A 72,089-nucleotide genomic window follows, 5' to 3' on the forward strand; every position below is an offset into this window, starting at 1 on the left:
AAATGGTAAGTATGCATGTATTGTTAATCCTTTTATAGTGATTATTTTTTAGCGGTTGTAAACGTTAGAACTCGCCATAAATCTTACTTTGTTAAATAAAAAAAATAGATTAGGAAAAGAAATTAACAACAGCGATTTGAAGTTTCTAACCCTGATCTTATGACTTGAGCTTTTACAAAAAAAAAGTCAATATGAAATAAATGACGAGGATTAATATGCGAACACTCATAGACCGAAAGGCGTTAAAGTGATATTCATCTAGTTAGGTCGAATAGACGTTAGATGAATCATAATCGTCATTTTTTATTGTATAACACCGGAATGGATCACTATCAAAATAGACTTACTATCGTTATGAAATAATGGAGAACATAATCTAGTCTTTTCTCACATTTTACAAAAACATACATTCAGAAACATTGGTTATTGATATCTGCAATCGTAAAGTGTTAGTTCATCTTGTGGCTTGAGATTTTAAAAGGAAAGTCAATTCGAAACAGACGATGGCTAATAAGAGAACACTCATAGCCTATCAGGCTACTTTGCCAAGAGGTGGCACGAGCGCAACGACCTTAGTCCAAACCTTCTTAAACAACCTAAAGGCTTGGCCCGGTCTCTTTCTAAACACTTATTAAAAATATGACCGTTCACAAATTTATTGGAGCATCAAATTTCATACCTATTTCATAAATAATAAAATGCTTATACTTACTAATTGATATCAATTTTTATACACTTTTTAAACACTGATAAAATAATATAATAGACCGCAAATTTATTGGGACATCAAATTTATACCTATTTCACACAGTAAAATTTTTATACATACCAAACTAAATTTACTAATTGATACCAATTTTATACATTTTCTAAAAATCAATATTATTACAAATTGATATCTAGAGTTGACTACTAAAGATTTTGTGCACAAAAAATATAACAACATAACTAATATGGATATAAAAATATAAATTGCATATCATATTCATATCAATATATTTTGTGTGTATAATTTGTATTCAATTAGTGTATAAATAAGAATTTCAATGTGTAACTAATATGAATAGATTAATGCAAATTTAATATCAAACTCATATAATATATTTTATATATATAGTTGGTATGTAATTGAATTTTAATGGTATAAGCTGATTACTCAGATTATATAGATTAAATGTTAAGATTATACTCAAAAAATTATAATTTTAAATTTCATAAACCATGATAAAATATACGAAAACATAGTTAATAATGCATAGTACCACTAATAAAACAAAATATAGGTAGTTCAATGTCAAAAACAAAATTAAAAAATATTCAACATCTTTAAAAGAAAAAAAGATATTCCTCTATCTGACAACTATTTTCCTGGGTCTTGCCTTTGAACTGGAGAAGTGGAATTTTTTTTCTTCACTGTTGTTTCTTTCTTCTTCAATGTTATTTGATTCTTTTTCACTGCAGTGTTATTTTTCTTCACTGGTGTTTGAGTTAATATCTCAAAATTTGGTGTCTCTATCTTCACATGTCTTTTATCTTCGACTAACATACAACTCTTTCTAGGTGTAACAAGTTTTAATTTTTTAGGCATATTGTGAAAAGAGAACGAAAAAAATGCACACACAAAAATATTACTTCAAGAAACGAGAAAGATGGAACATTTGTTATTGAATGTTAGATAAAAGATGATTTTCTTTGAAATATGGTGAGAGATGGAGAAGAATATGGAGAATGATGTGGCGAGACAAAAATTACTATTGAAAGAGACAATATGGGTAAACATGTGTAAGTTGAAATTCCTTAATTAGAGTAATAATGTCATGACCCAAAATGGATCATGAGTGGCATCCACACTTAACCTCCTAGTGGGAGAACCAATGATACAAGTCCCAACTTATATTAGCGATTCAACTTATAAAATACGGCAATAATGTGGAAGCTCAACTTATGAAAGTAATAAATAACAAAAATTACTTAAAAAGTCTATTACATACGTTCCTCAAAATCTGAAATTCATCACATCAAGGACATCTAATCTCAAATATCAAGTCTAAGAGTATAAAATACTAGAATAGATAAATAAAATAGTTTATGTCCGAAAACTAAGGACATCATGTCATGACTAAGAGAATCCAACACGAGCTAGGAGGATAGCTCACCCTGGAATCTGATATACCAAAGACTGGCTAGAGCTGAGGGCGAGTCGAAGTCAATGGTACACTCGCTCCACTCCACAAAACAAAATAAAAAAATACAAGTAGGGGTCAGTACAGGAAAACATATACTGAGTAGGTATCATCGGTTGGCTCAAAATAGAAATCAATATGCATAAAGTAATAACAGAAAATCAACTATAGAACTTAACAGGTGGAAAACAACAAGATCAAGATTAAGTGACAACACAATGAAACATTTATGTAATCAGTCAACAATATCAACAGTATACATGAGGACTCGGGCCTCCACACCACGGTCTTTTGGGAAATGAGCTATTTGAGATTGATTAGTATTAAGTCATTTAATTGATTTTCCTTTAGTATTTTTGTGCCGGAACGTGACATCCGATTCAATAATATTATGTCGGCTTGTGGCACTAGATCCAAATATATCATGACAGCTCGTGGCACCCGATCCAATAATATAATTAATTCATCATTCTTTATTAGTACATTCCACTTCATTAACAATATTTCATCAACCCTTCTTTATTCAAGGCATTACTTTTGATAGAGTAAGTTCAAAATTGTGGATTTCACAGTCTCGAAATTTTAAATCAATCATAACAACATATCAATCATCCAAACTACAAAAATTAAATGAATAGAAAATTTCACAACATTACTCAATGACTATCAATCAGTATTAAAAGTCTATCTATCATTTAGAATAAACCATAATCTACTTCAACCGAAGAATCGAAATCAAGCAAGCTAATTCACCAATGTCTTTCCTTTTTTCAATACCTCAGAATGTTTTCAATCTATCAAATGTACAATATTAGTAAGTAATTGAGTCCATAGGCACCCATATTACTATATGTCTAGTCTAGACCTAAAAACTCATTCAATTCTATAATCAATTTCCTACATCTCAAGTCTAGGGTTAAGTCTTAATTTCTCGAAATAATATAACTCTAATAGTATTCATATAATACAATACACCTAATATTTAATTATCCATACCAATATATCAAAATTTAAATCATCATGTGATAATTAAAAGGAAAAAATGGGAAATAACTAAAATCAGAGTGGCGCAGCAGGAGAACAAATTGTAGAAACTAAAACTCTAACCCATATATCCACTATTATGTCTAACAATTGTAATGATTTCCTCATTATTTCCAATCATTAGATCATTATTAGTTTCCAATTCAAATCCTAACCAAAACAACCTAACCCACTGGAATTTTGCAACAATCAAATACTTATCCAACCTTAATTAGTATAATATATATGAACAAGGATTGGATATTTAAATGATAACTTTTACCTGAAGTACTTTTGGCTGCTGCTCGTCATCGTACATGTATGTTTTCCTCCTCTTCTATTTTCTTTTCTTTTTAAAATTAATTAAGTAGTAAAAGTGACAAATTCTACTAACTTATTTTAATAAATATGGGATAAGTGATATAGGATATTAAATAAATTATCACTTTAGCCCATTAATTAAATTAGTTATATAAATTTACCCATCAACTAAATAAATGTAATTACCAATAAACCAAAATACCCATTTAAAATCTACCAAAGGAGTCTTTTATGGAATAAAAAAATTTAGTACTCAAAACGACCTAATGAGTCGTTACAAATAAATTTGTACAAAAAAATGTTCATCTTTTCTCTTACTTATTAGTTAATGCTAACACTTAATAAAATAAAATTCAATATAATATAAATTAATATAAATATGTTAAGACCTGTAATTAAGGTTTTATTAGTAGTAATTATAAAATAGTCTATTTAAAAATTGTAATATACACTCTTAAACAAATATGTTTGGTGATTTTTCCTTTTTTAAATTTATACTCTCTGTATTTCATATAATTTGATCCATATAACAAAAATAGATGTTTTATTTTATTTATCTATTTTAACATATTTTTAAAAATATTATTATTATTTCATATTAAATAACTACATAAATTGAGTGTAAACAAATTTAGAGTTTCCAAACATCATAAATAAGATCAGTTTAATAAAAGACGCTTTTTATTAATTTTTTTAAGAGATATGTCAGGTCAACAAGAGTTAAGTAATATGAAATGGAATAAGTACAAAACACCATTGGCATTTTTCATAGCATAGAATTTGTGAATTATAATTGAAGTATTTTATAAAAGTTTGCTTTAAATGTTACCTTCCACGTAACAATTAGGACCAACAAAAACTATAATCTTTTCTCTTTTACGAAGTTCTCATTAATTCAATAGATCAAATTTTTCTGTTAAAAAAAATTATCCAAACTATTTTTTAGGTCAAATTTAAGTCGCTGAAATAACGTGAACTAGAGTTAAGAGTGGTCTAGACAGTAGACTCAAAGGAATCATAAATGAAAATATTTCCTTCTTTTTATGAAAAAAAATTATAATCCAACCTATTTACCAACATAATATTTTGCATTAATTACGATAAATGACATAAGATATACTTTTACCAAAAAAAATATTAGTTTTGTTACCTGAAAAAGCAAAAATGAAATAAATAAATCATTCTGTTTATTTCTTTCTATTCCGTTAAAATCCTTTTTCTTTATTTCTCTCTCTTCCGTTAATTTCTCTTTATTCAATGAATTCTTCAACGGCTAGCACCGATTCATCTCCATAACTAGCATCTTTATTTGTGTTTCAACTCAAAATTTTCAATTTAATTTCGTGATACAAATTTATTGAGGTAAGTTACTTTAGTTCGTTTGACTTTTTGTTTTAAAATTGGATTTGAAAAAAAGAAATTTGTGGTAATTTGCTCAATTTTAATCTGCTGAACAGTCAATTTCTTTCTCGATTTCATTTGCTCAATTTCGTTTGAAGCTTTGTTTCAAAAATTGAATTAGGAAATCATAAATTCGTTTTAATTTTCTCTATTTCAATTTGCTGAACAGTCGAGTTCATACTCGATTTAGTTGCTCGATTTAGTTTGAGTTTTTGTTTTAAAATTGAATTTGAAAATCAGAAATTCATTGTAATTTTCTCAATTTCAATGTGTTGAACAGTCAAGTTCGTTCTCGATTTTGTTTGCTCGATTGTTTTAAAATTAATTTTGAAAATCAGAAATTCATTGTAATTTCCTCAATTTCAACCTGCTAAAGAGTCAAGTTCGTTCTCAATTTCATTTGCTCGATTTAGTTTGAGTTTTTGTTTTGAAATTGAATTTGAAAAACAGAAACACTCGATTTGGTTTGAATTTTTGTTTTAAATTGAATTTCTTCACTAATTCGCTCCTTTTCTCCCTTAAATTCAGATTACTGTACGAATTTGCACAATTCATGTTAGTTTATTGTATGAATTTGCAGGCATAATTAGTTATAAAATGGCCACACGCTATGCTTTACCACAATGAAAGATGGGATGTAGCAATCGATATGTTGATTAAAATGTAGATGCAATTCTTATAAATTCTAAATCAAGCTACGAGATTTTTGTGTCGGTAATTGCAACTCACTTATCAATTGGCACTTTTGTTAAAAAAATCAACATCAACTACAAATTGGATGATTGATCAACACCAATGGTAATGCGAAATAATATGAGGGGGGTGGGGGTACAAGTGTATGCTGAGTTGAAAAAGGATAATGAGGATATCACTAAATATCCTTTGTGCATCACAACAACGGAGCTTGAGGTCTAAGGGCATGAGTCGAGCTTGATTACACATTTTTGTGCATCTGATTCTGTCTCAACCTCTCAAATTCTTCATACATACAATTTTAATTCAATGCTTGGAATTGATAATGCGATACAAGAAGTTGAAATTCATATGCTGAATCTGAAATCATAACTAACACCTATCAGGAATTGATTGAAGAAGATCAAGTCTATCAACAAAAGTCTATTTTAATTAGTGCAATGAAGCATTATTTCATTTTACATAAATTTCAATTCAAGGTCATCCGATCAAATCTAAAAAGTAAGCATTAGTTCTCTCTCTATTAAAAGTCATTTAATAGAATGGTATTCCATTTTGATTTTATAAATAGTTTGTATTATGCTTGATTGTTTTGAAATTTGTTGTTTCTATTGTTTTAATGTTTGGATTGTGGACTCACTTTAATTTATTGTCTATAGTTATACAATAGAATGCAAGAGTGAGAATTTTAATTGGGGTTTACGAGCATCAAGTTTGAACAAATCTAAAATATTTAAAGTTAGAGAATATCTCAGCGAACATGTGTGTCTGCTAGGGGCCAATCTATTTCTGAAAGACATGCAACAACATCTGTGGTTGCAGCCATTATAATGAAAAAAATTGCAGAAATTAAAATTAATTACACACCACGGAACATACAATGTGACATGTTAGATGATTATGATATGTCACTAACCTACATGCAGGCTGGAAAAGGCCTTAGAACTAGTGAGGGGTGATCCTGCTGATTCATATCGTAGACTGCCTAGTTACCTTTATATGTTGAAAAAAACCTATCCTGGTTCACATGTAAAATTGCACAAGTCAAACGATGATCATCTTTCTTATGCATTTGTGGCATTGCATGTGTCGATAAAAAGCTGAGAGTATTGTAGGCATGTTGTAGTTGTTGACGAAAGTTTTTTTAAAGCTGCATATAAAGGGACAATGTTAACGGCTAGCACTTTAGATGCAACAGATTAATTTTTTTGTGCTTTTAGTTGTGTGTTAAAATTGTGTTCGCTTGTATTAATTTATCAATTGATTTCCTACATGTAGGTAGTATACTTTCACTTGCTTATGCGGTTGTGGATTCAAAGAATGATGCATCATGGTAATGATTTTTTCAACAATTCAAGGAGGAATATAGTCAGAGACCAATGATGAGTGTAGTTTCAAATAGACATGGCAGCATAATCAAAGCAACTTCAACAGTTTATGAAGGAGTTCCTCATTTTGCTTGCATCTAGCACTTGTAAAAAAACGTAACGAAGAATTTCAAAAATAATCAGCATAAGATAAGTGAATTGTTCTATACAATAGCATGGTCTTACACTCAATTGGATTTTAATAAAAGTATGAAAAGGGTTGAAAGGATAGACAAACGAGTTAAGGACTACTTATTTGATATTGGGTACAATAAGTGGTCACGTGTGCATGCCTCGATGAACAGAACTTGGACAATGACTTTCAATATCGCAGAAATGATAAATTTAGTAAATAAGGAAGTTAAGGAGCTGCCAGTTTTGCCACTGCTCGATTTCATGTGCTTGCTAGTTTAGAAATGGAATAACAACAATCAGTCAAAGGCAATGTCTACAGCTTTCCACCTTGGTCAAAAATATCATAAAATTTTGAAACTTAACAAAGAGGAAGCAGACAAAATGAGGGTATGTAACTATTTAAATATATTACAATCGTTTAAACATTTTCTAACTGTTTAAAACTATTTTTACTAATTGTAGGTACGAAAAACAACTGAGTACTTGTATACAGTGATTGATGGTATCACAAACTTCATAGTTAATCTTCAAGATAGAAAATGCACTTGCAAAAGATTTCAATTGGACAAACTACCATTCCCACATGCTTTAGCAGTTATAAATAAAAAGCATCTTGACTATGAACCTTACTGCTCCGCATATTACACAAAAGCAAATTTGTTACAAACACACCAGCTTCAACTGTAAAATCTCCCTGATTAAAGCATTTGAAATATGTCGTTTCATGTATCAGCTGAGATAGTGCTGCCTCCAATTGAAAAAAGAGCAGCTAAAAGATCAAGAAAAACAAAAATTAAAATAGGTGAGGGCAAAAAGCGCAAGCAACTTAAAAATTCGTGCAATAATTGTGGGAAAGCAGGTCACAATCGAAAGAGTTGCAGAAATGTTCGAAATAAAAAATGAGGCATACTTTACAGATTTACTTAGCCATCCATGGTGCATATTTTTTTCAGAAAATGATGTTGAATTTCCAACCTTCTGTTGGATAAGTTTTATTCTCTTGTTGTTGATTGAATACATTGAAAACATTGATAATTTATATACTTTTGAATATTGACTGAATATATTAAAAACCGTCACAAATTCATATACTTCTTCTTTGTTGTTTGATATCGATATATAAAGTAGGTTGTGTCATTTTGTATTATAATTAGTTTAATAGATTTGTGTTACAACATGATATTAAAAGCGTATTAAATATAGTTTAATGCTCATTAGTTTAACGAATAGATTTGTGTATTAAATATAGTTTATAATACATTATGGTTCTGTATTACATATTCTTGTGTTATAATCATATTAAATGTGTATTAACAACAGTTCTTAAAAGCATTCAGGTTACCTCTCCCCCTCCCCCCAAAGTGTGTTAAATCTGTATTAAAATATCATATTAAATATGTATTAACAACAGTTCTAAAAGCATTTCAGGTTACCCCCCAAGTAATATAGAGTTGTATTACAAAAGGTATTAAGTCTGTGGTGGCTACATGTGACTTGAACACAGCTATTCAATACATGTGGGTTGTCAAAAAAAAGGGAAACTCAAAAGTATTAAATTTGTATTGTATAAAGATTGTAATCTATGTTGTTAACATCAGTGTATTAAAAATATATTAAACTTATTTTGGATTATAAATACAAGTATATGGTGGTTAGGTATGACTTGAGCACACCTATTCAATACATGTGGGTTACAAAAATAAAGCATAAAAGTATTAAATATGTATTGTATATAGATGGTAATCTATGTTATTAACACCAATGTATTAAAATTATATTAAACTTATTTTGGGTTATGTAGAATATGAAAATGGTGTTCTGAAAGGCATATCAAAGGCACATTTTATACATGTTGGTTATTTATAAAAAAAAGGCAACACAAAAGTATTAAATATGTATTGTATATAGATTGCAATCTGTGTTATTAACACCAGTATATTAAAATTGTATTAAACTTATTTTGGATTATAAATATAAATCTGTGTTGACTACGTATGACTTGGGCACATCTATCCGATACATTTGTAAATATGAATGGTGATCTGAAAGGCATATGAAAGGCACATTTTACACAATTGTATTGTACTCTGATTTAATACATGTGTGTTAAATTGGTAGAATAAATAGTTTTGACTTAACACAAGTGTATTAACTGACACACCCACATGCATAAGTGTATTAGAATGATATTGTGCGTATATTCATAACACAGCTTACAACATCGCCTGTATTACAACTGTATAAAAATGAATTAATGCAATGAATATATTTATAGATATAAAAAGGGCGCTTCTTAAAAGTGCTACATCACAAAACAACAACAAAAACATCAACATTCACTGTGGCATGTGCTTCAAAAAAGAGTTTACCTACTACTTATATCATCATTTTATACATGTGTTTTAAAAAGATATAGTTTTTCTACTACTTATAACGCCACTGTTTAAATATTAACTATTCATTAGCTTGACATCCTTTCCTCTTATAAACCTTTCATGCCTTTTCTTCATCACTTATAGCCCCACTTTTTTGTTTCTTCGTTGCATAGCTCCATAGTAGTGCTCCAAACCTCTTTCTGTGATATTCAACATCAAAAGACTAAATGAAATCTGCTGATTTTCACTAGCATACTCGACAAATACAGCAACGTAAACACCACATTCTCTACAAATAAATTTTAAGAAAAATAAAAATAAAAGTACAGTACAAAAAAAACCACAAATTATATAAAAACTTACAATGAATCTTCTTTTTGTTTTGGGAGGTGAACCCTGATCTTATTAATGTTAAGAGAATCAGTCAATTTTTTGTTGATGTAGACAGTAGTTCTAAGTAAATCAAACCGCTTGACATAAAATTTGATTATGTCCAAATAGAGAGGTAACAGCAAACATCTGCACAACATTGTTCACTTCAAAATCTTTCCTCCTTTTTAGGAAAAGAGTCATAAACGTTGAGCAATTTCTGAGAAATATCAAACACAATTAAAATTCAATGATGGTTTTTCTTAAGGTTGATAGGAAACAACACCAAGTCGACTAAGTCCCACTAAACACTGGCTATCAAATACAATCCAAGTATATAACAAGCCATGGGGTTAGTTGCTTTCATATTCAAATTTGCCTTTTGATCTTTATTTGTAACCGACTTGAAGAATACATGGTCCAATTTTGTTTTAAAGCAACAATATGTGGTGGTGAACCTCACATTATGATTTAGGCCATACATATCCTTCTTCCGTAAGTAATACAAAATTATGTCAAAATGCTGTAATTATATTTTAAAATTAGTAAATCGTCTGAGATAAAAGTTGAATGTAATGTTGTTTACGAAATAAGAATACATAAAAGACTAATTGTATCTGCCCATTGTCGTCCACAGTGCGCCAATTATAGAATCATTCCTTCTCCTTAATCAAAGTAACACTCAATTCTAGTGGTGGCTTAATGTCCTGAGTTACAACTAGGTAAGGGAGTTTTCTTCTGAACAATACCAAAAAGTAAGTAAGAATACTTTTCATAGAAAAAAAATCAATAAAAAGGTACTTTACTAACCTCTTCTTTGAAAGTCCTTCACTTAGCCAAGATGTGAATTAATTCATCAGAGTAGTGTCAACTTCTACACCAATTTCAGTAGCAAAAGGGTGCTTTATCTGAAAAACTTGACTTGGCACAGAAACAGCAGCACTAGAGTCAAACTTTTGTAAATACGGGGACTTAACAAGCTTCCCTGAATTTTTCGTTCTAGTGAGATTTTCAGGTGTCACTTCTTTTTATTTATTTGCCTCACTTAATAACTGAGTCAAGTTATCAGAAAATTCAAAGTCATCAAATGTTGAAAATTGATTTCCTTTCAATTGTTGTCTCACAACCACAATCAGGCAAATTGACAATAATATCATCTAAAGTTATTAAAAATAATAGTCACATAAGCATATAAATGAAATGTATTAAACAGGTATGTATATTGAGATATGCATCTATCTCCTTTACCTTGGTCTTCCAAATCAGGATCTTCACTTTTGGGCAGGTCTAATGTATCAACTCCAACAACATCTTCACCTGCTTTACCACTATCTTCCACATCACCTAATATAGATGAAAAAATAACTCCAATAGGATCTTCACATTAGGTCAGATGTGATATATCAAATCTATTAGATATAAGAGGTAATAAATAAATATACAAACGTGAGTTATACAAAAAATCATAAAATGAAGACAAAAAATCAACGTGGCCACCAACAGAGTTTCCACCTTTAAATAAATCTGGTATAAAAATATATTAAATATAGTGTATTGAATATGTGTAATGTATTACATAAATATATAAATGTAAGTTATACAAGACATCATAAAAATAAAAATATATGATTTACCACAATCTTCCACATCAGCTAATAAAGATAAAATTACAACTCCAACGAGGTCTTTGCCTTTGGTCATGTCTGATTTATCAAATGCATTAGATATGTGTTTGTCACGATCCAACTCTGTGGGCTGCGACTGGGGCCCGACCTGGACCCCCGTGTACCTATATGTCGACTATAGTCAAATTGAACTATGTATAACGTGATACTTCTCACAAAAACCTCAATGGGTTAGAATTTTTTTCATGTTCATATAGTCTCCTAGATATAGGAACCAAACACATAAACCCAGTGGGTGATAAAATATTCATACACGTGTAGCTTTTTTCATTTGCATCATGTCATGAAAGGGAAAGCCAGCCGACAAGGCTGCCACAACATAATAGCTTTTACAACATATCGCACAGTCATAACCGAAATAAACTCCTAAATAACCCACACGCATATGTCTACAGACCTCTAAGAATAGGAACGACAACATATGGCGGGACAGGGCCCCCGCCGTACCCCTGCATAAATAAATATATACATCGTAGGACCAGTATCCACAAGCCAGGCTTCGAAATAGTGGAGCACTTTCAACATAGCTGACGGAAATCCTAAGCGGACGGATCTCCGAAATGAACATCTATACCTGCGGGCATGAAACGCAGCCCCCCCAAAGAAAGGGGGGTCAGTACAATACATGTACTGAGTATATAAGCATACATAACTGAGATAACAACTGAAACAGGGATGTAGGAAACCAAGTATAGCATTTAATAGGGTACTGTACCTGCATCTCAAAAAATGAAGTCATGTATACCATTATCACGTACCGTATCCGGCCTACTCAGGAACTCGGTGTTACAAACACATCATCTATCATGATAGGCATATGCATATTATTAGCATTGTGGGACGTACAACCCGATCCATGTATATAGCAAGTACATACCGAGGAACGACGGTCCGATCCACATATCGCATAATAATGACGAGGAACGACGGTCCAATCCATATATCGCATGATAATGTCGAGGTACGATGGCCCGATCTGTATCTCATATATTAGTGTCGAGGAACGACGACCCGATCCGTATACATGCATATCATATAATAATGCCGAGGAACGACGGCCCGATCCACATATCACATAACAATGCATATATGTGCCTATAAGACTTGGTAACATGTCAAACATCCCTCAGGTATCACCATAAAATATGTTCCGAAGCCTCTAGGTATAGGAGCTTACACATTCCATCACTATTCAGCCTATAGACGGCTCGAGGGTCATAGTTCAACTTCTTCAAGACCCTTATCATTCAAGAGTGAGTACAAGTCATGAGTCACATCCAGAGCCTATAAATGGAACTATCTCTAACTCATATCATACATATTTTCACTTACAGTAAGCCATTTCAAGAGAAGGAAGGAATAGGCTTCAAGTGTACTACTGTTAGTCATGTAGAAGACTTACAAGTCCATAACTCAACTATCGCAGGAGTTCTAATATCGAGAAGTGAATAAGAGCCTTAACTCACACTCAGAGTTTTAAGAGTGGAATAACTTCAACTTCGTATACACAATACTTACACCTAAGTCATGCCAAAAGAGAGGAAGAATAACTTTACATACACTACTTCTCAGCATATAGAAGACTTGAGGAATGGAAGCTTAACTACTTTAAGAGTCTTAACATTCAACTGTGAACACGAATTATGAATTATGAATCATGGTCAGAGCTCATGAATAGAATTACCCCAGGCTTCATACACATATCATTTGTCACTTAAATCTAAGATATGCCCAAAGAAACAAAAGATAGGCTTTACATACTCATGCCAAAACACGCCAAAAGAAGGAAACGCTAGCTTTACATACTTATACCAAAACATGCCAAAAAAAAGGAATAGCTTTACATACCTTTTACGTACTTCTATTAATCGCGTTCACGTCGTCCTCCTCCAAACCTATTTAACATGGAATCAATATGAATATCAATCACCTTAGACTTTTCCAGCATCTTATATTACCTACGAGTATTCACAATATTCATTTCCTCGCTCGCCTTCTCGACTAGTTCCTTAACTAGTTAAGGCATTAACGGAAATCGGGCAGCACCTCCCCTATAATATGCCCTATCCGAATTTCCAATTACACTCCTAATAACTACAGCCAACCAACAACAACAACCTGTAGCACATGTATAAGCAGTTCATACCAACATAATACAACACAACTGCAAATGACTCGCTCGAAACCACGATACCAAAATAGGGTTTCTAGTTTCCATTTTGCAAAACCTTTAACTATACGAAACGGAGGGTCGGGTGGCTACAAACAGAAGATCCCACACCCCTTTTAGTATACTTTTAGGCCCTGCAACACAACACCACAACCTGCAGCACCACACCATAAGCACAACACCTTGCTTCGACTACAATTCAATTATAGCGACTCCAATTTAGTTTGTCTTTAACGTCCAGCACTTATATGAAGTTCTTACACTTCTAGAAGCATAAAATATGTATAAAACACCCTATTATAACACCATAAACTTCAAATTGAAAGAAAATACCTTACCTTCCCCGAAATTGGCCAAAACCTAGCCTCGGAAGTTCCTTAGAGTGCTGAAAAGTAGTGGACTGTTTGTATCTTTTTGGTGCTGATTCAAACCATAAATTTATGTTATTAACACCCTCATAATATTTCCAAATCCTTACCAAAACGTGGGAGAAAATAACCACATCATACCTTAACGAACGGCTTCCCAAACTTGCTGAAAATTGGCTTTGGAAGCTCTTGTTGCGGTTGAACTTTGATGGCTATTTGAAGCCCTATATTGCTTCCCCAATTAATTAATTTAAGTTGTTAAACACCTTCATTTAACCGAGGGATACCTTAAATAATTAATTTACGGAATGGAATCGGAGCTTACCTTTCACTTTGGCCAAAGCCGTCGCCCTTCTCTCTTAGTCTCTTAGGGTTTTCCTTCTTTTATTTTATTCTAAATGCTGAAGAATGAACTATGTACAGCATGTAATACATATATATATATATACCTTCTTAGGAGGTGACACGTGGCATCCCCTAGGGGTGACACGTGGCAGCCTTCTAGGGGTGACACGTGGCAGCCTCCTAGGGCGCCATCCCAATCATGCGGCCAATCCAAAGCTGCCACGTGGAAGCATGGGGTCCACCCCAAGTAGGTAAGTCACCTACTTGCTTCAAGTAGGTGCATCACCTGCTTGCTTCAAGTAGGTGCGTCGTCTCCTTATCTCTCTTCCATAGTTTCGTAATCTCGTCTCACTTTAAGAGCTTATGTGTTCCTTTCTACTTAAGCTCGATGTGTACTCAAGTAGCTTAGTATGCAAAATGTCCCAAATAATAGCTTTCACAAGTACGTCGAGTCCTACGACTCACTACTTATCCCCTAACTTCTTTCGGATTCTTGTACCCCTATTTCCAATCCTCTCTCTTATGGAGTATCTCCTTCTCCTTTCCTTAGGATTATTTGATAGTGTTATAGATTATCCGACTCACATGACGACTTCTAAGAAACTTAAGAGCCTTCCCAGAAACTTAAGAAGCTTACGAAGCGTTCCAAGGTACCAAAGTACGGGGTGTAACAGTATTAACATGTCTAAACTAGTCCTACAGTTTAAACACTAGTGTGTCTAATAGTATAATAAATCTAATACGTACATTGTTTTACATAAGATGTTTGATGGTATTATGAATCTATTAAGTATAAATATGTTATGACAAAAATCTATCTGTATTATTTAAAACTCTGTCGGGTGAACATGAATCATCAAAAAGAATTGATGCTTTGATGGTTGTTTACATAGATAAAAAATTTCATTGAGATAGGAATATGAAATTAAAATGAATTCAAATAAATTTTTAATTCTAAGACAATGATCTTTAAAAAAGGATAATAAATAAGAATACCTTCTTTAGAAACTCTTCCACCAGAAAACACATCTCTAATGCCTATACTTTCAGGTGTATTTGTACTTCGAACATTAGAGCAAGTACCATCTCTTTTCCTACTCAATGATTCCTCAAAAACATGATCATTATGAAGACTCTCATTTTCATGTGCTTTGTTAAACAACAACTTGATATCATTTAACAAATTGAAATCGGAATCAATCACATATTGCTTCAAACTCTTGAAATATTCTTCAACTTAGTCTTCAAGTGCTTTTTGATTGTTGTTTGATTAAATTAACAAAAAAAAAATTAAAAACAAATAGTCATTCTAAGTAATAATACATTTACAACACATATATAAAAAATATATATACTTATAATACCTTCAGAAGCTGCATTTTTAATTCCCTCAACTCTTTAATCAATTCTTCTTGAGCATGAGTGAAACCATTTGCTGAATTTCCATTAATAATAGTCAACACTTCTAAATTGTAATTCCTTTGATCCAAAAATATTAACTTTGAAAGCTCTTCATCAGACGCAGAAATATTTGTGTACTGAAATACAAATCAAAGAAAAAATGTGTAATATTAGGGCATATTATAACAAGCTGATCAGGTATAATGATAGAGTTAAAATTAAATTAATTAAACTATATAAAATATGTATATTATCAGTTATACCTTGCATTTTTTCATAGTGAACATGAGCTTCTCCAATTAGGGGCAAATCAGCTATCTTGTAGTATTGGGTAATAGTCTTAAGGACATGCCTGACACTATCCAACAACTCTTGAAATACATCAACGCCCCATGGATATTCATTAAAAACATCAGACTCAACCAAATAAAAGTGTTTCTTAGGAACTGTCCACTCGCTAGTCTCATAAGAGAATAAAAACTCCTCAATAAAATACAAAATAACAAATTTAACAGTATCAGGATTATCACACCACACGATATTGTGAAAAATGTTTCTAACATCTTTTTTTCAATAGCTTCTTCTCTTGCAAAGTACGTCATCATGAGCTCTGATGGACCTTCGGGATCATACGAAATGTCGCTATCACCAACATATCTTAAGCCAGAACCAATATCAAATTCTCTTAAGTCAAAAAACAGCTTCTCTCCATTTACTTCAATAGCAAAAACATCATTTGGGGTTAGATTTAACTCTATGTTCATTAAATAGTGAACAAGTTGCAATTGCGTGTTGACTTTCGAAAGATCAATAAAATATTCAAAACATGTTCTTCTAAAAAATTCAAACTGGGCAGGAGACAACTTAGCTTTGATTACATCAATCACCTCATAGTTTGTATACGCCTTCCAGTGTCCAGTTGAATAATTTTCAGAAGCCAACTTTCAAAATTTTTGATTCTGCATTAAAATTAAAATGTCTATTTATAAATGGTAACTATAAGGACTGTAAGAAAAATTACATACTTAATTAGAAAATATTAGACTAAACCTTGTCAAAGTCATTCATAGTGGTGTCATTTTTTGAAAGTCGGTTCCTCCTATGTTTCTTCTTGCCAGATTTAACCTTAGACGTTGACCTTCGAATAGATACCTCATCCACAAAATCATTGTCGTCATCATCAACGATTTCTTTTTGTTTTATGTTAATATCTATTTTTCTCTTTTTAGAGTTCAAATGTGCAAATTCAACACGCTTTTTCGCAAATGATTTTCTTTTCGGCTGACGTTTAGCTTCAGTGTTGTTCTCTGTGTCAGGTTGCAATAGGTTGCAATTTATCTGGAGGTTTGATATCACTGCTCTTTACTAGGTCAAGTTCTAAGTTATCTGTAGGTTTGACAGGGGCGGGGTCTTCTTGAGAAATTCCTAAATTGAATGACGGGATATTTGCATTCAACTCAGTGCCAAACGGCGGAGAAGTACTATAACCAACATCAACAGGACTAATGTTACTTAGACCTTGTTTTCTTCTTTTCATAACAGGGGTTTCCTGACCTGTATTAACAACAATGACTGATTGAATTGAGCTTGAACTCTCAGTTGAATGAGGTTTTTGAATCTTAGGACTTCTCCAAGGTGTTAATGTCTCTTTCATCGCAGAAAATTCGAATTCCTGCAACCCACAAAAAATAACACCAAAATCAAAGCAGAAAAAATAGTTTTAAAAGAGAAAACTATAATAAATGCAAGGATTTTGAACAGCACGGAGAACATATTTTGAATCAGAGAAAAAAAACACAACAAACAACACCAAAATCAAACAACTAACATCACCTAAAAAATGAAACAAACCCCAAAATAGCATAAAACAAATTCAACAATAAAATTGAAGAGGAAACACAACAAATCAGAGAAAACAACACCAAAAACGAACAAGTAATATCACCTCAAAAATCGAAGAGAGTTGATGAAATAAAAAACAATTCAACATTAAAAATATGGAGAAGAAGCCTTTACAAGTAAGCAAAAAACACCAAAACGAACAAGTAACATCACCTCAACAATGTGGGAAACAATGTGGAAGAAAGTATAACAATTGAAGAACCCGAAGATCTTACCTTCAATGGGGAAGATATCGTCCAAAAAGGATTTTGGGAGAGGAAGAGTCGCTATACCCTAGGCAAACAGACAACTTTAATGAAAAAGGCTATTAAAGTTAAGCATATGCCATATACGATAATAAAAATAATAAAATAAAATATATATAAGTAAAAATTTCTTCAATAAAGTATTATTGGGCCATATATATGGTTAAACTTCCATTTGTTTTTACGATTAAATAGTCATTTTCTAATGGCATTTTAGATTAGAGACATGTTTTTAAAAAAAATTTAAATTTTTTTTACTAATTTAATATCTTTATTATTAAAATATTTTTATATATGTGGCAATTAGGATCTCAAGTGTAGCAACACCTATAATGCAAATAATAACATATTTTCTTCGTCCCATATTAGATGTACACTTCAACTTTACACAAGAAATCATTAATATATTGGAAAACTTTGTCATTTTACCCTTTATTTATATCAATGCAATATATATAGAGTATAGAAATAGCTAGTATTAGAAATTGTTTACATTCAAAAGGTCATATTAATTATAGGGGTAAAATAGAAAAAATGTAACCAATACTATCTTGATTTAGTAAGTGATCAAGTAATATGAGACAAACATTTTTAGTAAGATGCTCATCTAATATGAGATGGAGGGAGTACTTGTATCACAATGTTATATCTATATCATAATAATATCATCAATAATTTTCATTTAAATACAATAAAAAAATTCTAATAAACTAGAAAATATTATTATTCCTTGATATCTTTTTCCAAATTGAAGTAGGACACATATTTGCTATATATTTGTTGATTTTAAACATAAAATGAAAAAAGATTAACAATAATTCCATCAACGATATTTTTAATGATATTCTATGATTTGAATCAATATAATAATTTTTCATGTTTTATGATATTATGATTGTTATATCTTAAACCTTAAAATCAAAAATTATATCAACAAATACTTATCGTTTTTCAATTCAAAAATATTTCTTATTTTATTTTTAAAAAAAAATATCATTATCTAAATGAAAATTAATGATGAGTTACTAATTTAGGTATTTTTAAATCAAACTATTAACAATAAGGGTATTTATCAACCAAATATTAATGGACATTTTAATTCATTTTTGGTAGTTTAAATATTTTAACCCTTTTCTATTCATACAAATCAAAATAGTCACTCAAATTCTTCAAAGAGAAGAGCCCACAGTTACGCTTACCAATTGCCGGTTGGTTTGCCACCATAAATACATACTACTAATGTTTCTACCATAAAGACTCTTAACGTACAACTTCTATCATAAATACATATATATCATATTAAAAGCATAAAAGTTCTTTAAAATGTTAGATTAAATTTTTTGCCATTTATTAAAAAATTATACAATAGATAAATTGTAATTTATTAATTTCTTTAATTTATTATTTAATTATCTTTATAATATTTTTTAAAAATTAAGAAAAAAATCTAAAATATATGATAAAAGTATTGAGAAGAAGTAATAATTAAGGCGTTCTAAAATATATTAAAAGTTCCAAAATTTTCTCTTATCAACATGTATCTATTTTATATATTCTTAAGTTATTTATTATTAGACAATATTCAAAAAAGATGGCAAATAATAATATTTTCTTTTATATTCTGTTGTTTTTAAGTTCCAATTATTTTTAAAACGTTCTTCAATATTAATTTTATATGGCACGATTATTTATGAAAGATAAGTATAAAAAAATTAAATCTAAGATAAATATATCACTTTTTGTATTTTCATATAATGTAAAGCCTCTTAATAGATGACTTTCAATTTTCTTCCGTCACAAATTCAAATTATCATTTTATGCTTTATCATAATTCTTTTTATTATTGTTAATTTGTTATAAATAGTTGTATTATATTATTGTGTTTCTTTATGTTATTGTTTAGAGTGTGTTTTCATTTATCAATATCAACATAATTTTGACTTTCAACAAAAATAAAGAAAATTTATTCACTACATTTAATATGACAATGATAAGTTATTATATTCCTCTTTAAAAACACTTTTTAGCTTTAAAAATTTACATTATTTTTTATATATTTACTTAATAATATAACATAAGCATACACTATATTATCTTTTTTAAATATACATTATTATTAATTAACGTGATATGTAAAACACATATACTTAACTATTACATATTAATAAAGAGGGGATAAAAGACAAGAACTTTTTTTCTGCAAATCTTCTGAGTAGAGAAATAAGAAAGGCCAGAGAGAGTGTCACATCATCTTCCTCAGTCTAGCATTGCATATATAGATCTAGATTTGAACAGGGTTGAGGTTAATAAAAGTTACAGACTTGCAGTCTACGCATACCACTAATGCTTTAAAACGATGGGATAGCATCGAAAAACTGTATCCGGTGATTCAACTGCCTTCCCTTTCTAAGTTCTTTGGACAGAAAAGGCATCAGCTCTTCTTTATACTTGGTCCTGCATGGTCTCTTTGGATTCTTGCAGGTGTGAGTCAACCAGATCTTCCACTGCAGTTTCATTAACTCTAGTATTAGTGTAGAAATACATGGGATGTTCATGCAAGGAAAATAAATAAATAAACAAGTGTGGAAACAAGAAAATATAGTAGAATGCTACAGAATTTCATGATGGAGAAGACTCACATAAGGGAGGCAACAAATCTATATTGCTGTTGTTCCTTGTGGGTTGCTGGAACTATTCTGAAAGTAGATTAACCACGAAAAGAAGATACATATTAAGACATGATGTGAAATCTGAAAGGCCACGTGCCCACTGAAAGGGCCAGACTATTGAGAAGTTGGTCAAATAATAAAGAAGCATTTCTCCAAACATCAAATGGCATTCAGCATCATAGTCCTAAAGCAGGTAATGGAAACAAAGGAAAAAAATATTTGATCACAGCACATGATAAATTATACCACCAAATCCATAATCGCAAATTCACAATGACATAGAGATACTTTACAAACCATCTTAGTATTACTCCACGAAGAACTTACCTGTGATTCCAAGATCTTCTGACTGTCATTGTAGTACAGATTTGGATGGTTAACCCCGGCATCACAAGATGAGCCGTGAACAGCTTCAAAGGTCAAAGTGCATGCCAACTGCACAATTTTACAATCACAACATATGAAATAAGATGACACAAGGCAGTGATAATTCATAAAATTATACACTAACCTGATAATGTCTATTTCGGACTTTGTCCAACACATCCTCCAGTGCTCGATTGCCTACTCTCATCCTGGTCAGGGCAGCTCTCAGATTCTCCTCACTGTTGAAGCAAATTTGGCAAGCAAATAAGGGAAAATTCAGATCAAATGTTAGATGACGAGAAATGGAGCAATCTTTTCCAACACATTTGTCTAAAATCTGAGTACCTACTAGTTTACTACCTAGGTATAAGCTAACTGATATAGTCTATCATCATATAGAGAAAACAATAGGTCATCACAAAAAGTGAAAGGCACCTCTTCTGTTTCTTTTACATTCTTTTACTAGTTCAATCTTTGAAACATAGAACAATGTGAAGATATTATCACAATCAAATTACTTTTCACTCTTCCTTACTAATCAACTTCAGTTTCCATCCTCGACAGAATAACACGGTGACTATACATAGTCATAAATAGTCTTGTTTGATGGTTCAACATGCAAAAAGAAAAAGTAATAATTAAAGGCAGGCAACCTATATCATCTTTCCGTTCATGCATATAACTACGAGTTCAAAAGATAGCTGTGAATGTGTTACTAAAAAAGAAGAGCATGGAATCTCATAAAGGAATTAGAGGGGGGAAAAAGTAACAAACAAAAATCAAAGAGATTAAAGATAAAAGGGAATTCGGTGAAAACCGTGATATGACACTTCTAAGGCCAACACTGAATATCCAAGTAAGACACATAGTATTATCTAGGAATTAAGTGCAAGTGTGTAGCGAAAAAAGTTGTGACTATTGAGTGTTAACCTTCATACCTATGATTAACACATTGATACACAAGGATCCCAATCCAACAAGACGAAAAGTTAATAAATAGATAATATAACTGGCAGACAATAATGTCTTGTATGGTAAGTGTTGAGAATAGAATTAAGTAAATAAAAGTATGTTTTCTCTAACAGCTTAAGCTTTTACATGAAATGATCACACACTTCGACATGGTATCAGTGTCAGAATCATCATAATTCTTGGTTTATCCGATGCTAGGGACCCCATATTATATTGTTCACGCTCCAGTTGGCGGGAGGGGATGTTGAGTCCCATATTGGTGGAGGGATGGATACTTGGTCTCCGTATAAGGTCTTGAGTAGTCCTCACCTCATAAGTTATCTTTTGAAATTGAGTTAAACCCAATGTCCATTTTCTTATCATGGTATTAGAGCAGGCAAAAGTCCTAGGTTTGATTCTCGTTGCGCCCATTACCAAAAAAAATTCCACGTGCCTAACCCACATAGGTCAGGGCATGTTGAGAATATAATTAAGTAAATAAAATTATGCTCTCTCCAACAACTTAAGCTTTTAAATGAGATGATCACACGCTACAACAAAACACTTAGAGGTCGTTTGGTAGGGTGAATAAGAATAATATTAAATATGGTGTATTAGTAATGCTGACATTAGTAATGCTTGTATTAGTTATGCTGAGATTATTTCTTATGCAGTGTTTGGTTTGGAGTATTAAAAATAACATGCATTTCATACTTTCTAATAAAAAAATATTTATTTACAAAAATACCCTCCACAAATATGGTGGAAAGGATGTGCAAAAAGGTTTTGAGGGGCAATGGTGTCTTTAATCATGCTAATGCATGCATTAAACCCCTTGCACTACTAATACCATGAATTTTCATGTATTAGTTATATACACCTTAATACCAAATAGAGTGTATCAGTTATTCATAGGATGAAAAGTGTACTAAACAATATACTAGTAATACATAGTTAATGTATGCATTATTTTTTTTAATGCACTCTACCATACGACCCCTTAAGCAAATATTTATGGTCGACAACCAATAGCTTGCACTAACATAACTATAAAAAGAGTTATCTTCTATGATGTAGTTCTCATGTTCAAGATAAAGAACATGGTGCCCATCCTCCATAAGACTTCAACACTCAAAGGAATTAACTATACAAGAATCAAGAATTTCGTATCTAATCAAGGAGATGGGATTTTTTTCTTTTCTTGTGGATAGGTAACGGAACTGGGATATTTAACCTTTTCTAAACCTTGATATGTATAACTCTCTTGAGCTTCCTGTATGGTTGCAATTCTCCTTTGCATGTATTAAGGATTTAATTGCTTTTCTTTTTCCTTTTGGCATTCAGTATCTGAAGCACACAAGCAAGAATAATCCAAACTCGCACCGGCAAGGCCAACCATTCAAGCAAAATGTTCACTCCCAGAACTATCAACTAGGTTGCATAGATGATACACTGGGTTTTTTCACTCTTTTTTCTTTATCTTTTTCTTTTTCTTTTGGTAGGAATGGGACTTCCTAGAAACTTACAACTATGCATTAATGCCATACAACTTCCTAGAAACTTAGATGTCCAAAACATTTGTTAGCAAATTGCAGGATAATGAGAACTTGTGCTTAAGCAATGACAAAGCCTGCAAGACCTCATTTTCTAATACATGTTGCAACAAGAACCTGCTACAGCCTACATATCATGCAGATGGAAGCAACCACACGAAAAGCCACTCAGCAAAGAAGAAAGAAGCAATTACAAATTGTTTGGAAAGATAATTTGTCTAATAGCTTCAGGAATAAACATGGAGGATGATCATCTCATGTTGTATAAAAGCAACAATTGCTCACTTCAGTGAACAAGATCAAATGCAACACAAGATCAGTATGACCTGAAATGACGATATGGACAGCCATGGTGATCTCCTACTCCAGGAGCTGATGATATAATCTTTTGACAAGAATAAGGTGTGTAATCCTGCACTCTTGCAAGAAAGCAATATGGGTTGTTGAGAAATCAAAGGGAGAAAAGAATGCAAATCTCAACCAAAAAAAATATAGCACAAGATGTAGAAATAATTTCTCTTCTTTTCACTCTTTTTATGTATCAGCAGAATCCTGAAACTATTCCAATGTTCTATGCTTACTCATGGGCATTCAAAGGAACAGAGAAATCGTAAAAAGACGGACAAAAGCCATTTCCTCTGGTTTTTCCTACCTAAAAGAGAGAACAAAAATGAAAGCTGATAGCCAGAACTAGAAGAATTTGTTCTCGTTGTATTTCTTCTCTCGGTTGTTTCAGACATTAGAGCTCGTTTTTGTGTGTTGCATTTGTTTTTTTTCTCAAGGTACTTCTCAATTATAATACAGAATAGAATGTTCCATCACAACTATGGAGTACAAAATGCATAGATGTTCTCACAAACTCTACATATTCCACAATGCAACTTCAAATAAGTTACTTACCGTTCTCTTTCCTTCTTTCCCGTAATTGTGTCTTATGCTGTATGCATATTCTTTATCAAATCTTTCAGCACCAACCTACAAGAAAAAATTCTGCACTTGATTTTCGAGAGAAATTGAACACATCTGAGACAACCATCTTCAGAAGATGCAAGCCATATTATCTGACAACCTTTCTTATCGTTTGTTCACAGTCTATTCTCTCCTTATCCATAATGGTAAACATATTTCTAGCTAAGCTATAAATTTAACTTGTACAAGGAAAACTGAGGACAACTCTTCTCCACAGTGCTTCTTGCCTCTAATAGCTTGCTCATTTTTGGACATGTTCAGTACATTACATTCTACAGAAGAAAAAACTAGCAATGTGTAAAAAAATAATACATAGAGCACTAAATACTGCTTACTTTTCGGGAGAACTCAGCTCTCCAGAATGCAAGGGCATCATCCAACTTCAATCCAACACACTACAAATCAAGCAAAAACACTATCAAAGAATGAACAGTGAAGAATTGATTCTTACAATTGCTAGTTGAGAGAAAAACTAATATTTATGTTCCAGTGGATATCCACGCGCTTCAACCAAAGAATCTTTAACTCTAAACAAATTATTGACAAGAAGAGAGCCCTAACAGAACAAAAGAAAACTTTAGGACTCTCTTCTTCTTTTTTCCTTTTAACTTACTTTCTTTCTCGAATGATCAAAACTGTAGGATAAAAATTGTTCTATATCACTTAGCCTATTTTCTATTTTTAAAAGCAATTACTTCTTAACCTCATCCAGAACCATTTCTTTTTCCTTTTAACTTACTTTCTTTCTCAAATGATCAAAACTGTAGGATAAAAATTGTTCTATATCATTTGGCCTATTTTCTTTTTTTAAAAGCAATTACTTCTTAACCTCATCCAGAACCATTTCATTGTCCACCTTCTAGCTTTTATCAATCCTTTTGTTTTTTATTCTTCGCATTTTTCTTTCTGAAAGGCATATATTTGACCAGAATCCTTGAATGCATAGTTTGTATGTTTATCAAATTATTAATCATCCATTTTCTTTTATGCCATGTGCAATAGCTAGCGCATGATGTTCGATAAAAAAGAACATATGTTGGAGCATTACTATTTGCAGAAAATTTCTAAATTCAGGTGTATTGAACTTCCTTTTTGGATCAACAATTGAAAAGCAATAATATAGTCATAAATAGCCCCAACCCCCCTTCCCCAAACCAAAAAAGGGAGCGGATCGACTGCATGAATATGATTCAACATAGATGAATCACCTGGGAGAAGGAAAGTTTGTAATTTATTTTGATGTAAATCAAAAACGAAAATGATGATAATGGATTGCTATACAGCAGCATAAAATATGGAAGTGCTCGGAGCAACAAAGTTCCCATTAATCCTGGTATCACATCCTAAAACAGATAGTTCAAATTTATTGGGCAAAATCCTCATCAACCCTGAAAATGTAACCTTGAGAAATAGACCAAGCTGCATCCTCCCTCCATGCTTCAGATGATGATCCTCTCGCAGCTGCAATAAATCACAAACCATGGTGAAGACGAATTTTAGAAAAGAAAGTGCAGCACCAAAACATCATAACTGCCTAAAAGTACAACTAATAAGAGGAACTATGACAGTAAACCCTAAAAGGAACATAGGATGTTAATGAACTTAGTTTCTTGACCAACTTTTAACCTTATCAAAAAGATGACGCATACATAGAGGGAATGAACTCTTAGCAATCAGATCAATGTCTTTAAGTGATATTTCTGCATGTTCTCTCGGCTGAAACAAAGGTTGGATTAGTCAAGCAAACACAACAAGAACATTGCAACTGCAGGAAGTAGATGATAATAAAGTAGCTCTAAATCACCTGGCTATAATCAGGACCCAGGTAACTTGTGGATAAGGCTTCAATAATCTAAAATATTGAAGGGGAATTAGGTTTATACAGTAAGGAACATAAACAATTTTTGAGAGCAACTTCAAAACTAGCTCAATACTCACAGGAACCAAACGGTCCTTCTCCTGTTCTCTGATCATCGAGGTCCATTTTCTGAAATCAATAAACTGAAACTTCTAAAAACCTAAGGATGGAACCTATCCTTTAACTTTTAAAAGAGTAAATAGATGAAACTCCCAAAGCAACATGCTAGATGAACTCGACAACACATAGTCAGCTTAATGAGCTCCGGATATAGAAGCAATCTGACCGATGACAAGTGTGGTCTGTCTAAACCATCAACTAAGATACAAGAAAAGCAAGAGAAAATGAGAAATCTGACGTACAAAGTGGAAATGCACATGCTAATGATTAGAGGCTTACAAATAAAGCAGTAAACAAATCAATTCTCTTTGTTGTCTGATATATCGTACATTGTTGGATGAAAAGCTGAATGGATTTGTTCAGCGATCCAGTTTCTAATGTGATATGCTCAACTAATTTGTGGCACTGCACTCATTAAGAATCAAGTTCCGGAAAGGATAATTTCATTTTTAGGACAAGCAATAGGCTTGAAACAAAGTTTAAAATAGTGAAAGATAAGATAAGTTACTTCCAATAATTGTTATCTTAAGTTTTAAAATGTTGCTTATCTAATAAAGGGTATGCTCATCTTTTCATGAAGAGCAAAAATGGGGCGACCAACCTGTTTGTCAGCACTAGTGCTTTCGAAAGATGACTTCGGAACTGCGTGACAACTAGTGAAACCACTTGCAAGAATAAGCTACGTCACAGCAATTAGTATATTAATATTAACATATTCATTTGGATGCTTCCATAAAAATACAATGAATTACCTGATTCATGGCAATATATGCATTCCCTTTCTGAATAAATACTCGTCGACCTGCCACAAGCTCTGGCACCTCCTCAAATGGAACCTTGAGTTATTAAAACCAAAATAGTATAAGAGAAAACTCAACCAGAACCTCCCAAAGCAAAATCTCATTCAAACAAGATAAACGATCCTTTTTGCCGCTTTATTTTCCTAGCATAATAGAATTGAAAACCTGTCTATAATGACCTCAAAATCATAGCCACTTTTCTTTCTTACAATTCCCAACAAGCTTGCTGGTCAAAACAATGAAGTCTCTTAAGCAAATTAATCTGTTGATTCATACACATGTAGCTATTAGGCATACAGGTATACTGGTGCATAACTAGAGGTTAGGTTCTTCATTACATAAAACTTAGGATTCAGAGGTATGGATCTCAAAGTGCATAAGGATGCCGGAGTACGGTGAATAAATGGGTATTATGACATTTATACATATACATCTGATTAATTAAAGTTGTTGAACTAAAACTAATCAATTTATACTTTACAAATACCTAATATTTTATTCATAAGATATCTCATGTATAAGTACCTACTATTTCATTCATAAGACATCCCATGTATAAATACGTAATATTTTATTCATAAGATATCTCATGTATAGCAAAGCATTCATACTATATATGAATACATGCCACAAACTCAAAAATAAACCAAATACCCGATCAATCTATATTTCTTGGTCATAGATGTAGCCAAAGTACCCAAAATGAGTTGACCAAATCCGGTGCGGATCCCACACCCAAATCGTATCGGATCTACTTGGGTGCAGCAGAATATTTTTTGAAGGGTCCAAGCAACATATTGGCTCCTTTATTACTGCCATTTTCTTTTATGGGGGGAGGGGGGGGTTAAGCATTGCAAAAGTCAAGAGCATACCTTGTAAAAGATGGCATCAGCTGCAAATAATCATAATCATGAAGTTAATGCCTTAAATAGTGTCAAATTGAAGTTCACAATTGGAATTGCAAAAGAGTAATACTACTTGTAATAGGTTGTCCTATTGCGCGTGCTACTTGGTTCAATTTGTCCTTCACACTCTGCATCAGAAAAGAAAGCCGTAAAAAAGAACTTATCTCCAAAAGATTCATCAAATCACCAAAAAGTAAAAACTTCAATGTACTGGTGTTAAGAGAACAAAAACTTGAAAAAAATATGACTTGTAGCGCATTTACCTCATATTCAGCATTGCTCACAGCTTTGTATGGAAGATCAAACTCTGTCATTAGCACCCTCTGAGTCCAAATTTATTATATCACAAACAATAAGCATAAAGATGTTCTGAGAGGAAAAGAAAATGTGCCAGTAACTATATCAAACCTGAATTTCAGGAGCTTCATCCCGGAAACGGTAACGAAATAATGTAGTTTCGATTGAAAGAAACCATTTTCTTAACTCCTCCCTAAAAGATTAAGTTAAATATATTAAGCAATCCTTTCTTAGAATTATAGAGAAACTCAAAAATAGAAAAGCCAAGAAGATTTACTCACGTCCTGCAATAAACAAGTCGCAAGACAAAATGTGAAATTATGTCCTTATTAACAACCTCAGAGGAATGTTGATGCCTCATATTTGTTTTCCACAGATCCAACACCTAATTTTGAAACCACTAAAATCAATCCAAATGTAGGAAGAAATAAAATATACTACTCTACTAAAATTGAGTTACCAATTTCTCCATTTCATCCGGCTTCTTTCCTCTAGACAAAGCATCCGAAATTCCTTTAAGAACTAAATTGAATAAATAATAATCAGTGAACAATAAACAGTACTAGATAAACACGGGTCAAATGAATTTACAAATAAAATAAGGTTATCAAAATATTATGAGCATCAGTTACATAAACTGAACGCAACTTGAGAAAAAATGAAGTGATTTTTATACAAAACATTGAAAATATAACAGAAATTAGGAATTAGAAAGCATCAACCAGACGAACTATTTCGCGGTTCATAAAAATATGTAAAAATTGTAATGGAATTTAGCTACAAAAGGCACATCGTTACAAGTCGGACAAGTAACAGATCTGTGGATAACAAATTACACTTTTTAGTTTTACTACCTCGTAGGCGATCGATGGCGTAAAGCTCGAAATCGTCAAGACGGAATTCAAGAGGAGGGGCAGAGCGATAGAGAGGGAGAGTTGAAACGACGCCGTTGGACACCGAAGATTTCCTCTGAGACCGTACAGGTTCCATCGTTTCGCCTATCAATTTCACGATTCAACACAAACGCTGTATGAGTATAACTGTATGAGTAAATGGGTCAAGTACAAAATGGCGGGAAACATTTCCCTCTAGTTTCGGGCCGGGCCCATTCACTATCCATAAGTAGCCACATTAGTGTTTTTTTTAAAAGAAACTAGATTTTACATGTGTATCTCAGGCTAATCAAGAGCGGATCCACATGGAATCGTGGGGTTCACTTGAAAAATTATACTTTATATATAGGATTAAATTTGTGATTTATGTATATATACTAATTATTACATAGTGCAGTGGTTAAGAGCGTAAAGATCCACCCATAATAACTGAGATTGAATCTCAGTTGAGGAATTTTTATTGTTATTTCTGATCTTTCTCATTTTTTTTTAAATTAATCTGACAACTTTTTCAAATAGCTTTATATTATAAATTTGGTTTTGTTAAATTATTAAATTATGTATAGTAATATTACAAAAAAAAAATGTCCAAGTCTATATTATTACATATTCAATAGATTTTTTAATAAAATTATTTAATTTAGTTAAAAATTATTGAATTTAAGCTAGCTCATATATGATCTGACCCGTTTATTTCTAAACTAACCCGCTAATTTATCAAAATTATTAGCATATATTTTTTTCCGAACCCCTTGAACGAAAATTCTGGGTCCGCCACTGACGCTAATTACTATTAATATTTTAAAATGATATAAATAATATTGAATGGTATGTGATGAGAAACGTAGGAGAAAAATACAAAAACGAATTGATGAATGATCAATCTATTAGACTGATATTTATTGTCATCACAAAACATTAACTTCTAAAAATTATTTACAAATTATGAATGTGAGAATATCCTTTATTTTTTGAGGTGAAATCAGAATTTGGGGAGAAAAAAAGTTTATTTTAATACCTTCTTCTAATATCATTGGATCGGAATAGTGAATGAATGAATAAACAGAAACCACGTTTGAGTGAATTCATGAATAATTCAAAAAAGAGTGAATCAAAATATTATTAGGATAGCAAGTTAATAAAGAAGAGAAAACAAATACAGTTAATTTATGTAGAGAATACATTTTGGGAAAAGAAATTATTAGCATTCTCCTGAAAAAATATACCAAAAATTAGAGACAAAACTAACTTAACTTTCAAATACATGAAATTAAACAACACCTTATCCTCTTCACAATGCTAATCTTTTTAACTTGCTTGCAGCTTAGTGTGCTTAGAGATTATGATTGGTACAATTTGTTCACCAAACTTTAGTTGTGTGATATCTCATATTCCGCTAAACTTCTAACTCACTTAACGACTACAAATCACATTTGAGGATTTTTAGGAAGAAAAGGAAGAGAAACTTAAAAAAATTATAGCTTCAAAATGAGAGAAAATCATCTATTTATAGCCAACAAATGGAAGTATGAACAAGTGTTTATTGTGTCTTATCAGAAAAGTCACAATCCTTCGGAAAAGTCATAATCTTTGAAAAAATCGCTACTCTTCAAAAAAGTCATAACCCTTTGGAAAAGTTACAACTCTTTAAAAAAGTCACAACTCTTCATAAAAGTGGCAACTTATCAAAAAAAATCACAATGATTTGGAAAAGTCACAACCCTTCAATATGAAAAGGTGTCTATTTTTAATATAATATAAATAAATAAATATAAATATAAATATAAAATATAAAAAATATATTAAATTGAGTGTTTTAGTTGGGAGGGGGGTAGTGAAGTAATTTAACATTAAAGTTAGCAAGTTCATGCTTTAAGGTAGTATAGAATAAAAATGGAAAAAATTATGAGGAGAATATATATATGTATATAAAACTGAATATAGAAATGTTAGCACCTTTTCTATGGTCACCATTTATATATTCTTTTTCTCTTTTTTGGTTTTCCCCTATAATCTAATCAAATAATTAAATAAATTATTGTAAAAGAAAGTGGATGTCCCTTTCTTCTTTTACTTTTCCTTTTTCTCTTCTTTCCTCTACTTTTTTTTCTTTCCTTTTCTTCACGCGTTGTCCCCTCCCTCAATTATTATCTTCTGCCTATAAATAAGGCAGCGCAGAATGAAAAGAAACATAAGAAATTTTCTCAATCCTCTCAATTCTCTCATCTGCTCCTTATTTTGCTAAGTTAATTTATTTTATAACATGTTATCAGCACGAGCCTCCATCTCTTTGAACTATATTTTTAACAAGGTAACAAAAGGGGTAAGAATTTTATTTTTTTAAAATGTCTAATATTTCTAAACTTGAATTTGTTGCTCTTGACATATCTGGAAAAGGCTACTCATCATGGGCACTAGATGTTGAAATACATCTAGAATCGATGGGTCTGACAGACACCATCAAAGATGACAATACGACATCTAGTCAAGACCGTGCCAAAGCCATGATATTTCTCCATCACCATCTTGACAAGGGATTAAAATTACAGTACCTTACATTAAAGGATCCCCTTAAATTGTGGAAGAATCTTAAAGAAAGATATAACCACCTGAAGTTGGTCATTTTTCCACAGGCACGTCATGATTGGCTAAATATCTAAGATTAATGGATTTCAAAAATATAACTGAATATAATTCTGCCTTATTTAGAATTATAGCTCAGTTAAATTTATGCGGAGAAGAAATCACTGAGCAAGATAAACTTAAAAAAATATACTCCACATTCTCACCCATGAATATGCTCCTGCAGCAGCAATATCGTAGAAAGGATTTTAAGAAATATTCTGAATTTTTTTCTCACCTTCTAATTGTTGAACGTCGCAATAAACTGTTAATGAAAAATCATGATAGTCGGCCCGTTGGTTCTTTTTCACTCCTTGAAGTGTATTATACAAATTATAACCAACAAGAAAAAGGTCATATCTCAGTCGTGGTTGTGGTCATGATCGAAGAAGAAATTATAATCATGATACTCGGCTGGCACTGACAAATGATCAGCAGTATAAAAAGAAAAGTGAAAAGTCAGAAGCTTTACCAAAGAAAAATTCAGAAAGTATATGTCATAGATGTGGAGGTATGGGGCACTGGTCACAGACTTGTCGGTCTTCAAAACTTCTGGTTCAGCTATATCAGGCATCCTTGAAGAGGACAAAAAATAATCCAGAGACAAACTTTATCTCTGAAAATAATATTGAGCATATGCATCTGGATGTAGTTGATTTCTTTAATTTTCCAAAAGAAAATATGAATATTGATAAGCCTAATAATATTTAAATAAATTTCTTTTATTTGTGTGTACTAAATGATATTTCTAGTCTATATAAATAAATAAAAGTTGTATAATGAGCCATGTATTAATTATAATATTTACTTTTTTTTTGAAGAAAAAATATGGATATGTCTCAAATTTTGTTTGGATCAATGGTCGATCATGAGGATATTTATGTAATTGATAGTGAAATAACTCATGCCATTTTTAAAGACGAGAAATATTTTTCCAACTTGCTTAGAAGAAAAGCAAATGTTACTACAATTTCTAGTAATTTGAAAATAATTGAAGGCTCCGCAAGAGCTACTATATTTCTGCCTAAGGGGACAAAAATTATTATAGAAGATTCACTATTCTCTTCTAAATTCCCAAGAAACTTGTTAAGTTTTAAAGATATCCATAGAAATAGATATCATGTTGAGACACTATATGAAATGAATACTGAATACCTTGGTATAACCAAAAGTATCTCAGGCCAGAAATATAGTTTGAAAAAATTACCAACTTTGTCGTCTGACTTATATTATGCAAAAATTAGTGCAATTGAAGCACATATGATCGTAAACCAGAAGTTTACTGATCTAAATATATTTGTGTTATGGCATGATCAAATAGGTCATCCTAGATCAACAACAATGAGACAAATCCTTAAAAATTCAACTGGACATCCGTTAAAGAATCAGAAGATTCTTACGAATAATGAATTTTCATGTGCTGCTTGTTATCAAGGCAAATTAATTGCCAGACCATCGACTCTGAAAGTTGGCATCGAATCTCCTCGTTTTTTAGAGCGTATACATGGAGATATATGTGGACTTATTCATCCACCTAGTGGATTGTTTAGATATTTTATGGTCCTAATAGATGCATCATCTAGATGGTCTCATGTGTGCCTCTTATCATCTCGCAACCTGGCGTTTGCGAAGATGTTAGAACAAATAATAAGATTAAGGGCGCAATTCCCAAATTATCCAATTAAGGTCATTCGCCTTGATAATATTGGAGAATTTACATCTCAAGCTTTTGATGATTATTGCTTATCAATTGGGATAAAAATAAAATATTCTGTTGCTCATGTTTATACTCAAAATGGCCTTGGAGATTCATTTATTAAGCGCCTACAATTGATAGCCAGACCTCTACTAATGAAAATAAAATTAACAATTATTATTTCGGGTCATGCTATCTAACATGTAGCAACAAGTGTACGTCTCAGAACAACACATTATAATAAATACTCTTCGTCACAATTATTATTTGATCATGAGCCAAATATAGCTCATTTACGAATTTTTGGTTGTGCAATATATGTGCCTGTAGCACCACCACAACGTACAAAAATGGGCCCTCAACGAAGGTTGGGCATATATATATTGGGTTTGACTCACCCTTCATAATTCGCTACCTTGAATCATTGACAGAAGACTTATTTACTACTCGATTTGCAAATTGTCGGTTTGATAAAATAATTTTCCTGCTATTAGGGGGAGAGAAAAAGGACTCCACAAGAAAAATTGCGTGGAAGGTTTCATCACTATCTCATTTTGATCCACGTACCCGCATATGTGAGCAGGAGGTCTAGAAGATCATCCACTTACAGGACATAGAAAATTAAATGTCAGATGGATTTACTGATTTGAAATGAATAACTAAGTCACATATCCTTGCAGTAAATGTGCCTATTCAGATTGATGTCCCAAAAAGACCATCTACTAGTATCATAGCTTTTGAATCTCAAACATGCCTGAAGCGTGGTGGATCATTGGGTTCAAAGGATAAAAATTCTAAAAAGAGAAGCGTAAAGAATAACAAAAATGATACTACAAAAGAAACTCCCGAAGAAGGTCAAGATTTGAGTAATCCTGATATTCCTGAAGAAATCAGTGAACCCGATATTCAAGTGAATGAAGAACTTTCAATAAGTTCTACTGGTGATGAGATAAATTTAGATAAATCGAAAATTATGGTGGATACTATTTTTGCATATAATGTTGCACTTAACCTCATGCAAAATAGTGAAAGTCTTGAGCCTAAATCCGTCGAAGAATATCGACGTAGATGTGATTGGCCAGAATGGCAAAAGACAATTTAATTAGAATTAGACTCACTTGATAAACGTGAAATTTTTGGACCTGTAGTTCAAACCCCTGAAGGTGTAAAACCAGTTGGATATAAATGGATTTTGTGCGAAAACGAAATGAGAGAAACATATTCACCTGTTATGGATGGAATAACTTTTCGATATCTCATCAGTTTAGCTGTACATAAAAATTTTGAAATACATCTAATGGATGTAATTACAGCTTACCTTTATAGTTCACTTGATAATGAAATTTACATGAAAATTCCAGAAGGACTAAAATTGCATGAAGCATGTACTAAGTCTCGGGAGATGTACTCAATTAAACTGCAAAAATTATTATATGGTCTGAAACAATCAGAGCGTATATGGTATAATCGCCTTAGTGAGTACTTGATAAATGAAGGTTATATAAATGATGTCATTTGTCAATGTATTTTTATTAAAAAAATGAAATTAAAGTTTGTTATACTCGCCATTTATGTTGATGACATAAATCTCATTGGAACCCATGAAGAGGTCCAAAAGGCGATTGAATATCTAAAGAAAGAATTTGAGATGAAAGACCTTGGAAAGACAAAACTTTGTCTAGGTCTGCAAATTGAACATTTAGCAGATGGGGTCTTTGTCCACCAATCTGCCTACATTGAAAAAATCTTAAAATGATTTTACATGGATAAAGCACATTCATTAAGTACTCCAATGGTTATTCGATCACTTAAAGTGGAAAAAGATCCATTTCGACCTCCAGAAGAGAATGAAAAACTTCTTGGTCTTGAAGTACCATATCTCAGTACTATTGGTACACTTATGTACCTTGCTAACGCAACCAGGCCTGATATAATATTTTTTATTAATTTGCTGGCAAGGTATAGTTCATCCTCAACGCGAAGGCATTGGAATGATATCAAACATATTTTGCGATACCTAAAAGGTACCATTGATATGGGTTTGTTTTATACTAACAAAGATTGTGTAGACCTTATTGGTTATGCAGATGCATGTTATTTATTAGACCCACATAAAATTCGATCTCAGATAGGCTATCTATTTACACACGGAGGAACTGCTATATCATGGCGATCTACAAAGCAGTCTATTGTTGCTACTTCTTCAAATCATGCTGAAATAATAGCAATTCATGAAGCAAATAGAGAATGTGTGCAGTTGAGATCGATGATACAGTTCATTAAAGAAATATGTGGCCTAAAAAATAATGTCAAAGTACCCACAGTTATATTCGAAGACAATGTCGCGTGCATAACTCAATTGAAAGGTGGCTTCATAAAAGGAGATAGAACAAAACATATTTCACCAAAATTATTTTTCACACATGATCTCTAGAAAAATGGTGATATTGATGTACAACAAGTTCGTTCGAGTGATAATCTTGTAGATTTATTCACAAAAGTATTACCAACATCAACTTTTGAGAAGCTAAGGTATAAGGTTGGAATGCACAGTCTCTAAAATATCAAATGAAGTTTTCATCAGGGGGAGTAAAATACGTGTTGTACTCTTTTTCCCTTAACCATGATTTTGTCCTACTAGGTTTTTCTGGTAAGGTTTTTAATGAGGCGGGAATCAAGGCGTATTACCAGATTTGTGTACTCTTTTTCCTTCATTAGGCTTTTTTCTACCGGGTTTTTCCTAGTAAGATTTTAATGAGACACTACATCTATGGGGGTTCAGAATAACTATATATATTTATTCTTTCACTGAAATTTTTATTTATGGACATCCAAGGGAGAGTGTTGTAAAAGAAAATGGATACCCCTTTTAGGATGTACCTTTCTTCTTTTACTTTTCCTTTTTCTCTTCTTTCCTCTATTTCTTTTTCTTTCCTTTTCTTCACACGTTATCCCCTCCCTCAATTACTATCTTCTGCCTATAAATAAGGCAGCACAGAATGAAAAGAAACATAAGAAATTCTCTCATCTGCTCCTTCTTATTTTGCTAAGTTAATTTATTTTATAACATAAATGACTTTAAAAGACCACACAAAATAATTGTTCAGCTACGGTCCACATTCAGATAATATTAAAGTTTAAAATATTTTCAATAAATCTCAGCCCATATGCTCCCTAGATGACTCAATTGAATAGTGTAACAATCCTTCTAATTATTTTGTGACTTTTATTTATCTTCTTATTTTAACCTTTAATTTTTATAAATAATTTATGACTTGTAGAAATGAATGACATTATTTTCAAATTAATGAAAGGATTATTTTATTGCTAATAATAATGAAAAAAGAAAAAGAGGAAATTAAGTTATTTTAAAAAAAAAATAAAAGAAAAAAATAAAAGAAAAGAAAGGAATATATATACACGTAAACGAGAAAGAAAACACAGAAACAAAAACAAAAAAATACAGAGGAAGAAAGAAAGAGAAAGGAGGAAAAGAAAAAAAAAAGAAGAGAAAAATATGAATTTTCATCTCAAAACATCAAGGTAATTATTATCGACCTTTCTATGAAATTTTTATGTGATTATGAACATATGTTTAGGATAAATTTGTGGAGAAATAATGCTGAAATAAGAAAATATAGTCTTAGGTTTCTTAGAATAAAATTTTGATTTGGGGATCGAATAATGATCTGTTTTAGTTGAAATTTGGCATGTGAGTTTATTTTAGTATGAGTGAACATAATCTGAAAGAAATTTTTTGATTTGAATTCAGGGGCTCGGGGTGACTTTTTAACCCCATTTTTGAGTTGAAGATAAATATAGCAATATGAGTGTCATTGGATTCGTATTCTTATGAAGATTATGTATTTGAAAAGATTTTGATCATTCGAAAGTGTTATAAAAGGCTCAGGTTTTAGAGTGATTATTCGATTAATTGAGACAAGTGAACTTTTAAAACTCCATTAAATCTTGCAGAATTTCCGATTTTTTTTTTGTGTGTGTTGGGAGTAATGGAAAAGAGGTTGTGGGGTGTGTCTTGCATGAATTAATCTAAGTTGAAAGATGGAGTTAACAAAAAGGCAATGTGTGTTAAACTTATGATGTGAAAGTGTGAAATGCCTTGATTTCGATATAGATGGGTATTTGATGAAATGCTTTGATAGTTTCATTGTGATTGTGAACTTCTTGAACTTGTCATTCTTCTTCATTGTGTGAACATGCCAATTGCATTTTATTCTTGAACACTGTGATGAGACGGATATGTTGTGATGCCGAGGTCTTTTCCAGCAAGATTGTGTTGCCGATGTCTTTTTCAACGGGATTATGTTTCCAAGGTCATTTGCGATGAGTGTATAATACTGAGGTCATTTCCGGTGAGAGTGTGATGCTAAGGCCATTTTTGATGAAAGTGTGATGCCGAGGTCATTTCTGATGAAAGTGTGTTGCCGAGGTCATTTTTGGTGAGAGTGTTGCTGAGGTCATATCCGATGAGAGTGTGATGCTGAGGTTGTTGTCGGTGAGAATGTGTTGCCGAGGTCATTTCTGGAGAGAATGTGATGCCGAGGTCATTGCCGACAAATGTGACTGATATTCGATTATTATTTGTGTATGAGCTTTCTTGCATATTTATGTGTGTGATGTATTTACTTTTGTGTATGATCCGTGTGATACTTGTGATTCTATCTTGTGATGACTTAATATGACTGTGTATTGTAAACTCAAGGTCGGATTGATTTTTTGTGTAAATTGTAGTTATGGAGGTTCGGTTGGATGAAAGAAGTTCTCGAATTTTATGAGATTTGCCTAGTTTTATTAGTTGGCTTGCTGGGTACCATGTTGTTTGATACTCACTCGTTGCTTCTACACTTGTGCACTCTGAGTCCAGATAGTGAGTTTGAGTTATCCTTTATCCTCCGAGGCTTCGAGGAGACTTTGAGTGGTAGTTGATTGACACCCGATGATCTTCCTTATCCCTTTTCATTCATGTTTTGTTCTATTTGAGATACAAAGACATTTGAGACTTGTACTTAACTTTTATTTAATATTTATTAGTGACTTGTGCACGTGACAACCAGGTTTTGGAGGTTATTTGAGATTAATAATGACTTTCGCTTTTGCTTATATAATCTATTGATTTCTTCCGCATTATTTTCTGCATATGTTGGGTTTAGACTGACTTGTACTGGTGGGATAGGACAAGTGCCATCACACCCGATTTTGGATCGTGACAAATAGGTTGTTAGGTGCTTTTTAAAACCTTGTTTTGTCTGTATAACTTTTAATTGAGTTTTTATAATGACATATTATTTTTTTATTGCGTTGGTTTCTAGTCGAGATGAATTCACAATAACGGTTAGAATTTATCAAATGTGGGATGTCATTAATCTTAAGAAAAATGGCAAATAGTATTGATATGATATTTATTGATGAAAAGACACCTTATTTCATGGATTCTCACTACAAAAAAATGAAGATACAACGACATTATATAAATGTCGTATTAGGATGTTTAAATGTCATAAATTCATTTACTGACATTTAATTTACATGTGAATCAATCAAAAATTTGAGTGTCGAGAATTTTTTGACATTTAGGTAAATATCGGTAACAAATAAATGACTTTTATTTACGATATATATAAAAATGTCACTTAATTTTTTTGATATTTAATTAAATGTCGATAAGAAATAAATGACATTTATATACGATATATATGAAATGTCACTCAATTTTTTTGACATTTAGATAAATGTAGGTAAATTTTTTTATGACATTTACTTGTGGCCTTATAAAATGTCGCATTGAAATTTGATATTTTAGTCAATGTAAATAAAATTAATTTACAACATATATGAAATGTCGTGTCCACATCTATGTGAATGTAAAATATTTTAGTGACATTTTAAAATTATTTTACCAATGTTGGATTAATATGTCCGACATTTTAATTATTGTAGGTTACAAATTTACTGAAATATTAATAATCATCTATTCATGAACAAATATTTACATTTAAGTTTCACATTCATAAATATATGGTAACCAAAGAACAAAGTAATAGTAATATACAATAAATACTTTGAAGAATTTAATAATAAATCAAATGATTTGTTCTCACTCAAGTAAAATTCAAATCAAACTAAATCATAAAAGAAAATAATTTCAACATCTATTTGCTTGAAGATCAATCCTAATTCGAATTAATTTCCTTAGCTTCTAAATAAATTCTGCAATGAAGCTTTGCAAAACAACCTCTTTAGAAATCAAGCATTTCGTTGTTATATTTTACCACTCTCGTTAGTGCCCTGAGTATTATTTGATCAGTTTGTGTAGTTGAAATTATTTGAGTCTTATTAGATTGTGAATTGTGCAAATTCTTGAGTTTTAAGGATTAAGTGGTTCTAAAAGTGAGTTTTGATACCATTCAGAGTTTTGAGTCTCGGAATGGAATTTTATCAATTTCAACAACTCTAAAATGTGGAAATTAGTCTAGAAGAGTCGTTGGAATCGGATTTGAAGTTGATACGTGAATTTGAGGCCTTAAGTTGAAATGTGTGGTTTTAAATGAGTTGGTTTGACTTTAGTCAACATTTTGAGATTCGAGCATCGGATGAGAATTCTGTCAGTGTCATTGCGTCCAGAACATCGAGTTTGGTCTAGTTGAACATTGGCTTAGATCTCCAGGACCTTAATCGTCGTTTTATGTTTTTAGGCCAAAAGTTGAGTTTTAGGCCAATCCGGGGCCCGGGAGTGAATTTTGGTCAAAACAACTTCATTTCAAAAATCTGACTATTTCATTGAGTCCGAAATGTCGAATGCAGTGTAGTAGCATATACGATTTATTTTTATCGTACCCCGAACGAATCTCGAGAGTCCGATCGAAAACTTGAACCTTAAACCTTTGCTGATTCTAGTGTCTGGTGTTTTGGGGACCGCGATCGCGTGTCCCCTGGTGCGTTTGAGGAGAAGGGTCTGGGAAGCCTCTGCGTTCGCGGGCAATGTGGCGCGTTTGCGAAGGGTAAGGTTGCTTGTGGTCTGCGTTCACGACACTATTCACCACGTTCACGAAGAGCAAATTTCACCTGAACAGTGAAATATCGGGGGAGACCTCATTTTCACCATTTTTGGAGTTCTTGAGCTCGATGGAGCAATTTTTGAGAGAGTTCTTCGAGTAATTTTGTGGGGTAAGTAATATTTCACTAAAATCTTTCATATTCCATCATTTATATCATGATTTCAACTCCTAATCTTTAGTTTCAAACCCAAATTCCTTGTTCTCTTCCTTAATCCGAATTTAAGAAAAATGGTGATTTTAAACTCATTTTGCACTCTATTTTATGGATTTTTGAACCATGAGTTTTTTATTACTAGTAGAATTTGAATTTTCAAGAAATTTTCAGATTCAACCTTTTTCAAAATTAAGCAATTTTTGGATTAATTTACCCCCGGTTCCTAAACCTATTAATATGAGTGTCATTTGACACCTTATGATGCGTATGTTTCATTATTGATAGTGGATTATCATTTCAAGTGTTGAATTTAAGGGTTGTTCGTCCTGTAGAGCGTTCGAGTGCAATTTTGGCAATTGAGGTAGGTTTGACTATTCTTCTTGGAGCTGAGTTGGTTGATTTCCAAATTCTATGTTGTAGACTTTGAAATGGGGTCGTAGTGTAGTTTGGGACGGTTAATTTGCTTTGATATGTCCGTGTGGGGGCTTATTTATATTGTAATGTTTGTGTGAGGGCTTATATGTGTTGTGTAGCCCGTGTGGGGGGCCTTATTTGATATCTTATCTGTGTTAAGACTGTGTAATCCATGTTAACTGAGTTAGAGAGGTGAAAAGGCTATTTGACTTGAAATGCCCGCATGAGAGGTTGAGTTGGGAGTTTTGAGCATGCCTCAGTATTGAAATATGTCGAAAAAGGGTGAACACTTAGTTTGAGGTATTCCTTTCCCATTACTGTCTATTAAGGGTGAATATCATATTTAGGTTAAGTTTTGAGAACTTTAAACCTTATACTACATGTTGAGTTGAATATTACCTCCATGTATTATATGTTGTGAATGCATTCATCCTCATTCATATTATCATTGATCGTTGTGAAGTTGAATTGTGGAAATTCTCTTTTGAGAAAGAAAATGTGACACCTTTTATATCCTTGACTAGGGCTGGGCGTTCGGTATTTGGTTTGGTATTTTTAAAGTTCGGGTTCGGTAATTCGGTAATCGATAATTCAAAGTATATATCAAATTCTGAACTTTCAAACGTCAGTTCGGTAATTCGGTGATCGGTAAATTAAACTTCGGTTCGATACGGTATTCAGTAATACCATATTTTTTTAATAGTTAATGTACAATAAAAATTTATCCGCATTTAATATTTACATTAACCTAAAGAATACATATCTTAACTTACATTTTTATTACTACACCATAATTAAGTACTATATGCATTTTAACTTACCGAATACCGAAATCGAAATTGCTGTGAAGCCACATTCTACGGAGGAGAAATAATACATCGTAAACAAAGAGAAAATAATTTATGAATAGATACAGAATAAAAAAAATATTACCATGTAATAAAAATGATGAAAAAGAGTGAAAACAAAAATCTCTAATATATCACACATAATTTTTATATATATGTTTTTCTTTGAATTATTCAAAAACTCTACATCACTGCACTAATTATTAATTAGTTCCTCCAAAGATATGAAAGAGTTGGAATCTTTCATTTTTAATGTAACTACCAAACAGTTTATGTAGATAACTAACGTGGTGAATCATGCAAAGTGAAATTAGAATTCTTAACCAATTGCATAAATTTGAAATTAGAATTTATAATTTTTATATGTACATGAATTTAAATTTTAACAGTTATCCATAATGTACGTGTTTGAAAGTGTGCATATAGTATGCTGTAAACGTGAGAAAATTGAAATGGAAAGGGTAAGGGAAATGAAAAATGGGATAATTTCCTCTTACTTAAACTCTTCTCTTTTTGGTAATTTTTCTTTTTTTTTCTTCTAATTTTTTTGTATTAATAAAAATAAAAAATAAAAAATCGATATTCGGTATTTCCCTAATACCAAAACTGAAATACCGAATACCAAACCAAAATATCAAATTTTATATTTCAGTACCGAATACTGAATCGAATTACCGAATACCGAAATAGCCGGTTCGGTTCGATAATTCAGTTTTTGGTATTTTATGCCCAGCCCTATCCTTGACCACGAGATAGGTGGTAAGCGAATGTGATATTAGTATCATGAGTCCTTGGCCACGAGTTAGTTGATACATTGAGATTGTGACGAGGTATATGGTCTGTGAGATCCCCTTGGGTCCTGCTTGGTAGTATAGCTCGGCAGGTGTATACGACAGGTTGTGCAACAACTTTGATCCCACTGTACCATCATATCATTGCATCAGCATATTGCATTGCATTGCATTGCATTGAAACCTGTGATACTTGACCTATCTGTTTAATTGTGATATTGAGCTATATTTATGTGTTTACTTTAATTGTGTCGTTCTATATAAATTAGCGGCAACGTAGTTAGAATGAGACTTTTCTGCGTGCAGGTGGAAGCGTTTCTTAGTTTATTTCATAGTTTTGATTAATTCTCTATACTCAGTCGGTTAACCTACTAAGTACATGTGGATTGTACTCAACCCTACTTCTGTGTCCCTTTTTGATGCAGATCCTAGTCAAGGTATCCCCACAGCAGCTGATCTCCCTCTTTTGCGGATATCTTACTATTCAGATTAGTGGTGAGGTCTTGGGATTCAGACCGCCATTAGTTCTAGCTTTTATTTCCAGTCTTTACTATTATTCGAAGACTTATGATGTACATTAGATTCGATCATTGTATTGGATGCTCTTTACACTTATGACGTCCGATTTTGGGATATTTTATTTGTTTCTAGCTTATTTTTATTTTGCGGCTTGAGTTCCCCTCTGAGAGTCTCGTATGAGTTTTACTTTTAGGCTTACACATCAGGTGGGGTGCTGAATGTGTGCCATCATGACCTCGATTTTTGGATCGCGACCATAATTGATCTCACTTTCTTCAAAGAAAATATTGCACAAAAAGTTCAAATAGAAAATGAATTATAACTATATAATATTATAGTAACGGAAAAAGATGTTTTGTGATTTTTTTTAACTTACCCGTTTTTTATTTTTTCTTTGAGCAAACTCAATTATTTTCAGTCTTCTAGATAGTAAACCTGAGAAGTATTAACAGATGCAACTATTAAAAGACGTAAATGATCACACATTTTATACAAAAGTATTACAGAATAACTTATCATGAAAAATCTTCTAGAGAAAATGATCAAATTTAATTTTATAAATAAAAATAAAATCACTACTGCTTGACTTATAACTGGGTGAGAACCATTCTATACATAAAAAGATTAATTAATGATTTGCTTCAATGCTCTACAAGTTGTAGACTACAATTATAAATCTTAAAAAAGAAAAATAAATCAAGATAACAAGTAGTGAGTGAGGGGTGAGGCGGCTGGAGAGGAGTAACTTTTAAGAAGTGAGGGCTAGGTTTTTAGGGATATTTTCTTGGCCCATTAATTAATTTTATTTCCAGGAAGGTTGGCCCATTAATTGACAATCAATTTTTATTTATCTCCTTTTTAAAAAAACTTTTTAGTTTTTTTTATATACAATTAGTATAATTTAAATTGTAAATAAATGTAGTAGTTAGCAACTATGGCTAAATAATTACCTTTAAAAAAACCAAAAAAATTATAAATATATGAGTTACATTAAATAAAATTATTAATATTTATCATTCAGTAATTTTTTTCATGATTTAAATATAAAGAGTGATGTAATTTAATAAGATTTAGATTTCCAACATTAGGTTTAAGTGTCGGTAATTAGCGACTTACAATATGATATTTAAAATAAATGTCATAATATTTTTGACATTTGTATCAAATATCATTGTTTTAATGACTTTTTTTTCAAATGTCGTCATTTTTATGACATTTGACATCAAATGTCGTTGCTTTTACGATATTTTCTATCAATTGTCGTTATTTTTATGACATTTTTTCATAAATGTCAAAAATTTCTTTTTTTTCTGACATTTATTTCAAATGTCACTAAATAAATATCGTCGTATCTATACTTTCTTGTAGTGTCTTATTTTTCAAATACAGATCATTTTGAAAGTTTCAATACTCAAATAACTGACGGCTTTGTTCTATCATGGCAATTTGATGCATGGTATAAATAGATTCAAAGACAAGTTGAGTGAAGGTTCTTTATTTATCATCAAGAATTTCAACGTTGTTGAAAGCATTGGTGGATATAGATCTATTGAGAATTCCATTGAAATTATTTTTTTTGCATCAACAACGATCAAGAATTTATCTGAAGATATTGTTGATATTCCTATAAATGGATTTTAGTTTATTAATTCAGATATAATTGACTCAAGGATTAACAACAACACTGTGTTATCACGTCTATATTTATATATAGTTCTATATGCTAAAGTATTTAAACATCGACATTATTTTTAAATGAACGTTTTCATTCTCATTTGTAGATGTGGTTGGTTGTTTATAAAGAATTGATGATACGGAGAGCGTTAGTTCGAAATGGAAAAAAAGGGACATCCACATTGTTACTAATTAGTAAGTCACTCATTTCATCTTTAGTAGTTTAGTTTGTTATCTCCTTAAATGTGAATATAGTTTGACTTAAACACTTTTATGATGGCTAATCTTAGGTGCCAGTGAATGGGTACTCATATTCAAAATTATTTTGTTTATAACTTTAAACTTCTACATTATTGGCACATGTTTATTAATAGATAATAATTTCACTTCTTTTTATTTAATTTAGATGAATCATATGAATTTTACACTTTTAATTCTGATTTATCTTTTTCCTTTATAGTTTGATTAAATAAAAAAATTATCTTATGGGAAGAACTTGCGGAGAACTCTGCTCCTTATTTGTATAACAAGGATGTTGGGTCCTATATAGTGATAGTGAGGTCTACAATAGTGAAAGAATTTTGTGATAATTATTTTTGATTTAATTGTTGTTGTTATGAATTCAACTGCTAACATTTTGAAGAAATGTCATAGTTACATTTTAATCGTCCATTGGTAATGGTGAGGTTAGCTTCTCCGCCATTTATGGAAACAAATAGATGTAAATCTTGATGTAGATTATATAAGATTTTTGGTTCAAAAGTTTTTCATCATGTCCACAAAAGTTCAAATCATAGAAAGCTCTAATGTTAACAATATTTCGATTGAGGTAGAGATGTTTTTGAACCGTATGGACATTAGTTAGGAGTTGTTGGAGTCTAAGTGGAGCTCAAAAATACAAGTTCTTTTCTGTTTAAGTTGGTCTTCATCCTAATTCTATTGAGATCCTTTGAAGCCAAGGGCTTGTATTATCTCCTCTCCTCATCCTCCACCTCTAAGGTAAGTTTCTCCCATGAAATTTCAAGTGTTTCTATCATCCTTTTTCAGAGTATTAATGAAATCCTACACAATAACCCAAGAATTTTCAAGAAAACTCAATCAATATTTCATGAACTAAATTCTTGGACCTTATTCTTCAAGTCAGAGTTCTTTCTTGAATTCTTGAAAAGCAAATAAGGTATGTAGGACTATCATAGTGAGGAACTTAGTTCATACTCACGCCCTACATTTACAATTTTAGTTAGTAAAATCAAAGCCAGGATTTTTACCCTATAGTCTATAATTTTGAATTCTCTCTATTTCAGATTGTTGATACTTTGTCACGATCCAAGCTTAGGGCCTAGACATGACAGGGCGAATGAGACACCCGGAAGCACCTCTTCCAAGCCTCTTAACATTCATTAAGCATTTCATAGATAATGATAAACAAATCAAGCAGAAAACAAAAGGGATGTAGGTAGGGCTGCTTATCGGGCGGATTGGACGGATTATTATGCTTAACGGTTTGACTTAACGATTATCGGTTTTTAAAAGTACTAATTCGCTAGCCAACCTATAAGATATCGGCTGGTTCGGTATCGGATTAGCAATTATCGGACGGTTATCGGACGGTGTATCCGTGGTAACATGTAAAATTTCTACCATTTACTTCAAGTAAGCAATATGTTAACAGATTTGATGGCAGTCAAGAAGATTAGAAAAGTAAACACACCTACGCTCATATAGCTTCAATACAGAGATGAAGACAAAAATGAAAACAGATAAGTTCATGTTCTTCCTTTAAACCATAGAAAATAGAAATGAAAACAGAAAAACAGAAATGAAAACAACGTCCAGTGTCCACAACTTTCTGCTCATCTTTCTTTTTTTTTGGAAGCACATTCTTCTCCTGCATTCAACAAATGATTACAAATCATATTAAATCAAACAATTCTCAAATGTCTACTCCTGTTTCAAATTAGATAACACAATGCTAAGGAATTTCAATAATGTATGACTGTATGTTAAACAAAAAGATTACTCATTATTAGATAGAACTGAAAGGAGTAGCAAGTGCATTAGTTTAATAACGCCAAAATCAGTGAAGCACATACCAACATAAAGAACAACAACATACCCAGTAAGACAACCCTACTCTACCTACTTTTTTGTAAACATATAATAGCAATATATCTGAGAAGAAGAGAAATTATTAGGAAAAGTGAGGTCGGAAGAATCAAGACCATAATTGGATGGAAAGCAGCAGAATCACATGTTGAGGCCTATTTATCTTTCCCCTATACATAAAAATTCTGTAATAGACTTTGAATCGTCTTTAAGTTCTGCAGACACATCTCGAGCTAGTTCAAAAATTGAGAATCTTGAACAAGATACTCGTGATTCAAGATCTGCTGCTTTAGCTTCTAAGGTATGTTTAGTGGTTTCATAATTTAAATAAAGCATGTTAGTTGTTACTTACCATTTGAAAATTAATTAATTATAAAGCATCTGCTGGCCTGGCCATTGTGGCATACATGTTTAATAGATACACACTAATTTTTCAATGAATTACAACCCTTGATTTTTTAATGAATTACAATCCTGTAGTGAATATATCAAATTTGTTGCTGTATGAAGTTACTTTTGTCACACAAAGCTACTTATGGATCTGCAATGTAATGAACATACATTTCTCCCTAGATTAGTATTTAATCTCATGATTATTTAATAAAACAAACCTAGACCGAAACGAATCTTTCCAGATCTGTCTTTAACGTGCCAAAATCTCAGGCTATAGTCTAGGTCGGCGTTCACTAGCTGTCGCCTTCTTGTCGCTGTGATGGTTGGCTCCACCGGAGTCGTATTTGCTGGTTGCTACTACCAATGTTGGCTCACTGGAGTTTTGCTTAATGAAACATTACGAGTAGAGGAGGACGAAATGACAAGAGGTGCAGGCGGCGACGTGGTCTTGCTTGTCTCGATGGTGAAATTTTGCCGGAGACAATAGATGAGAGAATGAGAGAATGAGAGAATGAAAGAATCTGAGAATGGAGATGAGACAGAGAAGTAGAGCATAGAGGTGAGTGTAAATAAAATTAGGGTATAGACATTAGACTGTATAGTAAAAATAATATAGTGACCTAAATTCTAAAAATAATATAGTGACCTAAATTCTAATGTCTTGGGCTTGACTATTTAACTAAATGGGCTTGGCCTATTTAGTTAAATGGGCTTGACCTATTAAGATTTATTTTTAAGTTTATAAATTATAATAAAATATAATAAATTTTTAACGGATTAACGGTTTACCCAATAACAAAATTGAGTAATCCGTCCCCCACACCAATAAGCCGTTAATTATAAAATTTAAATCCATTTCCCACCCTCTAATCTGATAACCCAATACCAATAAGCCAATAAGCCAATTATGTGGTTGAGTTATTGGTAGCAGACGGTTTTGAACAGCCCTATATGTAGGGACTAAGAGGCTTCACATTTAATAAGAGTCAAAGACAACATAACATCTTTTTCTATTTCCGACCATACCTTCTACATTACAGACTTGGTGGGGGCTAAGACATGTCCCTAGCTCACCCTCAATATAAGTGTCAAGAAATACCTTAATAAAAGCCTTAATGTTCTACATAACAAGCTTAGAATAAAATGGATGTTGTTCCCAAACCATGGAAACTCACCACAAGCAATCTTCAAATAAATTTGAGCTAGCCACGTGGAGGAGGTCGAGGAGCCACGTTGGTTCCTACATGGTGATATCATCTAGGCAAAAGTATGCATTATTACTTTCAATGTACTAAGTATGTGAGTATGCTATGAATGAAGAACATAAGAGATACATGAGTAAGCAATATGCATAAGTGAATGCATGAATTAGACATCATCATATGAAACCCTAAAATATTCATTTTGTGGGAAATTGACCATAACCGACATTTAAGACCATGCGAGCTATTACATGAAATCTAACATAAGCCCCTACGTTGGCACGGAGAGACTACTTGCCGGGTAGAACTCCATTCAGGTTACATTCAATTATTTAATATTTGGTGGCTACAAGGGCCTAGCCGACAAGGGCTCCTATGGTGGAACATAGTTAATGCAACATGAGACTTTACTTAAGGACCCCTTAGGTCGAGTCTCCATCTACATGCTACATTCGGTGCTAGGTCAAATCCCACGGAATAACGTTTGGACATCAATATAACAACTTTAACATTTAAAACATCAATCGGTGGAATAACTCATTAAAACCTTTGATTTATAATATCATCATGGCTGCCATGCCCTATTTATCGTTCTACTAATGAACCTTAATTTATAAGAAAATTAGGTCTATAATTAGTGATGGTATTCCGGGTACCATGCTAATTGGATCTTCCTTTTTAGAAAAATATTCAAAAGCATTGACGGCCAATAGGGATGTCATACATGTCATATCATAGCCTTAAACATTTCATTTGATTCAATGTGAGAATCGTCCTTTCACATTGAAACCTTACTTTGGTTAAGAAGCCCTTTCATCAATCAATCATTTCATAAGGAATCCCCTTCATAAACATTTACTTCATAACATTCATTGGAGTCAAACTTCATTTCAACTTTACTTTACCATAGAAAATTAGGTGGGTTCAAATCAATCAACTTTCAAGTCATTTAAATCAATGCTAGCATGCATGAAAGTGAAAGAATTTATCATTTAAACATCTTAAAATAACCCACCAATATAATTTAAAACTACTTTCAAGCCTTTATAGAAGGACCTTGATAAATCATCCATTTCATGAAAATAAGAATCAACATAAGTCAATATAGGTAAATAAACTTCAAATATTCAAGAATCTATGCATTTGGAATCGTAGTATGAAAATCCATAAAACTCTTCAATTGAAATTGAGAGTCAATATCTATATATCAATATGAGTAAATAAACTTCAAATATACTATAAGCTATGCATTTGGAACCATCATGTAAAAGCCCATAAGATTTCATCATTTTGAATTAAAATGCTAGGTTGAGAAACATTTGGACTCCATGGGTGGAAGAACCCATGGATGAAAACCCACATACCTTAGAGTGAAACTTTAAGAAAACTTGATTCTTGGTCATCAATGAGGAGCCTTAAATCCTTTGAGTTTGATGGAAAAATTGGAGGGGATGATTTTAGAGAGAGGAGGATGAAGTTTAGGGTTTTGGGGAGGTGAAAGACTGAAAAGAAATGACCCAAAACGCGTCCAAGTTCGTATAGATGTTATTAGGTAATTTTCCCAAGATGCCCCTATCAAAATCTAGAAACTGACCAAGCCCGTGTCAGGTCTACGACGCAGACTTGTTGCACACCTTTCTGGTCAAAAACAATCTGAAAAACTAGCCAAGTCTGCATCAGGTCTGCAATGCGGACTTCTCTGTTCAACCGGGCATAACCTTTTACTCCGAACTCCAAAAATTACAATCTTGGTGGCGTTGGAAAGAAGACTCAAATAACTTTAATTTGATAGGTCAAGATATCACAACCCAACCTCGTAGGCCATAACGGGTGCCCGAATTGGACACTCACGTATACCCTTGTTAGCTATAAGCAAACTTGTCCCCTGTTTGAGTCACAATATATAAATATACTAGATAACACCTCAGCCGGCACAACGATCACGATTGGGGAAAATGTCCCCCAAAATATAAACCATATCCGCATGAATGTATATACATACCTATATAACCCATATTTAACCCACACACATATCTACAAACCTCTAAGAGTATAATGATAACATAAGGCGGGAAAGGGCCCCCGCCGTACTCGTGAATAAATAAATACATGCATCGAGGGTTAGTACAAAAACTAGGCCCCGACATGATGGAGCGCTTTCAAACTGCTGATCGGGACACCTATGCTGGCGGATCCTTAAGGTGTGATTCTGTACCTGCGGGCATGAACGCAGCCCCCCTGAGAGAGAGGGGTCAGTACGACATATGTACTGAGTATATAAAGCATAACTAAAAACATATCTGAAATAGAGAGAGTCAGGGGAGTAAATGTGATACTTTAGAAGGCACTGTACCTGTACTTGTAAATTATAAGCAAACATGCATGCTCACATATATAATGTAGTCGGCCCTTTTAGGGGCTTGTGAATCATAACTGTAGGACCATCATAGGACTGGCGCCATTTACACCTTATCACATCACATTCTCACATATATACATACGTACCTGACCCTCTAGTGAAAGACTCGGTGAGTGGATCATGTCATTGCATTACTATGTCTTTATATAACGTACTCGGCCCTTTAATGAGGGACTCGGTGGATAATGCAAGGAACTACGCACGATTTCGTACCTGACCTGAGACTCAGTGATAGAAGGGTTATGGTATACACGAGTAGAGTTGTGAGTAACCATATGCAATTTAAATCATTATTGGAGACTTGTTGAAATAATCAAAATGAACTATCATTCTAAAATTAAGACAATAGCCATAACAAGTACCTTTGGAGTGTCATATGGTTTGCATCAAAGTAGCACTTTTGGAATCATCTACTTGTATCAAGGCGTAATAAAATATCTTTTGGAAGTCAAGAAAATGGCCATCTTAGGGGATTTTAGAGTGGGGGCTTCCTTGGGATCACATATACTTTGTCTATATGTTTCATAAAGTTCATGCCAAAAAAGAAGAAGATTAACTTTACCTACTTACTACTTCCCAAGGTATAGAAAAACTTGAGAAGCCATAGTTCAATTATTGGAAGAGTTATAGCTTAAAGGGGTGAATAAGAGTCATGCTTTATACCACAACATAAATTATACCAACTTAGAATGATTGAACACTTTCACATGAATCGAGGCAAAAGGACATAAGTTCTAGGAAATTAAAAACGTTAGCCATCCTAGTGTACTTAAGAATAAGAGCTTCTTGTAGACTTTGTGCATTCTTTGTAAGTTGGATTTCTATGGGTCATGCCAAAAAAAGAAAGAAGATAAGCTTTACATACCCTCTACTTGCCCTCATAGAGTCATTATATGCATATATCGTACCCGGTCCGTCATGAGCTCGGTATCATCACTTTCTCATTGCTTTACCATACTATCATATAATATACCCGACCCATGATGGGACTCGATGAGTAATCATAGCATTATAACATCGTACTTATGTCAAAGACATATCAAGAGAGAAGAAGGGTAGCTTTACATACTTGTGCCAAAACATGCCAAGAGAAAACTTCACATACCTTTTCAAGGATTAATCGAAATCCGTCTTGTCTTGATACCTCCTTAACCTATTTGACATGAAAGTAATACTAAGGTTAATAGATTTTCATTTTCCAATATCCCACTCTATAACCAAGTACTAATAGGAGTCATTTCCTATCCATTACCCTCGACTAGTTTATTACTAGTTCCGAAGCTACCAAAAATCGGGCAGCATTTCTCCTATAACTTCCACATCTTTGAGATTTCAACTCGGCCAAAAAATCAACAACCATACCAAAAAAAACAACCATCAGCATATTTACAATTAAATCACTTTAATATTACACAATACAAGCTCCAAACAACTAGCTCCAAACTACGATACCAAAATAGAGTTTTTAAATCTTTATTTCGCAAAATCTTTAATCATACCAAACGGAGGGTCATGTGGATGCAACCAGAAGAACCCACACCCCTTTTAAAACATTTTACAGCCCTTCAACACACAACCCAAACAGCTGCAGCCGCAACACCACAACGACAACACACTACGCGACTTCGATTTAGCTACTACGACTTTAACTTAGTTTGTTTCTAGGTCTAGCATCCTTATGAAATTTTTCCACTTTAAACCTTATTTAAGACATTTAATATACCTCAAAAAAACATCATAAATTCCAATTTGAAATAGAAACCCTTACCTTGCCCAAAACTCGTCAAACTCACCAAAACTTGCCTCGGAAGTTCCCTTAGCGCGCCCAAAACCTTGTGGCTTCTTGCTAACATTTTGGTGATGCTACAAACCATAAATTTACATTACTAAAACCTTCACACCACCATAGTATACCCTAGATAATTAATTTACGGAACGAAATCAGAGAACTTACCCTTTTTTGGCTCCAAATCCGTGTCTCTCTTTCTCAGGTTTAAGGTTTCTCCTCTCTCTTGTTCTAGATTTCTCTTCTCTTCTTTTTGTCTCTAGAAGTCTATTGATAAGAATGACTAGAGTATAAGTATGAACTAAAGTCATAAAAAAAAAAATATATATATATATATATATATATATATATAGAGGCCACTTTTAGGGGTGACATGTGTCAAGCCCTTATAGGGCCAACGCACCATACCTCCAACCATGGGCTTCCACATGGAATGTGGGGGCCCACCCTATTACTCCAGCTGCTTCCACGTGGCACTCCCATCTGCTGCCACATGACACTCCCTCATGCTGCCACGTGGCACTTTTTTTTCTCCTTCATGGGTTCGTAATCTCATCTTACTTTATGAACTTATGTAATCCTTGCTACATAAGCTTGGTATGTACTTGAGTAACATAAGCATGTAAGCTTTCTAAGTTGGTATCTTACGTAAGTAAGCCGAGTCCTATGACTCATTATTTAGTCTCCAACATCTTTCGGATTCTTACAACTCTATTTCCCATCTTCTCTATTATGGGGTATCTCATTCCCCCTTCCTTAGATTTGTTTGGTAGCGTTATAGATTATTCGGGTCACATGGTAACTCTTAAGGAGTCTTAAGAAGCTTTAAGAAACTTTAGGAAGCCTTAAGAAACTTAAGAGGCTTATGATCCTTCCAAGAAACTTAAGAGCCTTTCAAGAGACTTAAGAACCTTTCAAGAGACTTAAGAACGCGTTCCAAGGTACGAAAGTACAAGGTGTAACAATGGACCACCCAATTCGTTATATTTTAGGAGATATGGTCGTTTTAAGTTGACCCTACTATGGTCTCATACGAAAACTTAGTCGATAGAAATTCTTTGAGCTTGACTTGGTTTTAGATATCCCTTATGACCCTAAACCACATCTGATACTTTTCAAATACTTAGGAATTGATCCTAACTCATATATACAATTAAAAGTCGATGAGTTCGACCCCATACGCCTAAAAGAATGGTTCGAGTCTTGGCATAGAAATTTTTGAGATGTTACATACTTGATCCTATTATTGAAATTATTATCCTTCATATCATTGATGATTTTTGATTGATGGTTCATGTTTATTCTACCACATGGGCCCTTCTTAGCCAAAGTTATTTGAAAACCTAGCCATAGTACTTAATAGACATTATTTTCATGAATAAAGTACCTATTATAGGTTTTAAAGAAGTATTTCAAGAAAGTGTATTCGGTTTCAAGTGCATTATTTTAAGAAAAAATTCAAGAAAGTATATTTTCATGAAATTTGTTTATACTTATTTTAAAGATTATGTTTCAAAGAAAGTTTAATCACTTGAAAGATTCATTATGAAACTTTACAACCTTTCATTACAGATTCATTATGAAACTTTACAACCTTTCATTACAGATTCATTATGAAACTTTACAACTTTTCATTACAAATAGATATAATTTTCAAAAAGAATTATAATTTATCAGAAAATTTAGAACATCAATATGTTTCATATAGTTGTGAGTATAGTCTCACCAGTAATATAATTTTACAGATTTGAGCAAAGGCTCACAGTATAATTTAAGTTATAGTTTTTATGATATATATAATGAGCATATATAGAATATTTTTGGATGATTATTTAGCACCAAGAGGACGTGGATCTAGAAAATTCAAGTTCCATAACTGTGTACTACCATAAAATTTGAGTATATCGCTAAATAGTTAACTCTTTTAGCCGAAGAAGCTCAATAGTATATCCACATTTAATAGATATGTTTTATATCTTGGATAGGGAAATCCTCCCAACTAAGTTGTTGGACTCCATGGTTTTCACATGTTTTATGTCGGTTGTAAGAAACTTCAATATATCTATCTATCTATCTATCTCTCTCTCTCTCTCTCTCTCTCTATATATATATATATATATATATATATATAGATATGATGATTTATCAGATTTACAGTATTAGACATGTTTTCAGCTCACATCATAAAAATAATTTAATATCATCAGATGATGAAAGTGTTTTAAAACAACTTGTATACTAGTTTACATTTTTCTGTTCTAAATCTCAATTATTCAGACATCATGTTTCAGTTAATTAGTTTTAGAACATGTCTCAGCTTTTCAATTGAAAATCTTATTTCATACTATTCAATCAACTTTATTTCAGTCAATCTTCAAAGTTATTTGACTTGCTCAATATATTTAGTTTAGCTGGTTGTTTTATTCAGATATTTTACTGAAACCCAATGTATGAGGTCGGGGTAAAATCACAAAGACTGACAGAAAGGATTACTCTCTAATTGATTTACCAATTCAATACTATCTTGAACAAGTATATATAAAATGGGGAGATTTAGGAACACTAAAATTACTCAATTGCGAGTATCAATTGGAAAAAGTCAACACAAATGAGTTTTTATCAAGATTGAAGAGACTAGGGGTGTGTGCATTGTTATGGGGTTTTAGCATAATAGGCAATGATTAATCAAGTCCAACTTAGTCAACACATGGATAGTGCTTGATCTAAACTATATTCGATATTCTTCCAAACTATCACATATATATCCCTTGGTTTATCTCAAACTCCAAGACTATTACAATCAAAATACCAAATACTGGTTTAGTGTGTAGACTATCTTTGGCTTCACCTTTAAATTAGAAATTAGTCGAATTAGACTATTCCTAGCTCTAATCCTATGACTAATTTCGCAAGTCGTCACTAATAAAGTCTTATCCAACTCTAATTTGTTTACTGAAGCCAAATTGGTGTTAGAGAGTTTGACCAATATTTGCTACCACTAATTTTTAGATTAAAACTTTAAGAAAACAGTAAATCTATGCATAAAAACCAATTTTAGAGCTAATCAATCAATACCCATTGGGTTTTACACCCACAACTTGTGCGCACACATACCTAGCTATATATTTAGCTACTCATAAATGAAGAGATAGAGATTATTGTGATGAACCACCACGTCATCATGCCACTTAGGTGCCACGTGGTATAAAGATGTTCATGAAGAAGCCTTACATAGAATGAAAGTTAGTCCATAGTGGGAGGTTCTAGAGACATGTGGAGAATTTCCTTGGAAGACCTTAGAATTCCATGGATTTGCATGCAAGGTCCTTGAAATCTTCTAGTTGTGTGCAGTATTCTTGAAAGATGATTTATTTATAAATGTGTAAGGACTTATATAGCAATTATTATTTTAGCCCCTAGATTAGTAGTATAAATTGAGAGGCATTCATTTGTAAAAACCATCAAGCAAAAATCAATCAAAGTTCTCTACAATACAATTCTTCCTAGCAATTCTCTTGTGTTCTTTCTACCATTCTCTTAGCGATTCCTAGAGTCTTAGACTGACTTCACATATCAAGATTGTAAGCAAGTGGTGTGAGAACATGAGCAAGTTGTCAAGTACCGCACGTGTGCTTAGTAAAAGACTAAGGATGTGATATCGCCATATTAGAGAAAGGTTGTAATTATTAGAATGGCTAATGATAGAGAAATCAATGCTCCTAACATCCAAGCCAACATCACCAAGGATGCTTCTGGCAAGAAGGGATATGACAAGAAGAGGAATGCCACCCAATATGAACAAAGAGGTGCCACTCAAGATTGAGTCAAATGAAGGGATTACATCTGCCTTATACCACTAAGGCGAGTGAGGATGATGTGGAGGTTTTGCCCTAGGATGTCTAACTCAGAAGAGAGTGGGTCATGAAGGTTAATGCAGGGATAAATGCAATCGAGATATTTGGCCAATACTTGAGGAAGGTAGAAGTCACTCTGAGCATTCTTAAGGGGCATACTCTATAAGAGATCGAAAGCATCCGAAATAAATTGTATAGGCATACACAGAGTGAGATAGAGATGAAACAGACCATGTTACCTTAGAGTTTAGATGGAGGTATTGAGCACTATTGATGCTATGAAGGCAAAGATAGAGGCACTCAAAGAATAAGTCATGGCTGATACCACCAGAAATGTTGTTATGATGAGGGAGGCTAAGATCGAGGCTCCTAAGCCACCAATGTTCAAATGGGTTTGTGATGCACATGAAGTAGAAAACTTTCTTTGGCACTTGCAGAACTATTCTTCACATGGAAATGTAAGGGACGATGTTGCCAAGATCAACACCACATTATTGTACTTGTCTAAGATTGGCATACCATGGTGGAGACAAAAATCGACTGATGCTAAGAGAGGTGTATGCATAATTTGTACATGGGATCAGTTCAAGGCTGAGTTCAAGCGGCGATTCTTCTTAAATAATGTCTTATATGAGAAAAGAGATAAAATTTGAGAGTTAAAGCAGATAAGGAGTATACACGACTATATCAAGGAGTTCACCACTTTTATGCTTCAAATCCCTAACCTTACTAGGATGACTTATTGTTCCACTTTATGGATGGTTAAAGAATTGGGCTAAACATGAGTTACAATGCCTATACGCCACAGATATAGACCAATTCATAGTGGAGGCCGAGTCTTTGATATATTTTCGACATGGTAGGTCGGACAAAAGTAAAGGTAATGAGTCAAAAGGTTAACATCAAAGGTAGGGGAGATCATGGAAAAAGCTAAGGAACCTACCAATAATTCCCCAAGAATCAAGATGCTAATAAGTATGATTTCAAGATGTGGAGTAGCCGCCGAAGCTATGCCGAGAAGAAAGAACAGGTCGACAAGAAGGAATGGTGTCACGACCCAAGCTACACCCTAGGTGTGACACGATGATTAGAATCCCAAAGAACCCCAACCAAGCATATTAGTTTATCATTCATGAGAATACATAAGGTAATTAAAGAAAAAAGACTTAAACATAGATGCAAAAATAAGTCTCAAACTTAAAATGGAAAGACAACATAGATACCATGACATCCAACATGCCTCTACTAGTTTAGATGGGGGAATAAAACAAGCTCTTAGCTAACCCAATATAAGAGATGAATAGTCATAAAAACCAATGAAAATAAAATATCTTATCCTTGAATCATGAGAACTTACCAACAGTAAGAGTAGGCAAGCTTAACTGTAGCCACAAATTAGGAGGTGGGCGGTGATCGTCATTCCCTACATTATGACACAGTGTGGGTAAAATGTATGCATTAGTACATAAAATGCATTAAGTATATGAGAAGCATGCATGAACAATAAATGATAGGACAATCAATATGAGCATGAGATGCATGACCGATATCTTAAAATATGAGTAAAACCATGAGAGCATTTAAATATCATAATCATGTGGTCAATGCATCAAAACATCATCATGAGAACTTATACCTTTGCATGTACCTTGGTGTGGGATAAGACCTTTAACCGACATTTAAGACCATGCAAGCTATAACATGAAATCTGATATACTCCCTCATCGATAAGGGGGAGGCTACTTGCCAAGGTATCCGTGATATTACCTTTCTTTAACATTGATCTATTTGTGGATCCACAAGCTAGGATATATTGGCAGAATAAATCTACGCGGGCAATATAGTTAGGGACTAAGGTTGCTGCTAGGATTTCCTTGGGTAGCTACTTGGCTACCGGACCGAACCTCACCTTAAAGTCCTTTCGGTGCTTAGTCATTATCCCAATAGAATTCATGGAAACATAGTCATTAACATCATTAAGAATGACAGTAATAGATATCAATCCTCATCATTAAGAAATTATAAGAGTAGCTCATTCATCATCTTTAACATGAGTGTGTGAGGAAAACCCATCATAACCTTTATATTTTGCTTGAAACATCATTGAAATCATAGTTCATCATTATTCATTACTTTTATGAGACATTCATAAGTCCTTGAGAATCATTCATAAATCATTGATTGAAATCCTTTATAAATCATGATCATAAATCTTTGAAAACATACTTGAAAATAGCATATGGTATGGGTTAATAAAATTCAAATTGAACTCATGCAATGTAATGTGAATTGTACATAACTAGATAAAAAATAATGAAATAAATCATGATTGAGAAGACCCATTGCAATATCTTCAGCATTTAGAAGAAGAATTCATAAAAGAGATTTGAAGAAACCTTAGAAATTCATAGATAAAAGGATCCATGGATGAATTCACATATATTTTAAGCTTTGGAAGCCCTTACTGCCATGAATTGGAGACTTGACTTGGAATTCTCTTGAAACTTTGTTTGAGGAAGAAGAAGACTCTTGAGAGAGAACTTTAGAGAGAAGATTTTCAGATTTGAGAGTTAGGGTGAGAATGAAAGATATAAGAGGGATTATGGTGGTTAATAGTATAGAATAAACCCCTCCAAAACCATCCACATTCATTAATTAAACAATAGGGAAAAGATATAAGCACCCCCAAACTCAACTGAAAAGTCACCTGCACGGAATGTCCACCACAGTACGTGAAGCCCACCATGGCCCGTAGGGGTGGCGGTGGTCATGATGAGGAGAGTTGAACTTAGGTAGGAGGGGTGACTTCCACAGAGGCTACTATAGCTCGTGGTGCTCACCACTGGTCGTGGTCCCCCTCATGGTCCTTACCCTAACTCAAGGGTCTTGGGGGTCGAGTTCACGGGAGGCTTCACTGTCCATAATAAAGTTCACGGGCCATAGAGCCCTCCATAGACCTTCTTTCTTAACTCTTTTGATCTCTGACACCTACACGGGCCCTTTCCATGAGCCATGAAGCTGAGCATGCCCTGTTAAGGGTCCCATGGTCAGAATTTGGTGCATGTTTTTTTGAAACTTCCTTCAATACCTCATTTTCTAACTTTTCAACTTTCTGGGTCTTATAATATCTCCTCCTTGGGAACATTCATCCTTGAATGGGACTCAAGCTAACATGAATGGAATAGGAAAGAGATATAGCAGCCCAACATGAATGCAAAAATATACTAAAATGTATAAAACATGGAATATTCAATCTCAACTTAAAACATGGCTTTAAAACTCATTTCATGAACATGAATGTATATGAAAACATGAGAATGACTGAAACATAAGGTTTTGACAGAGAGGATCATGAAGGAACTCAATACCTCAACTAGTAATGGAAGGGAAAAGATGAGGATATCGTGACATCATATCAACTTTGTCTTCCCATGTAACACTTTCAACCTCTTGGTTCCTCCATAACAGTTTAATTGAAGCTATTTCCTTGTTCCTCAAATTTCTAACTTGTCGGTCTAAGATTTTGAATCAGAACCTCCTCATATGAAAAACTCTCTTTTACACCAATGCTTTGTAAAGGCACAATAGAACTAGTATCACCAATAAACTTCCTCAACAAAGACATATAGAACACGGGATGCACCGATTCCAACTCAGAAGGCAAATCCAACTCATATGACACCTTGCCAATCCGCCTCAAAATATGATATGGGCCTACATAGCGGGGATTAAGCTTCCCTTTCTTGACAAAATACATCACACCCTTCATGGGTGAGATTTTCAAGTAAACCCAATTATTAACCTCGAATTCAAGGTCTCTTCTCCTCACATCCAAATAGGACTTTTATCGACTTTGGGTAGTCTTCAATTTTTCCTTAATCAATCTAACCTTTTCCATAGTCTTATACACTAACTCAGGTCCTATCAAGGCAACTTCACCAACTTCAAACCAACCAATAGGATATCTACACCTCCTACAGTATAAGGTCTCAAATAGAGCCATATGTATATTGGAACTGTAACTGTTATTATAGGCGAACTCTATCAATGGCAAATGATCATCCCAATTTCCATTAAAATCGATGATGCAAGATCTTAATATGTCATCTAAGGTCTGAATGGTATGCTCTACTTGACCATTCATCTGAGGGTGAAAGTTGTACTAAGCTTCACTTGAGTACCAAGACCCTTTTGGAAAGATCTCCAAAACTGAGTACGTCGATCCAAAATAATAGACAATGGGACACCATGAAGTTTGACCAACTCCCGAATATAGAATCTAGCATAGTCCTCGGCTAAATAAGAAGTCTTAACGGGAAGAAAATGAGTTGACTTGGTCATTCGGTCAACAACCACCCAAATAGAATTATGTTGCCTACATGTATGAGGAATACCTGTAATGAAGTCCATATTCAAGGCTTCTCACTTCCAAGTAGGAATCTCAATATCTTGAGCCAAACCTCTCAGTTTTTGATGCTCAACCTTAACTTGTTGATAATTAGCACATTTGGCCACAAACTCCGGTATATCACTCTTCATGCCATTCCACTAATACACTTCCCTCAAATCATGATACATCTTTGTAGAACCCGAATAATAGAATAACGTGAACTATGAGACTCAGACAATATTATTTCCCTTAAGACATCAACATCGGGAAAGCTCAATCGGCCTTGATATCTCAATACACCATGTCCCCTTGGGAGAAAGCCGTAATGGATTTTTTGGCAACCGCTTTCTTCTACTCAACTAAAGTAGGATCATTATATAGCTTAGACTTAACATCCACCACAAGATACGATTCAAAACCATTATAAACAACACCACCACCATCTTCAAAATCAAATAAGTAGGCTAATCTATGAACATATCATACCAACTCCTTCACATAGGAAACACTACTCATGGACAATCTACAAGAGTATCAACAACCCCATTCTCTTTTCCTAGATGGTATAAACACTCATCATAATCCTTCAACAACTCAAGCCATCTCCTTTGGCGAACATTCAAATCCTTTTAAGTAAACACATATTGCAAACTCTTGTGATCGATGAATACATCAACATGGACACCATAAAGATAGTGTCTCCAAATCTTCAAAGCATAGACAGCCGCCGTTAACTCCAAATCATGAGTCGGATAATTCTTTTCATTCACCTTAAGCTGCCTAGAAGCATAGGCTATCACTTTATCATGTTGCATCAAAACTCAATCAAGACCAACCCTTGAAGCATCACAATAAATTATAAACCCATCGGATCTCTCTGGTAAAGTCAATACTAGGGTGGAAGTAAGCCTATTTTTAGACTCTTGGAAACCTTGCTCACATGCTTCTGGCCATTGGGACTTCACTTTCCTTTAGGTCAACAGTCAAAGATGAAGCAATAATTAGAAACCCTTGTCCAACCAATCCTTGCACTAATCCTTTAACTCCTTAAGTTCTACCGGGCCATTTAATAAGAAGGAATAAAGATAGGCTTGGTATTGGGAAAAAGATTGATAGTCTATTTCCCTTTCGAGAGGGATACTTGGGAGATCATCAGAAAAAACTTCCAAAAATTCACTAACACCCACAACTGACTCAAGAGTAGGAGCTTCGGCATTCGTATCCCTAACTCAGACTAGGTGGTAGATACTACCTTTAGAAATCAGTTTTTGAGCTTTAAGGCATGAGATGAGTTGACATTTAAACACAAAATTTCTACCTTTCCATTTTAGGACTGGTTCACTAGGAAACTGAAACTTAACCACATGGATTTCATAACATATAAAATAATAACCTGTGTGAAGCCAAGTCATACCGAGAATAATATCAAAATTGTTCATATCAAGCTCTACAAGATCTTTTTTTAAAAGTTAAATAGCTAGGTGGACCATTTATTATAATAAATAAAATCAACTACATAGGTTCAGACCCAAAAGTGTCCCTTACCTGGACAAAGGTCCAAAAGATATAACAACACAAAAACAAGAAAAACTAACAAAATTATAGAAAGCTGAAATGGAAACAAGCCCAAAGCCAACAAAACTCAGAATTCCAATCTAAGATAGATCATCTTCTCAGGTCGGCTTCCGGTGAAATTTCATTCCCATAGCTCCCTCAGCTCCCCAAATCGATTAAGCTCATCAAAAACACCTAAGTTCAAATTGAAATCATTTTTTCGTCAAAAAATCTCACTGACGCCATGATTTAATCTAATGAAGACTTCTTTAACTTTTGTGGTGAGGTTTTAAGTTGTAGTAGATGAAAGAGATGGGAAAGAACATTTCCAAGTGCTAGGAACTCATATTTTTGCTCACAACAAAGGCAATCATCCAAAAATTATCTAAGCTAAAAATTTCAATTTAAGGTAGCCTCCTTTTTCAATTAGCTTTAGTTTCCCTTGTTTCATTTCCATTAAATCATCGTCTCAGCAGGTTGAACCCCAAAGGATTTGATACCACTGCTAAAGCCAACTATTTTTTAGATTTGTCACAAAGTCAACTAAGTAGGTAACATGACACCTTCACTTGAAATAGATTGCAGATGTACTGGCCAAAAATCTAATTTCCACTTTCTTCTTGACTTCTAAAATCCTTATGCAAATTGGGGACACCTGCTTTTTCTAATTGAATGATTGCTCTAGCTTTTTGTGGAATCTCCTATATGTTATGAAATTGTTGCTGATTGTACCTACAAATTTAATAGCATAGTTAGTAAAAAAATCTGCTAGGGAGTTCCCTTCTCTGAATGTGTGCAACACCTGCACCTCCTTATTTTGCATCAGTCCCTTAATGTATTTAACATCCCAAACAATCAACCATAGAACCTCCCAAGGTGACTCTGTTTCTATGATGAGTGTAAATAGCCCATTATGTAAGCAATAGTCTAATCCCATTCTAATAGCTTTCACTTTATTCTCTATAACAACAACATTTTTCAAAATTCTAGACTCTGCATAGATGAAATCATCCTCTCTATTTCTTACACAAAAGGCCATAGATCCCATACCTGATCCATCAGTATTGCATTTATACCTTCCCATAGGAGGATGGATCCATCTAACAATCTTATAGCTATCAGAGGTGAATACCCCCCCCAATGCTTTGACAATAAAAGGCCAAGTCTTTGGTATCTCTTTGAGCCAAGAAATCTACTCTTAGTGAACCAATATATGTCCATTTGAATCTCCAAAATCATTGAAAACCTACTCATTTTACCCCCATGCTTAATCACATTTCTTCTTATTATACCCCAAACTTTTGTACTTTGGAACATTTCCTTAAGCTTCTTAAAAGTTGCCATGTGATCCATATTATCTATAACGTTATCAAATGACTCTAAGGAAGGAAGGATGTGATGCCCTATAATAGTGAAGGTTGGAAATAAAGTTATAAGGATTTGAAAGGAGTCGGAGGCTAAATAACAAGTCGTGCAACTCGACTTACTTACGTAAGCCACCAACTTGGATGTCCTACATAATTAAGCTACTTAAGTACAATCGAGCTTAAGTAGCAAGGAATACATAGGCTCTTAAAGTGAGACGAGATTACGGACCCACGAAAAAGAAGCAAGTAGGTAAAAAGTAGGTGATGCACCTACTTGGACCAAGTAGGTAACCCACCTACTTGGGGTGGACTCCACACTGTCACATGGCAGCCAAGAATTGGATGCATGGCGTGAGGTTGTGCTCTAGGGGCTGGACATGTGTCACCCTTAGGGGCTGCCATGTGTCACTCTCCAAAGGAAGGTATATATACCTAATCTTATGACCAAACCCTCATTTTCAGTATCTTATACTTGGAAATGTTGGGAGGAAAACCTAGAGAGAAAGAAAGAGAAGCTACGGCCAAGCTCCTCCAAGGTAAGCCTCGAATATTCGTTCCATAAATTAATTATCTAAGGTATATTATCTAAGGTATTCTTCGATTAAATAAAGGTGTTTAAAAACATAGATTAAATTCTGGGGAAGCAAGAAGGCCCAACATGCGCGCCATATGTTTCGGCCAAGAATTAAGTCTCCAATTCACAATTATCAGCAAGTTTGGGAAGTCGTGTGTTAAGGTATGGTTTGATTCCCTTTTTACATGTTTGAGTAAGGGTTTAGACATTTTATGGAGGTGTAAATATGGACGGGGAACATGAAAATATGTACTTTACTGCTAAAAGGGGTGGCAGGCCGTATAGGGGCTATTTTGACGATATTCTAACGGGTTAAAGTTTGGCTAGTGTTGTTGTTATTGTGGTATTGTATTGGGAGTTGTTTTGTAGTGTTTCAGGGATGGAAACATGTCTAAATATGGGTATAAGTGCTTCTGGTTTCAGCCACATAACACCCCATTTCGTGTGGTTAAGATTTTACAAAATAAAGATTGAAAACTGTATTTTGGAGTCGTAGTTTTGAGCGGGCTGTTTGGGACTTATTTTGTGTAATGTTAAAGTGGTATAATTGTGTATTGTCTGCTGATTGTTGTTGTTGGTTGGCTGTAATAATTGAATATGTAATTGGAAGTTTGGATATGGCAAGTTATAGAGGAGATGCTGCCCCAATTCCGTTAACTTCTTAACTAACTAATAGACTAGTCGAAAAAGGCAAATAAGGAATTGATTTCTATGGGTGCTTGGTTGTGGATTTAGAAGCTGGAAAGTTAAAGTTTATTAATATAGTATTACCTTCGTGTTGAATAGGTTCAGAGGACGATGAGACAAGCCGGGTTAAAAGCAATCGATAAGAGATATGTAAAGCTTATCTCTTCCTTTCTTTTGGCATGTATTCAAGTTAAGTAATGAATGATATGAGCTTGAGGGTAAATCTACTCATAAATGCCAAGCGTAATTCATGGTCCTTATTTACTTCTTGATGAAAACACTCTTATAGTAATTAAACTAGGACTTCTCAAGCCTTCCATATGTTAGAAAATGATGAGTATGTGAAGCTATCCTTCTTTTCTCTTTGCATGCCTTAGCCATAAGTGGTTTGTATATGAAATGTGGGGATAATTCCATTCATAAAACTCCAGGCATGACTCATAATTCTTACCCACTTCTTGGTATTAGAACTCCTACAATAGTTGAGTTATTGCCTTTTAAGGCTCCTATATGATGAACAATAGTATTTATAAAGCCTGTCTCTCCTCCCTTTAGGAATGTCTTAAATATAAATGAAATGGTATATGATATGGGTTGGAGGTAGTATCAATTATAGGCTCCGAGTATAACTCATGATTAGCATTCACTTTTGAATGTTAAAGTTCTTGAAGTAATTGAACTACTACCCTCGAGCGTTCTATATGTTGAGTAGTGACTGAGTATGTAACCTCCTATTTCTAAAGACTCTACGATGATAAATGTCTCTGATTGCATAAACTGTGTGGCATTATCTTGATGCACGTCTATGTTGCCTGAGGCTCCACTTAATATGATCCCTAATGACTTTAGAGGGTACTTAAGATAAGTACTACCCTGATCTTCAAGTGATGGTTCAATTGACTATTTTCTTGAATCTTAAACGGTGATTTCACTTGCATATGGTTACTCGCTACTCTGCCGTGCATGCTATTAAATAATTATTCACCGCGTCCCATGAAGGGATGAGCATGATAAATGATGAAATGATTATTCACCGCATCCCATGAAGGGCCGATTATGATAAACGATGAAATGATTATTCACCGCATCCCATGAAGGGACGGGCATGATAAACAATGAAATGATTATTCACCATGTCCCATGAAGGGCCGGACAGGCATGATATATGATAAAATGATTATTCACCGCATTCCATAAAGGGCCGGGCACGACCGCATCCCATGAAGGACTGGGCAGTCATGATATATGATGATATGATGAAATGATTATTCACCGCATCCCTTATGTCACGACCCAACCCCGTAGGTCGCGATCGGGGTCCGACCTGGACCCCTCGTACACATATCTATCAGCTGTGGTCACATTGAATTTTAAATAAAACAATATCATGTAATAGAGCCCCACTGGGCGATAACATTTACATATACCTGTAGCCCTTTTTATTTGTATCACAACATGACAGGGCACGCAAGCCGACAAGGCTGCCATAACATGACAACATGTACAATATATCATATAGACCCAGCTAAACCAAACTGATATATACAACCCACATATACATGTCAGCAGACCTCTAAAAATATAAACGACAACATATGGCGGGACAAGTCCCCCACCGTACCCCTGAGTGGAAAAAACAATTTTTATACATCCGTGGACAGTATCAAAAACTAGGCCCCAATACAATGGAGCCTCTTCCAGCTGAGCTGCATGGCATCCTAAGCTGACGGACTCTCAAAATCTATATCTGTACCTACGGGCATGAACGCAGCGCCTCGAGAAAAGGGGTCAGTACGACATATGTACTGAGTATGTAAAATGTAACATAATACACTGGAAGCATATCTGAGATAGAGAAACAGGGGATAAGATATCAATTCAGAAACCTTTACCTGTACTTTGTGAATTACAAAAACATGCATGTTCGAATCATATCATATAGCCGGCCCTTTCAGGGGTCCGGTGAATCACCTCTGTAAAACCATCATGGCCCAGTGCCATCACCACCTTATTACAATACATCATCATATATCTATACACGTATCCTGGCCCTCTATTGAGGGACTCAGGGAATAATGTAGTGAACTGTGCACGAGAACATATCCTGGACTGGGACTCAAGGAAAGAAGTGTTACAATATACACGAGTAGAGTAGTGAGTAACTATATGCAATTTAAATCATTATTAGAGACTTGACCGTATAAGAAGATTAAAATTTTGTCAGAGGACTCGAGTAGTGGTGTAGTCATCTCGAGTGACTTCTAAATGACATTATGGGCAATATCAATTATAATGTCGGGTCTCCTAGACATGTACTAAAGTAAAGCCAAATCTCTTATGGAACCAGAAATATTTGTTAACATATAGCCTGTAAGACTTGGAGCCTGTACATTTGTTATCTCTTTAGCATAGAGAAGTTTTCAGGGAAATAGTTCAATTATTATAAAATTCCAATATCCAGACGTAAATAAGAGATTCTAAGAATGGAGTTACCCCGGAACTCATATCCTGTTTAACCTACAACTAAGATATGTTAGAAGAAGAAAGAGAATAAACTATATATAGTCTGTACTTTCCTTTATGTGGATATTTCGTACCCGTCCCATTCTAGGGATAGGTGAACAACCATGGAATCATAACCTCATTTTCATGCCAAGTACATATCAAGAGAAAGGATAGATAGCTTTTTATAAACTACTCTTTAACACGTAGAAGCCTTAACAGGCAATACTCAATCTTTATAGGGGTTTTATTATCAAAAAATGGATGGGCATTAGGAGGCATACTTGGAGTTTTGGGAATGGAATTATTCCCACATTTCATCCACAAACCACCTAAGGCTATGACATGCCAACAGGAAAGAAAGATAGCTTTACGCACTATGTCAACAACATGCCAAGAGAAAGCTTCACATACCTTATCTGAATTATTCCTTATCCTGCTTGCCTCGCCGTCCTTTGAACCTATTCAACATGAAAGTAGTATGAATATAAACCCCTTTTACTTTCCAACACCCTAGGTTACATCTTAGTATTAATGGAATCTATTTCCTTAGTCATTTTCCCGACTAGTTCTGTTATTCGCTAAGGCGTCGACGAAAATTGGGCAGCACCTCCCCTATAATGTGCCCTATCTAAATTTCCAATTAGGTCCCTAAGACCTACAACCAACCAACAAAAACAACCTACATCAATTCACACCAACAATATACAACATAAACTCCAAACGACTTATTCAAAAATATGGTAGCACAATAGGGCGTCTAGCCTTTATTTTGTAACGCCTTTCATTATACGCAACGAGGGGTCGTGTGGATTCAACTAGCAGCACCCTAACCCACATTAGAACATATTTAGGCCCTGAAAAAATACATCACACCCCTGCAGCAGCACCTCATACGAACAACACTATCCTTCGACGACAATTTAACTATAGCAATTCCAATTTAGTTTATTCACCGCATCCTATGAAGGGACGGGCATGATAAACAATGAAATGATTATTCACCATGTCCCATGAAGGGCCGGACAGGCATGATATATGATAAAATGATTATTCACCGCATTCTATAAAGGGCCGGGCACGATCGCATCCCATGAAGGACCGGGCAGTCATGATATATGATGATATGATGAAATGATTATTCACCGCATCCCATATGTCACGACCCAACCCCATAGGTCGCGATCGGGGTCCGAACTAGACCCCTCGTACACATATCTATTAGCTGTGGTCACATTGAAATGTAAATAAAACAATATCATGTAACAGAGCCCCACTGGGCGATAACATTTACATATACCTGTAGCCCTTTTTATTTGTATCACAACATGACAGGGCACGCAAGCCGACAAGGCTGCAATAACATGACAACATGTACAATATATCATATAGACCCAGCTAAACCAAACTGATATATACAACCCACATATACATGTCAGCAGACCTCTAAAAATATAAACGACAACATATGGCGGGACAAGTCCCCCACCGTACCCCTGAGTGGAAAAAACAATTTTTATACATCCGTGGACAGTATCAAAAACTAGGCCCCAATACAATGGAGCCTCTTCCAGCTGAGCTGCATGGAATCCTAAGCTGACGGACTCTCAAAATCTATATCTGTACCTACGGGCATGAACGCAGCGCCTCGAGAAAAGGGGTCAGTACGACATATGTACTGAGTATGTAAAATGTAACATAATACACTGGAAGCATATATGAGATAGAGAAACAGGGGATAAGATATCAATTCAGAAACCTTTACCTGTACTTTGTGAATTACAAAAACATGCATGTTCGAATCATATCATATAGCCGGCCCTTTCAGGGGTCCGGTGAATCACCTCTGTAAAACCATCATGGCCCAGTGCCATCACCACCTTATTACAATACATCATCATATATCTATACACGTATCCTGGCCCTCTATTGAGGGACTCAGGGAATAATGTAGTGAACTGTGCACGAGAACATATCCTGGACTGGGACTCAAGGAAAGAAGTGTTACAATATACACGAGTAGAGTAGTGAGTAACTATATGCAATTTAAATCATTATTAGAGACTTGACCGTATAAGAAGATTAAAATTTTGTCAGAGGACTCGAGTAGTGGTGTAGTCATCTCGAGTGACTTCTAAATGACATTATGGGCAATATCAATTATAATGTCGGGTCTCCTAGACATGTACTAAAGTAAAGCCAAATCTCTTATGGAACCAGAAATATTTGTTAACATATAGCCTGTAAGACTTGGAGCCTGTACATTTGTTATCTCTTTAGCATAGAGAAGTTTTCAGGGAAATAGTTCAATTATTATAAAATTCCAATATCCAGACGTAAATAAGAGATTCTAAGAATGGAGTTACCCCGGAACTCATATCCTGTTTAACCTACAACTAAGATATGTTAGAAGAAGAAAGAGAATAAACTATATATAGTCTGTACTTTCCTTTATGTGGATATTTCGTACCCGTCCCATTCTAGGGATAGGTGAACAACCATGGAATCATAACCTCATTTTCATGCCAAGTACATATCAAGAGAAAGGAGAGATAGCTTTTTATAAACTACTCTTTAACACGTAGAAGCCTTAACAGGCAATACTCAATCTTTATAGGGGTTTTATTATCAAAAAATGGATGGGCATTAGGAGGCATACTTGGAGTTTTGGGAATGGAATTATTCCCACATTTCATCCACAAACCACCTAAGGCTATGACATGCCAACAGGAAAGAAAGATAGCTTTACGCACTATGTCAACAACATGCCAAGAGAAAGCTTCACATACCTTGTCTGAATTATTCCTTATCCTGCTTGCCTCGCCGTCCTTTGAACCTATTCAACATGAAAGTAGTATGAATATCAACCCCTTTTACTTTCCAACACCCTAGGTTACATCTTAGTATTAATGGAATCTATTTCCTTAGTCATTTTCCCGACTAGTTCTGTTATTCGCTAAGGCGTCGACGAAAATTGGGCAGCACCTCCCCTATAATGTGCCCTATCCAAATTTCCAATTAGGTCCCTAAGACCTACAGCCAACCAACAACAACAACCTACATCAATTCACACCAACAATATACAACATAAACTCCAAATGACTTATTCAAAAATATGGTAGCACAATAGGGCGTCTAGCCTTTATTTTGTAACGCCTTTCATTATACGCAACGAGGGGTCATGTGGATTCAACTAGCAGCACCCTAACCCATATTAGAACATATTTAGGCCCTGAAACAATACATCACACCCCTGCAGCAGCACCTCACACGAACAACACTATCCTTCGACGACAATTTAACTATAGCAATTCCAATTTAGTTTATTTCGAACGTCGAGCATTTCTACGACATTTTTAAACTTTCAGCAGAATTCAAGGGGTGTAATACACCATATAAAAACACCATAATCTTCAAATTGAAAGGAAAAACCTTACCTTTCCCAAAATTGGCCAAAACTCGCCAAACCTATCAAAACGTGAATTCTGGACAGCCTACTGTCTTGTATTGTCGCTTAGTTTCGAAGGTGTAATTGAAGGAAACAAGATTTTTGGCCTCAATTAAAGTTATATACATGTGTATCAAGGTCGCAAACAATTTTGAATTACCCCTACAACAATTTTGTATGAAAATATATGACCAAAATACTCACAGCTGTCCGTGTAGGATTTCCAAAACCAAATCTGGCCAGTACCTCCTCTACACTTCATCACCCTTTTTCTCGACGCTAAAACATATTGAATCACCCGAAACTAAGCTATACACAAGAAGTTATACTAATATTACTAACAACTGTCCCCTCCAAAAACGGGTCTATGCCCTAGCATTTTCTCTTTAAGTTTATCTTAGTTTTCCAAGTGAAGAACTGAAAATATGGTTCCGTAGGCATCGTAATATAAATATATACACCTCCACATAATTGAGGAACACCTTAGATAATTAATTCACAGATGAAAAGTAAGAAACTTACCTTAACTTCTCCAAAACGTGGCTGCCTTTCTCTTTTCTCTTCTTCACATTTTTATTCTAAGTTCTTGGCTGATTTTTGGATATGTAATGAAGTACTTAGTCATAATACATACATATATAGGTTGTCT

The 72,089-nt window shown here is 33.6% G+C and overlaps 1 protein-coding gene and 1 long non-coding RNA gene across 5 annotated transcripts; both read right to left on the reverse strand.

Annotated features, from left to right (window-relative positions):
• Positions 1–10,683: 10,683 nt before the first annotated feature.
• On the reverse strand, positions 10,684–18,021 carry LOC129887966 (uncharacterized). Of its 4 annotated transcripts, XR_008766523.1 has the most exons (6): positions 17,954–18,021; positions 16,887–17,508; positions 16,100–16,795; positions 15,800–15,973; positions 11,116–11,211; positions 10,684–10,788 (listed from the first exon to the last, which is right to left on the reverse strand). It is a non-coding gene; the product is annotated as an uncharacterized LOC129887966 (long non-coding RNA). The 4 variants fall into 4 exon arrangements; XR_008766525.1 differs by having other exon boundaries at positions 10,684–11,211; positions 17,391–17,508; XR_008766522.1 differs by having other exon boundaries at positions 10,684–11,211.
• A 2,052-nt stretch (positions 18,022–20,073) lies between these two features.
• Positions 20,074–29,571, reverse strand: LOC129883927 (probable DNA primase large subunit). The gene is made up of 20 exons (XM_055958370.1): positions 29,326–29,571; positions 28,932–28,993; positions 28,753–28,856; positions 28,583–28,664; positions 28,438–28,497; positions 28,248–28,302; positions 28,142–28,161; positions 27,212–27,305; positions 27,071–27,134; positions 26,430–26,478; positions 26,296–26,343; positions 26,118–26,207; positions 25,893–25,952; positions 24,827–24,886; positions 24,423–24,497; positions 23,849–23,934; positions 21,164–21,257; positions 20,980–21,087; positions 20,623–20,679; positions 20,074–20,487 (listed from the first exon to the last, which is right to left on the reverse strand). Exons 1-19 carry the CDS (start codon positions 29,459–29,461, stop codon positions 20,641–20,643), a joined length of 1,386 nt encoding a protein of 461 aa, XP_055814345.1. The 5' UTR covers positions 29,462–29,571; the 3' UTR covers positions 20,074–20,487; positions 20,623–20,640.
• Positions 29,572–72,089: the final 42,518 nt, after the last annotated feature.

The sequence above is a fragment of the Solanum dulcamara genome, chromosome 1 (genome assembly GCF_947179165.1).
Source record: "Solanum dulcamara chromosome 1, daSolDulc1.2, whole genome shotgun sequence".
NCBI lineage: Eukaryota > Viridiplantae > Streptophyta > Magnoliopsida > Solanales > Solanaceae > Solanum > Solanum dulcamara.

What these genes read in the sequence shown, in the direction of transcription:
- LOC129883927 (XM_055958370.1), bottom strand. Translation starts at nt 29,461, where the DNA reads ATGGAACCTGTACGGTCTCAGAGGAAATCTTCGGTGTCCAACGGCGTC. An exon ending in TGCGTCATCTTTTTGATAAG is followed by an intron (nt 25,953 to 26,117) that starts GTTAAAAGTTGG and finishes GATTTATTGCAG; the next exon opens with CTGCGAGAGGATCATCATCT. An exon ending in TCCGAAATAGACATTATCAG is followed by an intron (nt 21,088 to 21,163) that starts GTTAGTGTATAA and finishes AAAATTGTGCAG; the next exon opens with TTGGCATGCACTTTGACCTT.